A 72,089-nucleotide genomic window follows, 5' to 3' on the forward strand; every position below is an offset into this window, starting at 1 on the left:
TGTCAAAAATGAGCTACAATATTGCTTTTTAGATCAAACAGAATGTATTTGAAAAATCGGCACAAGTTCTTTTTAATCCGGTTTTGATTGAATAGCTGATTATAGTGGTTCGTATAGCTGATAACCTTGTTTCGTTAGTTTTTCAAAAGGGTAAATATTAGTTGCAGTCGTTTCAAAGGAAAAGGATTAAAATTAGCCTCAATTTTCCATAGAAACTTCCTTTGCAGGTTTTCTAATAAGCTTTCTGTTTCTGTTTAAAATTTACCATAAATTCTCTAAAACACTTCTAAACGGACTTTTCTTAGTGGAAATAGTATTTCTTATAAAGAAGAAATGTTCCTTTTAGTCTTTTAGAATTCAAAGAACATTCTTCGTTCAAGTTCAAGTCTATCAATTCCCAATATGTACGTATTTTATTCAAGAAAAAGTCTTCTTGGTGTCTTTAGCGAACTTTCAGCAGGGACGGAGCAGCTTCCCTCCAAAAATTTCCACTTATTGCTTTTGTTTTATTTCATTATTATTGTTGATTTTCGGTCACTGAAAAACGTCCCGTCCTTAACCCTTAGAAGACGATTGGAACATCGGTGTCCCATAAAGAAAATAAATTTTCCTGACTACCTAAAGATATTTTTTCTGATGCTTGTACGTAATAGAAGTAGAACGTTGAAAGAATCTAGGATATTTTTTGAAAGTCTCCAGCTATTTGCTATGTAGTAAATATTTAAGCTCAAAAATGGTGAATTTTTAAATTCTCAAATTCATAATTGGTTTTATTTATTTTTTAGACTTCCAATTTTTTTTAAGCAAAACCGTTTTTGGAGAAGAAGTTATAATGCTTATTACATAATATTTTTTTTTAAATCTACAAAAAATGGACAAATTATTGGCAAGAATTCGTCAGAGTATGCAGAGAGATTCGTAAGAGAATCTGTAGAAACTTTCTGACGAATTTTGTCCCAGGTCTAAATAAAATTCGCAGGAATATCTAAAGATTTATCGGCAGATTTTCGGCAGAGTTGTAGATATTCTCTGCAGAAATCTAAAAGATATCCGACGAAATTATTTTATCAGATTTTTTCAGGTCAAAATGCAACCTGCAATATTTTTTGACTTCCCGGTTTAGTCTACAGAACCCAATGGGACTTGCATAGCGAAGAATAGCAAACAAAATTAATCCTACATAGCAATATGAAAAATTATTCTCAAATAAGAGAAATTTAAACACCGGAATAAACTGAATCGCAACTTGGAATAACTGAGAATCACGGATAAGAGAATCACACATTTAGAATCACTGGAATCACATGGAATAGTGGAATATGGACACAAATTTTTGATCTTGAGTAACCCCTTGGTTTTTATGTCAAAAAAGTTTGAAAGAATGTAATTATTTCGTTCATGAAAATGGAAAACTTCGTATCAATACATAAAGATTACTTTTTAATCTTAAATTACTTTCAAAATTTTGTTTAAATATTTTTTGGCACTTCTAAATCTCAAAACTTCGAAGATTTGTATTTCTTCAGTTACTTTTTGATGTTATCCAACCAAAAATAACCCAAGACCCAGTTCCTAGATGTCACTACTATCAACTTTCTCCACTTTCCCCGCAAGAGGTTAATGTATTTGTTTTGATCTTTCCGTGGCTTCCTTTCAAGATGTTTACATTCTCACTTCACCGCCCTATAAGGTGAATCACTAAAATCAGCGACGTCACAGTGAGACTATCTACGTCATCAAAATGGCTACTCGGGTTTGGCGGGATCCGAAATTTCGGATGGCGCCAAATAAAAATTCAGAGTAAGGTTGCTATAGCTTATGCGTGGTGTGATTCTCCCTTCATTTTTGATTTGTATACAAACTGGGTACAAATTTATGGATAAAAAATGAAAGATATTCGCATCACACATAATCTAGTCTAAAATTAAACACATTTAATGTTTTTCTTTAAGTTTCGCGAGAAAAAGAAAATCTGAAGAAAGTCGAGGGGGTCGTTAGGGTCGTTAGGAAAATAGGATTTCGAGATTTGGGTGAACGCGTACGAAGACGAGGGAAAAATTACCTTGAACTTTAAAAGAGTCGAAAGTCGAACTTAAATAAAAGAAGATAATTTAAAGATATGAACGATTTTATTTCTTTCTTCTTTACATTTATTGTACATATCAGTTGTCTCTACATACACTTGCACTTGAAGACATCTCGATATTTTTGTTTATCATCTTCCTGTTGGTCTGCAGTAGTTTGATCAGCAAAAATCAAAAGTGGTCAGTAGAAAATAAAAAGTGGTCAGCAAAAAATTAAAAGTCATCAGTGAAAAATAAAATACGGTCAGTAAAAAGATTAAAATTGAGCAATAAAAAAATAAGATTTGATCAGTAGAAAATCAAAAGTGATCAGTAGAAAATAAAGTGGTCAGTGGAAAATAAAAAGTAGTCAGTAAAAAGTTAAAAATTAGCAGTTAATATAAAATGTGCTTAGTAAAAAATAAAAAGTGGCGAGTAAAAAACTAAAAATAATCAGTAAAAAAGAAAATTTGATCAATAGAAAATAAAATGTTATCAATAGAAAATAAAAAATAGTTTTTAGTTTCGTCCTTTGGGGCAAATGAAAATTTTTTGACAAAAGGGAAATTTTTGGAAAGTTATAAAATATGCTTGTGCACAGACAAAATGTTACAGACAAAATTTATGAAAATTGTGAAAAATGTATGAAAGACAAGATTTCCAAATACAAAGTTTTCAAAAAACAAAAGTTACCGAAGACAAAGATTCCAAAGAAAAAACTGGGAAAAACAAAAGTGTAAAAAAAATGGAAGAAAAAGAAGATTTCCGATCTCGAAGGAAAAGCACCTCTATAAGCTTATTTAGGATTATCACTGGCTTTTTGTTATTTGCTGACCAATTTATATTTTTACTGACCGATTTTATTTTTTTACTGACCAATTTTAATTTCTTACTGATCACTCACTCTTAAACTTTTACTGGCCACTTTTAATTATTTACTGACCACATTTAATGTTTTACTGACCACTTTTAATTTTTTACTGATCACATTCAATTTTTTACTGTTCACTTTTAATATTTTACTGACCAATTTTTATCTTTTACTGCTCATTTTTAAATTTTTACTGATCAATTTGTATTTTTTACTGATCACTTTTAGATTCTTACTGTTCACTTTTAATTTTTTACTGACCGATTTTTATTTTTTACTGATTAATTTTTATTTTTTACTGCTCCTTTTTATTTTTTTTCTGACCACTTTTTAATATATCACTGATCAATACGAATATTTCTCCTGATCATATTTAATTTTTTGCTGACCACTTTTAATTTTTTACTGCTCATTTTTAATTTTTTTCTGCTGCTCATTTTTAATTTTTTGCTGATCAACTCGAATATTTTTACTGCTCATTTTTACTTTTTTACTAACCATATCTTCTTTTTACTGACCATTTTTAATTTTTTGCTGATTAATTTTTTTTATTTTTTACTGATCAACTCGAATTATTTGCTGGTTATATATTTGCTGATCAAATTTGGAAATCCAACCCGTGGGAGCTCTACTTCTATGATTCTTATTATTGAAAAGTAGCACGTTCCTACTAACATGTCGCAAATGTTCAATGTCTGCTGTAATGATGAATTCCAAATACTCAATGGCAGCAGTTCCTTTGACCTAGGTCTGAAGCATGTAGAAGGCATCGAAGATCGATGCCTGTGTCCTCCTGTAGTATTTGCGTAATGCAACAATACCAAAATCTTCACACTGAACAGACAGCAGGAATTCCCTCAATTTTATCATTTTACACACTGATCCGTCATACAGGGAAGTCTTTTCTGTTGCAGCATTCGAAGCAAATCCTCTAATTACCTGTAAATTTCTTCCGAAGTGTCTCAAAACAATCATGGGTGCAATCATTTTGTGACTAAACGACACACTTACAGCAAAAACAATCCAGCACTTTTACAATACAGAAAAGTATCAGAGTCGCACCGTAGCACAAGTTGCTTAAAAATGTTGTTTTTGTTGAGAATTGTGTTTAATGAAGGTAATTTTATGAAATCAGAAATATTCCGTACTATTAATAAAGACAATTGATCAAATCGGTCGATTACAATAGCTGTGAAAATAAGAGAATCACAGTAATTATTCGGAATTGTCAAATGATATTTTTTCAATCTTCTTCTTATTCTTCGGAATGTGTTTCGGAAGAAATTTGACCCATAACCTAAAAAATGCATTTAGTGATTCACCTTATAGAGAGGTGAAGTGTGAATGTAAACACCTTGGCTTCCTTTCCCCAAAATTCCCGTGGAATTTTTGGCTCAAATGCAAATTGTCTGGACTAAACCACAAGACCACTTGAGGAGTAGACTTGAGATAAGGCTAATCTCTCACTCAACAAGCTGATAAGCTCAGCAGGCTGGGCTGAAAATCATTCAGTAGTCGACAGAATTTCCAGCTCTAAAGATGGTCAGAAGAAATCTCTTTCTAATCTCCTCGTCCAAAGTGCACGGGTACGAGTACCTTCAGCATTCCCGAGAAGCCCTCACGGACTTCTTCAAGAAGTGAGTAATCCCCTGGGAAGCCATCAACGTGGCAGAGAGTGAATCTTTTGTCTTTTTTCCAGGCACAATGTCACCAAGGTGCTCTTTGTTCCCTTCGCTCTGTTCAACTACGATAAGTACACGAAGAAAGTGGGCGATGTTCTGACTTCCTGGGGCTTCGAGGTTGAGGGAATCCATCGGAAGGAGGATCCAGTGGAGGCTGTTCGCAAGGCTCAGGCAATTTACGTGGGCGGAGGGAATACTTTCCTACTGCTGAAGTTGCTGTACGAGAAGAATCTCGTGGAAGCCATCCGGGAGCGTATTTTCAGCGGAGAAGCTGTCTATGTGGGCAGCAGTGCTGGAACCAATGTCGCCACGGTCAGCATCAAGACCACCAACGACATGCCCATCATCTACCCTCCGACTTTCGATGCCCTCGGCCTAGTGCCCTTTAACATCAATCCTCACTATCTGGATCCTCTTCCTGGAAACACGCATCACGGAGAGACTCGTCAGCAGCGTATCGAGGAGTTCCATCATCTCAACAAAACTCCGGTAGTTGGATTGAGGGAGGGAACTTGCCTTCTGGTCGAGGATGACAAGATTACTTTGCTTGGGGACTTCAATGCCAGGCTTTTCATGAAGTAAGTAGATTTCTTCCCTTGCTTCTCTTTTTGAAAATTTTCTCTGAACATTCTTGAAATACGTTCTTAATGTTAGAGCCCTGCGCACGGAAAAGTCTCGCTGCGTGCGCGCGTGAGCGCGCAAAATTTTTTTCGACTTGCTCGCAAGATTTTTTTTGCGCGCAAGCTCTTAATGGTAATATTGTTTTGCTGCAGATTGAAAAAGATAATAAGGTAAATGTGCCAGCGATCGTCAGTGTTCCTCGGATCGGAAGGTTGTCCTGCGTATCGGTACCCCAAAATTAAATGTACTAAATTAAATGTAAAAATTTTCCTTTGCCCCAAAGGTCGTAACTAAAAACTTCCCAAAACACAGAAAATTTCTTTTTACCCCGACAGACGATACTGATAATTTCCCAAAACATTCTTCCTGGGCAAAACAGTAAATTTCCCGTTGCCCTGAAGTACGAAATTAAAATCTTAAAAAAAAACCAATGTGATTTCATTATTTAATTTAATAAAATATATTTGTTTAAAATATATGAAAGACAAGATTTCCAAAAAACATAAATTACCGAAGACAAAGATTTAAAAGAGAAACTGGGAAATATAAAAGTGTAAAAAACAAAATGGAAAAAAGCGAAGATTCCGCAAACCAGTTTTTTCTTGAGTACCGTTTCAATTCACTTAAATTGTGGTATGAATAAGGTTGGGACCTTACCCAACCATTATATCGCTCCTTGGAAATTACAAGGGGCCAACTCACTTTTTGGCGATTTTGAGGTTTTAATGCACTCAGACAGAGAATTTAATAAAATTTCAGATGATATAAATCATAAAATTTCGTTATTAGAAAAGTTTTTCAAAATTTTACTCTTTATGATTGCTTGCGCGGTTTTGTTTGAAGTCAAGGGGCACAAAATAGATTTATCGTTCAAATTTTTGTGAAACAAGGGACTAACTTAAGCAAGTTGATCCCATGTCATTCTAATTTCATAAAAATTTGCGCACCATTTAGAATGACAAAGAGTTAGCTCTTTGTTATTCTAAATGGCTAACTCATAAAAAAACATATTTTTAAAGGTAAATATATGTATGTTTCGATGTTTATAATAATGCTCATACAAATAGAAAAGAATTAAATTGTTTTTATTAACATACTTAATTGAGATAATTATTTTTACAAAGTTGAATCTTTCATGCTGTCTCCTGAAAAATGGCTCAGATTGAGTTGGCCCCTTGTAATTTCCAAGGAGCGATATTATAAAAATCGTCACTGAATTTTTATTATCATCCTGAGAAAAATCTAAAGATTTCCAAGAATTGCTTGTGGTAGGTTTATGAACCTAATAAGCAAGACATTTTTTGCTGTAGTATAGTAAAGAGAGGTAATCCGGATACTTTTCATTGAGTGCGACTTTAATGCTTGTTTTTGGACTGATGAAATATTTTTTTCGCCATTCCAAATCAATAGAATTATTCTTTGTTTAATTTAGAATCATAATAGAAATAGAATTTTAGCAATAATATTGATGAAAATTAATAAAATTACGATAATATTAATATATGCGCAAGAATGTTACTGCGATGCTTTTTTGTAACTCCGTTGAATTCGATGAAACTCGGATGCTCATTTTAAGGAAAAGTTTAATGCATAAAAATGAGAAGATATTATTTCAAAAACATTTTTTAGAGTTTTATTCCATCAATTCATTTCATTAATTTATTATTTAATTATATATATTTTTATTTATTTTAAGATTGTACTCAATTCTTTGATTTTTCCTCGGTTTTCTTGGCTGACTTCCTTCCACGTTTTTTCTTTTCAGCTTCAATTGGCATTTGAGCCTTTTCCTTTACCATGTGTTTCTCCTTTAGTTTTATCTCCTTTTCTTCTGCCCTTATATTTTTGTTCCTCTCTCTGGTCAACTTCCGTTCAGCAATTTCTTTCTTTTTTTGTAAATCCTGCCTCAATTTTTCCTCCTGTTCCGCGATAATTTCCTCGGAAGATACAATATACTGGTGTTTGACATTGCTGGCTTTGACCCTCTTCTTCTGACGACGTTTTGGAATTTCTCCTGGCCAGAAATAGCATTGTTTTAGTGTGTCGAAGATCGGTTGAGTCTCAGAAGTTGCAGAGAGTTGGTTTCCAGGGATGACTGGATCATTTGAAGGATTATTGTCGGTGGCCTGATCGTGCTGGTTATTGATAATGGACTCCTCTGAATGTTGGAAAACAATTTTCGGGAAATAAAGACCAGCATAGAAAAGTGGCCCATCCATCCAGCCACTTTGTGGTGACGTTCCCATTTTCCATCCTTCTGCGTTGTGAATGGCAATTTTTGGAGTAATGTCAGTTTTATGAACAGCCATTGGAGGAGCAAGTTCGCCAGTAGCTGACACCCTGAGGAGTACTGTGATACATTGCTTCGGTCCTGAATTTTTAAGAGATGGAACCACACGTGAACCTCTCCTGGACAGGACATTTCCATCTTCCGGTCTCAAAAAGAAGGCACTTTCGTCGCAATTAAAAACACGGTCTGGTGAAATGCTCAGAAGGTTGTGTTCTGTGAAATATTTAAGACAATTCTGAAACCATTCCGTCAGGTCTTCAGCAGTAACAGTAGCTCTTTCCAATGAGAAGGATTTTGGCTTGCGCATGCTGAGCTCTGGATGACGCTTAAGAAAATTCCTGAGCTAAACGTCTCCGGGTCTTCCAGCTGTAAAATGGTTTGGAATTTTGTAGACCTCACAGATGAGTTTAACGCTGTCCAGAACTTGTTCCTTCCCGATGGGATGCCAGCCATCCGCACATCTTAGGATCCATTTGACAAGTTCTTTTTCCTGTTCTTTTGAAAGAATTGTTGGCCTGCCATTGGGGCACTCCTCTGGGTATTTGCCGGTCAATTTGTTGTGCAGTGTTGTTCTTGGGACATTAAATGTTTTGGATGCATATACTATGGTAGAACCATCTCGTACACACTGCAAGGCATTGCTAATACCTTCCTTAGAGTCGGGCTTGTCCTTATAGGTCTTTTCTTTTGTTCCCTTTGGCATCTGAAACAGAAAAAGAGTCCTGAACAATGCAAATTCTGAACCAAAACATTGACTTTCACCGCATCCGACATGCATCGAAATGTAAACATTCACAAAAATCACTTATTTCTGTATGAATTATTAATATATTATCAATAAACTCTTACTCACCTTGTAGATCAATAACTACACTAACTTTTATTAATAATTTTGATTGCAAATAATGTTTTATTATATAGAAAAAACACTAAACTTTTTCCAGCGACGAGCTGTCAACAGCAAAATTTTCTCAGAAATTAAATTTTTAGTACACAACCCAGCTGACCCGAGCTTAAAAAATATTTCTTGTACCCACTTATTAAACCGATAAAAATATAATTTTTGGTTTTTCTTAAAGTAGAATAGTTATATTATGATACTTCAGTAATTAATTACAGAAATAAAAATATAAATTATATTTTAAGTGGATGTATCCGAGTTAAATCGGTCGCGGCATCCGAGTTTTGCAATCGTCGGAGTTACATGGCCTTACTATAGTTGCTTTGATTTGTGTGTAAATCACGAAAGGATTGCAAATCTTAGACTTCATTCCATAGCATGGTCACTTTCCACTATTTGCGTCCAATTTTAGTCAGAGCATTACTCAAATTTGAATTATAGTAATATATATGTAATTTTACGTATTAAAACTCTGAGTATAATATGAAATTAACAAAAGTGATTCCAAATGACAGACTTTTTCCTCAAGAAAAAAGAATGTAAAGAATATAAATAATGATAAAAGTTAAATACTGCGCGCATGAAAACTTTTGATGCTGCGCGCACAAAAAATTTGCTGCTGCGGCGTGAAAAATCATCTTGCGCGTAGCATTACGCAGGGCTCTTTAATGTTTCATCTATGTTTCAGTGTTCTTTGCCGCCTCTGAAAATCCTTCAAAACGAAAAGCTGAATTCTTGTGCAGCATCTTTTATTTACTAAACTGATCCATTCGCTTATCAAAAAAACAAAGATTTTTGTTTTATATTCATGAATGTGTATATTTCTTCACACTTTCTCTTAAAACGTGAAACAATCTTGAAACACTATAAAGACTGCACCTCTTAAATTTAAGAGAATCTTCTAAACTTTTCAATTTAATTCCGTGCTGATTTCTCAGATTTTTTTTCGCATTCATTTGTAAAATTTTCTACTCACTTTCCACCTTTTCCTTTTTTTCCGCAGGTCGCAGCCTCCCGCCGAAGTGCCCCCCAATTCCGATATGAGCTTTCTGCTGAGGCAGTGAGACTGTCATGTGCATCCTCTCTAAACCCTTTGTGACCTTTTAAGCAATAATAAAGATTTGATTCTGCAGGCAACACGAGACTTTTAGTATCTTCCAGGGGGAATGGGTCCATTGTTGACGTAATAGGCTCCCGGGGGGAAGTGATGCGGAGGAGGACAATGCATGGGGGGAGGGGGAAGTGGCGGGGGATGAAGCGGAGGAGGAGGATGGAGAGGAGGAGGCGGGAATGGGGGAACAGCAGGCGAGGGATGAGCGAGGACAGGAATCCTCGAAGTGGCGCTAATGAAGGAGTCATAGGGAGTTGCGGGAGGGGGAGGAGGTGGCGCTGGAGCTGGAACTGGTGGAGCTCGAATGCCAGCTGCCGGAGACACCTGGACAGGCGGCAGATGGGGATAGGGCTGAGGGGGTCTCGGGTAGACATTTGCAGGAAAGAGTGGAGCTGCAATTCGACGGCGATTGAGCTGAGGATGCTTCAGGAGTCGCGGATCCTGGATCTTGACGAAGGCCGACGGGGGAACGTAGATGGAGAAGATGTCCATACGCTTCTCTCGGTGGATGGCATTGAAGTAGAGGAGCTTCTTGGGACGCTCCTGCACTTCACGCTTCAGCGTCGGCTGCACCATGTGCGGCGGAGGATCTCCAGGAGGTGGAGATGGTGGGGGATAATTCGCCGTATCTTCCTCTTTGGCTCCATTCTTTGGAGTCTCTGGCTGACGCCGAGGATCACGGACAGGTGGAAGAGTCTGCAAGTTAAAAGATAAAAGAACATTTTGGTTAGATTGGAGGCTTGCGCTGGAAAAATTATTCGGCTTTAGCTGAAAGACTCAGCTAAAATCTTTGTGATCGTCAGGAATACAGTAGAGTTCCTTAAATTTGAACGACGGTTGAGTTCAAAATGTAAAATTTGTGGTTATGTGAAGAAAGTTTTGCGTGGAGTACAGTAGACTCCTCTTTCAAATTCGGGCATATGGGACCGAAATTTCAGCCGAATTAAGCTGTCTACACATTATCAAAAAATTCTGTAAAAAATGACATTAAAAAAGTTCTTTAAAAAAATCGCCTCCAGACTAGTGAATTTTTTTTTAAAAAAACTGGATTTTTTACAGAAATTTGTAGTATAGTGTGTAGGCGATTTTGTAAAAAAACGACCCATTTTTTTTAAAAAATCAAGGTTTTTTCTTTAAAAAAAATCTTTTAAAAAAATGCCTCTACACACTGGGACAATTTTTTACAAAACAGTTTTTTAAAGAATTTTTTAAAAAATCACAGCAACTCGAGACATTTTTCATGAAAATTTGTCATTTGAGTGGTGGAAAAAGTGTGAAAAGTATTTGTTGGAATTTCCTGGGATAGTTGTTAGTGAATGTTCGTGGAAAATTTTCCAAAATTGCAAAAGTGCAGTGTTTTTCTACAGAAGTTGTTCCCAGTGGAATCAAAGCCAGCTGTGGAGGAACATTTTCGCTGATTTTTCTTTTGAAGTTGCCGAAAGTTGTGATGTCTGTGTATTCTTGAAGATTGTTATGGTACAGTAACCTCGTGCACCAAATTAAAACATGAATGGAAAGAAGGAAATTGAAGAATTTTGGAACATGAACCTGGTAAATCAATCAAGACAATAGACCTATTCAGAGCCACTGAGGAGATCCTAGTACATACAAGAGTCATCCGTAGTTACCACAGCCCATCACTTGAAGCCCCAGAACCACCTCCCATCATTCCTCCTTTTCAACCACGATGGAAATGTTCCCATCCGAAAGCACAAGGATGAGGTGGCTACAAACTTTTGCTTCCTCCATGGGACTCCTGCTTGGACAGTAGTGGATAGAGGGAGAAGGCTTTAATGTACACCGGATAACCAATAAAAGATTTCGGATTGGAAACCAAGATATGAGAATTTATTTTTCATAAAATTTATCATAATTATCACCAGTGTCCGGAATCAAATCAGTGTCATCCAGTATCCGGAATCAAATTTGTAGAGTTGCACTGGATCAATTTTTGCAGGAATTTTGGTGAAGCACTTTCTAATTATTCCTCAAAGTCCTTCCCCTCATCCACTATCATGCTCTTCCAATTGTAGTCCTGAATTTTTTGCAGGAATAGCTTTGCAATAAAATCAGCGAGTTTTTTTTAGCATATTCATAGTACTTACGTCAATGTTCTTGGTTACAAATACTCCTGTTCATCCAAACGTATCCACAAGTTTTCCTAAAGTCCTGAAGCTTTTCCAGAAAGAGCTGCTGATCAATGGAATCTAGGATCTTTTGAGCTGCACACCTTCTTCTCCACTCTACCCATTGTTCCTGGTAACAAATTTGTCCTTCCGAGTAATTTCTGCGGTTCTTCTGATGAGCATGTTTTGGTTTCCAGACTATCGCAAAGAAAAACAATTTCTGTACATAAATAACTGCGATAGTCACACAAAATTTTTAGGGAAAAACAACATTTTGAGGTTATGTTCACACACTCCGGAATATTGATTCCACTGTGAACAACTTCTGTAGAAAAACACTGCACTTTTGCAATATTGGAAAATTTTCCACGAACATTCACTAACAACTATCCCAGGGAATTCCAACAAACACTTTTCACACTTTTTCCACCACTCAAATGACAAATTTTCATGAAAAATAATCCCAAACGAAATGCTGAGAGTAATCTGTCAAAAATTTTTTACAAAAATTAAGTATAGTGTGGAGGCATTTTTTTTTAAAAAAATTTTTAAAAAACAGTTTTTTTTTAAAAAATTGTTTAAAAAATTTTTTAAAGAATTTTTTTAAAAAATGCTCATAATGTGTAGACAAGACAGAAATTCGGGCGGCAAAGTTTTTGAAATGCAACGATTTTTTATTCATCTGCATATAGGGGAGACTGGGGCAAAATTTGTCAAAACGAAAATTTCAATATTCACTATTTTCTAAAATAAAAGAGACTGAGGCTTGAAATTTTTATTATAGATAGCCTTCATGAATCTTCTTAAACTTACAAAGTTTCAAAGGATTCGAGGAAGGATTATGTAAAATAAAAAATAATGAAATTTTGATCCCTATTTTTGGAATATTTGGTTTACAGAAAATATCAATACTGATTAGCTCAATTTAAGCACATTTCTCGTTAAGATAGAGAAAAATTATCTTCGACAAAGTTGTAGAGGAATAAATTTCCTATAAAAATATGTCTATTTGATAGTTTTAATATTCGCGAGAGTAAAACGTCACAAATTATCCGAAGACTGACAAAATTTGCCCCAGCAATTTTGAGAATCTCCACAAAATCGACTTTTAGAAAATGATTCGAAAATCACATTTCTTTCGAGATAGAGGAAAATAGTCTTTTGCAATGTTGTAGAGTAGTAAATTTCCTATAAGAATACGCTCATTATAAAACGTTTAAGTTTTCTCAGAGCTCGTGAAAGAATTAAATATGCGTTTTGACAAGTTTTGCCCCAGTCTCCCCTACATATCGCACATTGAATATTACAATGGCGAATGTCAGATTTCAGCATTTTTCAGGAGACGGCCTCAAAAACTAAATTTCATATAATATTTTCTTATTTTCATTTACAAATTTTAAAGATTGTTTGTATATGCGATTCCACTGGATAGAGCACATGTGTGGAACTCAAAATGTTGGACTTTTATTACCCAAAAATAGAGTTATTTAAAAAATTAAAAAATGATCCGTCACTTTTACACTTATGCGGCAAAATTGCCAAAATTATACGTCACTGTAATACTAAAAATCCAGACAAGGATTTTAAGATACGCCTCTTGTTTAGTAATTTAAATTTTAATAGAATTATTTTTTATTGGATTTCATATTTTTTTTTGTTGTTCGACCATAAATTAATTTTAAAAATCATAGACCCTTTGAAATTAAAAATAAATAATGAAAAGTTGTGTATTTTATTTATATTTCATTTTATTTGTCCATGAATTCATTTAATTTCTTCAGATCTCTTTGTAGGTACTCTTATATACAATTGACATTTTTTTATATAAAAAAGTCAAGATTCGAATATATTTACAATTTATCAAGATTTTGATAAAATGTGTAGTGCTTTTTTGGAATAAGATTTCCCTCACACAAAGAAATAAAATCACGTTTCTTTGTGTCTTTTAGAGGAAGTGGTCCATTGTAAGTAAACCTTTTCCATCTTGCAATTTCTCTCTACTGCACGAGCGAACTAGGTTATGTTGTCACTGTTTATTCCTCGAAATGTCAAAAAATGATTACCGTTTATTGATACAGTGGCGTAGGATTCATGCTCAGTGGAATAGTGGCGTATGATTTCTCAGATAACGCCATTGTAACACTAAAAACACTCAGGGAAATAATTATACGCCACTTTTATGCTATTTTTGTTCTGCAAGCTTGACAAATACTCAAAATTATGAAAAATATTTCTAACAAAGTTGTTGAGATTATTAAATATAATGAATATTTAATAAATTTCCTATCAGAAGACAGCAATATCTCAAAATTGACAAAAACCAAGATCCGCAGTTGTAATATTCAATGTGCGATATTGAGTTTACACATTCATATGTAACGTAAATTGCATGAAAATCCCTCAATAATGCAAAATCACATCGAAACTAAGACAAACCATGCCAAATTTGAGCACATTTGATTCATTTGATACAGTAGAGTCTCGCTATAGTTCATATTTGGTTTCAAATTTGACACTTGGGTCGCAATATAGTCCATGTAATTTTTTAAAATTATCAACGATTTTTAGTATTGAAATTGCTCGACGGCTTCCACTTTCTTTGCGAGCGTGGTACTCGTCCTCGCTCTCTTCTTTATGGATCACAATTATCACAACTACTTAATAAAGTTTGCCAAAAATATTAAAATAATTATGCATGTCGCATATTAAAAAACATAACCTAACTTAAAATCAGTGTTTTGAAATCAACGGTCGATAAATTGTGGACTATAGAGCGATGGCCTATAGCGAGACTCTACTGTATCTTTGATTTCATGTAAGTCTCATTCTCTGAACTCTTATACCTATTTAAAAAATCGCAGTGTTTGGTGGTGCCCCAGTTTCCCCTACCACAATCGCAAAGGAAGTGGAAGTCGTCGAGCAATTTCATTACTGCAAGTCGTTCAAATCTGGAACCAAATATGGACTATAACGAGACTCTAGGGTGGAATAACCGGCTATCGCCATGTTTAGGAAAAAATTAAATTCATTTAATCATAACTTTTGAATCCTTGTTACAAGATAAGTCAAATTTGACACACTTAGATGTATTGGCTCTAGATACGTGAAAACAATAATCCTAGAACATAACGCTGGACTACTTAAAAAACTGATTTTTATTAATAATGCAAAAATAACCATTTCGTCGCCACTTTTTACCACTTTTCGCCAGTTTTGTAAAATTTGTAACCACTTCTCGCCACCCACTTGAAAAGAACCACACTCGGTTATTTTAGGCAATGCTATGAAAAGAATACATTCACCATTTCTCTTTCCTTGTGATCACTTATTACTCTCTTTAAATGATTTTTCTTCCAAATTCCAAATTCTTCCAAAGTTACCAAGAAAATAATTTTCTTTATTACTTTGTCAAAATGTAAACAAATTGATTTTGAATGCAACCGAAACAAAAGCTGTGCATATAGAGAGTATACATATACACTAGATCCCGGGATTATGCACATTTTCGGGACTGAAAAAAAGCGCGAAATGGCATTATGCATCGAGAAAATTTGCATACCCACAGGGGCTTTCTTTTGAATAAATCTGCCGTAGAACAAATTTCGGGCAGAGTAAAAGTAGTTCAAACTAAAAGATTCAATTATTTAATAGAAATGTATTAACAAACAGTACTTTTTGGCCAGAGTTCTTCAATAAATGGTCAGAATAAAAAATTACCTTAATAAAAGAAATTAAACTTTTATTCTGAAAGAGTACCAAATAGTTTTCAAATTTTCCGCTTCGTAAAATAGTATACATTCAGGCGTATTCCAAAAATGATCTCATAAATTGACTCCCAAGTGTAGGCAAACTTGCATAATTATATGTGCTTAATTCCGTCAGGTGCATAATCCCGAAGGACTTAAGTGTATTCGGCTTCTGCTAAAACACTCAGCTAAAATCTTTGTGATCGTCAAGAATATTGCAGATTATTGCGAAATATTATTTTTCAATCTCACACGCGCTGTTACTTGATCTCTTTGCTTCTGTCTTCTTTGTCTTTGTGATCATCCATTCCGTGCGAATAAAGAATTTTGATAGAGTTAGCAATTTTGTTTACATAAAAGAGCAGAAAATTTCATGGGACTGCAACAGAGAGACAAAACACCAATTAGTCGTTGCTTCTATCCCTTCTTGATCAGTTGAAAAACGTTCAAAAGCATTGAAGTGAAGATCCAGAAGAATTGTGAAATATCACGGTAATAATTTTAGTCAGGGGGTTGACATTAGCCCTGAAAAATGCGACCGATTTTAGTGTAAATTTTTACCTGTTTTCGTACACATTTCACGAGATATCTCCAAAACTACGTAGGCTACCAATTTGGGGTTTTCGGTTGCCTATTCTATGGTAAATTGGCTTTTATTTTGTATTACTATTATTTGCTAATTCATTCTACACTGACAGAAAACAGCTAATAAACCCTAAAGTTTTTTCGGCGCGCTAGAAACATATGGGAAACATAGGAAATGTCATGCCCCTGATTTTAGTAATATTTGACCCAAAAATAACACCCAAATTTTTTTAATTGACAAAAGTTTATGTTGGAAATTGAGATTCTCTAGGCCTAATTGGCTAATTTGAAAAAAGTTCATCGACATTTTTCATTTTTTCCAATGAAGATAAAGATATTTTATGAAGTTATGATGTGATTTTGCATTATAAAGGGCGCTTCATTAAATTTACCATAAATATAAGTACGTAAAATTAATATTAGTAAGTGGATGAACAAAAAATCGTTGCATTTCAAACAAATTGTCGCCCGAATTTCTCTCTAATTCTGGCGACATTTTGGTTCCAAATGCCTGAATTTGAGAGTCTGCTGTAGGTTACTTTTTGAAATTTTAGGTTATGTTAAGTCTAACCTCAAAATTTTCCTGCATTTGTTAGAAAAAACTACTCTTAATTTACCCTCTAATAGAATTTATATTCTATTAGAGAAAATAATGAGTAGTTTCTTGTTCATTGGTAGATATTGGTAAATTTCAAGAAATTTCATGAATATCCGCCTAAAGTAGATGGAGATTGCCGTGAGATTTCTGAAATTTTACCATCTCTATTCCTTGGTATGTCCTGAACATTTCTCCTGAAGAAACTTGTAGTCCATCACCTCAAGTTTTTGAGATATATTTTAAGAAAAAGATCTTTAAGAAATTTTTCGAAATATTTGAAAGAAAGTTGTTTATAATTAATAACGGTACATCCTAGGATGTTGGTATCAAAGGATAACTCAAGGATGTGTAGAGGAGGATTCAAGGACAATTTTCCTTGAACATCTCATATCCCTATCCCTTCATTTTTTTTTTAGGTTTGTTTCATAAACTCCTAAATATCCTCCAAATCCATGAAAAGGATGTGTGGGACGACTTGAATCCTTTACAAAAATTGTCTCCTGAATATCATAGGGACGTAAAATATACCGTTATCCAGAAATTACGCATTTCAATGACTTATGAACCACAGAATTTTCTCTCAAAAATTCATCATTATGGAACAAGAAACTACTCATTATTTTCTATCCAAAGAAAAAAAGTTTCATTTTGTTGCGCCGTGTTATTATATAATTATAAAATTTTCTTTAAACTTAACATGAATCAATTTATAACCTCGAAGCAGTAGCATTTTGAAAACGAGAAACGGTTTTTAGCCATCCATATATTCGTGATCAGAGGGGCAATTCACGAAATAACCAGTCAAAATTGACTGGATGGCGAATATAGCGGAGACATATTTGGTATGGCGAAAAGTGAAAAACCCCTAATCAATGCATTTTTCAGTCTGTCTTTATTCGCCGAAAAGTAAGCAAAACGCAATTGGCTGGTAATGTATGGCGCGTATTTAAAATTGGGAGTCGTTATAATAATTTAAGAATTTGAAGAAGCATTCTACTTCAAATTCAAATACCAATATATTTTATATATTGGTGTAGTTTGTTAAAGATTGAAAAGTGTACTTATATTGCTGCATATCCTTCATTTCAAATAAAATAAAATATCGCAATTATTGGTTTAGTGCAAATATAAATGTATATATTTTAATCCACTATTTCAAAATAACTTTGAGTTCGTTTTAAATTCTAAATACAATTTAAACTTTAAATATAAAAATATTAAATAATTATTTGGATATTAAAGATATCGTTACATATATTTTCTAAGAATTATGATAAATGTTGTAAGTTTGTAAAGACCAATTACCTCTCGAGAGTCAGGAGTAGCATCGGAAAAATTATATTTATTCTGATAATAAAATTTTTATTAATTTTGTACTTAAACGTGGTAAATGGTACTTCAAACGTTGCAAATATAATATATTTGGTGCGTGTATTTATTGACACGTAGTGGGTCTTGAGAAGGTTAATTTGATATCAAATTTTTTTTTAATATCATTGTAGAAGTGTTAGCTTGGTGAAAAATTATGTCAGAAGTGTATTGTATGTAATATTTAACAATAAATAATCGAAACCTAGAAAATCCCTGAATAGTAATTCCTTTAATAACTGAACTTTCCCAAAATCTATTTTTCAGAATGCAGGAAGTATTTAAATGTTTATAAAATTTTAATATCCAATATTTTCTTATTATTGTTGTGTCAGGATATCTTTACTTAAATGAAATAATGCAAATAAATAAATTTTACATAAGATTTTGGTAAAAAAAAATCGTATCCGCCGGTCTCGAGCTGGCGGGTGAAATTTTCTGGGTACACCCAGAAATTCCAGCAGGTACAAGACCCAAAACCTTGCACACCCTCAATTTTTAGCGAGGAGACGCACCTTTTAACGGTATGGCGAAATTCGCTTCACAGAAAAATGCAGTAACCAGCCAAAATTTTGCCTGGTCAATTTCGTGAATTGCCCCTCAGAAAGTGGCCAAACACATTCTGGCCAAGTTTGGGGCCGATCAGAGGACATGAGATTTTATTAGGATTATAGTAGGTGAGATTGTTAAAAATCTGACATAATATCGCACTTCAAACTTGATACAAAAGTAGGATGAAGTAGAAATTTCCCATACATAATATTCGCTGTTTTTTTTGTCTTTGTTTAAATGTATTTGGATGTGATAGCTGTTAAGTGACTAATATCTGATTAGATAAATATATGTATTTGTGAATATATACGTATATATATTGCATAAACTGAATAAGATGCTGAAACCAAAAGCATTTTAGTCGCTAGTAAACAAGTGACCTACAAACAAGCCATTCACAGAGGAAAAACATTCTATAATATTTCACTAATCACATTGGATAATTTTTAATTTAATTGGAAAAACAGTGCTATTTTTTTAAAAGGTAAGTTTGTAAAACAAAGTATTCAATGTAAAACATTTGATGCGAGATAAGAAAAGGCGGGAAAATGATTCTGAGTGTGGCCATTTTGCGTTTTTCAAGTCATACAGACTGCGTCATAGGAAAAAGAAATACATTTTTCTTAACTTTTTTATATGTCCTTAGTGTGGACTACCCATTTATTTTCACTTTAGTTAACAAATAGTTTCTATCGAATTTTATACCGATAAATTCAAGAAGTTTTTTTTTTTAATTTCCATAAATTATCTCGAAAGTAGCCTTTATCGTGACAAAGTAAAATTTTCCCCTTATCCACAATTTTTTCCAATTTTTCGTAAATTTTGTGACTCTGGTAAATTTTCAGAAGCTTTTAAAATTAAAAAGAGAAATATTTATAGAAATAAATTTGAAACAGAATTGAAACAAAAGACACACCCTAAATAAGATTAATCTCTTTGAAGATAAAGAAAATTCTAGAAAGTACTCAGAAATGTTACGTATTTGTGAATATATATGTATATATTAGATGAGATCATATATTCTGTCAGTAGAAGAGGTAAAAAGTTTGGAGTGGTATATCTCAGCTCCTGATGAACATAATTGGATGAGTGAACTATTGTTGGAAAGCTTGGTTCATTAGCTTTCAGAATCTGGTATATTTAATTGGCTATGAGTAAATCATGGTCATCCAGAACCATTTATGTCGAAGAAGACACTTTTTGCAACGTCTTTTTTGACCATTCACTGCTGGGACCAGGAGTGACCCATAATTCTCGCACTTGGACTGTTCGTTAGAGGAACTCAAAGGGTATAATTTTTAGAAGAAACTTTTTTTTTGGACATCTTACTTTTTTTTATTCATCGACTTTTGCAAGAATTTTAACATTTTATACGCATAGAAAAAAATGACAGAAATCCTTCTATCTCATTTTCTGGACAAACTAATGAAGATATCGACTTGGCATGTTCTAAGTACTCCCCCATAAGTTGATCCAAGGAATCCAAATATCATATCAATTTCATCCCCACGTCTATCCTTCCCCTCCAGAAACCACTCTTTTAGGATTTTTGTAATTTTTTTCTATACGTGTAAAATGTTAAAATTCTTGCAAAAGTCGATGAATAAAAAAAAGTAAGATGTCCAAAAAAAAAGTTTCTTCTAAAAATTATACCCTTTGAGTTCCTCTAACGAACAGTCCAAGTGCGAGAATTGTGGGTCACTCCTGGTCCCAGCAGTAGATGGTCAAAAATGACGCTGCAAAAAGTGTCTTCTTCGACATAAATGGTTCTGGATGACCATGATTTACCCATAGCCAATTACATATACCAGATTCTGAAAGCTAATGAACCAAGCTTTCCAACAATAGTTCACTCATCCAATTATGTTCATCAGGAGCTGAGATATACCACTCCAAACTTTTTACCTCTTCTACTGACAGAATATATGATCTCATCTAATATATATATTGCTTAAACTGATTAAGATGCTGATACCAAACGTATTTTAGTCGCTAGTGAATACGTGGCCAACAAACAAGCCCTTCACAGAGGAAAAACGATCTATTTCACTAATCAAATTGGATAATTTTTCCGACAGTTTCGATCACTGAAAATCGTAGTTGAGCAACTCTTGGAAAAACAGTGCTAATTTTTAAAAGCTAAGTTTGTAAAACAAAGTAATCAATGTAAAACATTTGATGCGAGATAAGAAAAGGCGGGAAAATGATTCTGTGAGTGTAGCCATTTTGCTTCTTTCAAGTCATACAGACTGTGTCATAAGAAGTAGTGATTCCAGAACCGGGTACCCGACCCGGGTACCCGCCAGATTTTTCCACGGGTATTGGAACCGGTTCCTAGCCATGGAACCGGTTCTGGAATCGATTCTGGAACCGTTTTTTTTAGAAAAATTAAATTGAATGTTCCAAAAGAAACCCGAATTTTCAATTTATATTGGAACTACACTGCTGGCAATAATCATAGCTCTACTTTTTCATACTGGAAAAACTGAAAAAAAATTTTTTTAGAAAAAAAAATAAAAAAATCATTTGAAGGTATTTTCATACCGATATGAAAAATTGCCAATCGAATTTCATACCGTTAGAACTGTGAGTATTGTAATAGAATCTTTATCAAAATGGCGATTTTCGGGTGGCAATAATTATAGCTCCACTCAATAAATTTGGCTCCAGGGTATTTATTTTCAATCAGTGAAGGTAAATATCTTTTAGTAATTAAATTAATAACTAGATTAACCTAATTAGAATCATTTTTATAAAGTTTTTCATGAATTTTGCTGAAATTTTGTAAGGAAAATGTGCAATGAACAAAAATAAGGGATTAGTTAAGGTCTTGAAAGGGATGGAAATTGACAACCAAAAAATTTCCATAAAAATGACAAGATCCTATCACCTTTCATTCGAATTTGTCCATATAGCCGACATATATGCATTTTAAACCACTCCCCCAGGGCTAAAAATCTTCTTTTGTTAGAGGCAAAAGTGTGCAAATTTCCGTGTTACAGTCGAAAAAAACAAGTGTTCTACCGAAATTTGATGTAAAACAATGCTGACTGCTTAGTCTCATCATGTCTTGTTGATTCTGCCCCAAACCAGAATTCTAAGTAACTAAGGTGGTCTTCAGAATACCGTCGTTGCGGGTGACTTTGCACTCGGGGGGTGACTTTGCACTCTGCTGTCCGTAAGACTTTCATAAATTCTAGCACTTATTGATGGTCTTCGCCGATCCGGTCTACCATGTCAAAGTATATAGGGATATGTTATGTACCAAGTAAGGTACAATGATCCCCAAAAGGATTCTTGTAGTTTCAGTAATAGTCAATGAAATGCTAGTATAGGTATTTTGTCAAAAAACGCCTCCGTGAAAAAGTTATCTGAAGGTGCAATTCCAAAATCGATTTCAGAGTAGTAAATTGCCCAGATCCAATCTAAATTTATCTGGCTAGAATAATCCACTTCGATTTTGCTCATTATTTTTATTAAAATACTTTATTTTCACTATAATTTTCCTAAGAACGCATTATTTATGTTATAAAATTGCATATAATGGCCTTTCTAAAGGTTTATTATAGAAGTATTTGGCTAAAAATTATCCAATTTTGTGGGAACTTAAGATAAAATGACCGAGATCTACAAGATGGTATGGTCGTCATCTTGATTTGACGTTTCTGTCCGCCATTTTGAATAACTGTCAAAACAAAAATCTTATCCGATTGAGCTGAAATTTTAGTATGTTCTAGCTGATGCCAAGGCCTTTTCAGAACATATATAAAATCCGACCTAGGTCAAGTTATTGTCTGGATATAGGGGCTTCAAGTTCAAAATTTTGACATTTTCATGAATACAGAACTATAGGGAGCTTCTTTTATCAAAACTATCACGAAAAAGACAGCGCTATCGTTAGGCGGTGAGATCAAACAAACAAAAAAAGAAAAGCAATGTTTTGGTTTATAACAGCGCATTATTTAATAATCTTAAAAACTGTTTTCGCAAAGATGAAAAATAAAAATATTAATTAAATGCACTTTTCGTTTATTTTTTTTAAAATTATGTTAGAGTAAAAAAAATATATAAAATTAAAGCCTCAACCATTTTTAATGGTTACTGAGGCATTTCCTTTAGGCTTCAACTATTTAAGATTAAAAAATAAAGACCGCCAAAACATGAGTATTACAAAATTTTAAACTTTGAGCCTCTGTATCTAGGTAAGTACATGACGTAGACTGGAACATAGATACGTTTTGAAAAGGTCTTGACATCAGCTGCAACATACTAAAATTTCAACCCAATCGGACCAGTTTTAGGGTTTGACAGTTATTCAATATGGCGGAGAGAAACGTCAAATCAAGATGGCGACCACGTCATCTTGTAGATCTCGTGCATATTACCCTTAGATGTAAAGATCTTTATTGTCGTTTATTATCAGAAATTGTTGATTTTTTAGTATTTATTAAAAAGTGCAAAGTCACCCGCACCTTATCCCCAGTGGAAGCCTTTTTTCTTGATTTTTTTAAACATAGTAAAATTTTATAAAATTAATGCTAGTGGCACAAAATCCATTCATTAACAACTGAATACAAATAATTTTACCCATTCACCCCCCTCCTTTCACTTTAACTATCCACTTTTAGAGGGTAAAGTTGAAAAACAGCGCACAAACGTGCAAAGTCACCCGCAACGACGGTACTGAAATAAAAAATTATCAAAAAGAAGCTTATTGCAGTTTGATGAATAGAAAGTGTTTTTCGTCATTTAAGTGGTACAAAATTATTTTTTTAAATAAAAAAATTGATAGGTCTCGTCTGAACTTGTTTTCTGTCTGAAAAAATAATTTTAAACCACTTAAATGACGAAAAACACTTTCTATTCATCAAACTGCAATAAGCTTCTTTTTGATAATTTTTTATTTCAGTATTCTGAAGACCACCTTAGTTACTTAGAATTCTGGTTTGGGGCAGAATCAACAAGACATGATGAGACTAAGCAGTCAGCATTGTTTTACATCAAATTTCGGTAGAACACTTGTTTTTTTCGACTGTAACACGGAAATTTGCACACTTTTGCCTCTAACAAAAGAAGATTTTTAGCCCTGGGGGAGTGGTTTAAAATGCATATATGTCGGCTATATGGACAAATTCGAATGAAAGGTGATAGGATCTTGTCATTTTTATGGAAATTTTTTGGTTGTCAATTTCCATCCCTTTCAAGACCTTAACTAATCCCTTATTTTTGTTCATTGCACATTTTCCTTACAAAATTTCAGCAAAATTCATGAAAAACTTTATAAAAATGATTCTAATTAGGTTAATCTAGTTATTAATTTAATTACTAAAAGATATTTACCTTCACTGATTGAAAATAAATACCCTGGAGCCAAATTTATTGAGTGGAGCTATAATTATTGCCACCCGAAAATCGCCATTTTGATAAAGATTCTATTACAATACTCACAGTTCTAACGGTATGAAATTCGATTGGCAATTTTTCATATCGGTATGAAAATACCTTCAAATGATTTTTTTATTTTTTTCTAAAAAATCTTTTTTCAAAGTTTTTCCAGTATGAAAAAGTAGAGCTATGATTATTGCCAGCAGTGTACTTCCAGCTTATCCAGGAATTATTAGTGTGTAGTTTTCAGCATTTTGCTATCCAATTTTATAATAAACTTTTAATATATTTTAATACATACACTGATCACAAAAAATAAAATAAAATTAAATGATATTTCTGTGTGGAAAATATAACCATCTTATCATCAATTTCTGTAATCGAATTTGTTGAGACTTCTTTACTTCAACATGAATCAAATTTCGCGAAAAAGTTTGCAGAGAAAAGAAAAAAGAAATTCCTTTCGAAAAAAATAAAGGAAAAAATTTACATTTTCAAAAAGGAGGGACGTCGGGGGAAATTATTAGAAGGGCTGTATCAAGCACTTCTTACAGTCCCCCCGACTAGTGTAGAATCAGAAAGGGCATTCAGCACTTCATCCAAATTTTGTACCAAAATTCGGAACAGAATGAGCGATGAAGTGCTGAATGCACTTTCAGTACTTAAACATTATTATAATAATATTAAAGTAAAATAAAATAAAAACATGATACTGATTGAATTTATTTTCTTCAATTAATTTCTATTCTGCAACAAAATCTTATTATTTGGTCTTTTGTAGTCGGAAAACTTAAAAAAAAATAATTATCCAGCCATAAAAATATGTCACTATTTTAATGGTACTCTATAATTTATATGCCATTTTTTTCATGTGTAATCAATACAAATCTCAAGTGAAAATTTTCTATACCTATTTATTAGATTTTAAGTTAGTTTGGCATATAAACTACAATTCTCTACAAGAAAGAGATTGCCTGAACCCCCCCCCCCCCCCTTTATGCCCTCAAATACTAAAAGACTTATTTTTTCACAGTTAAAAATATTTTCGAAAATTCATAGTTGGAACGGAACCGGTTCCTACCCGGGTAAGGTAAAGTACCCTTTATTCGACCGGTTCCTCTATTCGACCGGTAGATTTATTTATTCAATTTAATTATATTTGCTATAATATTTTGTGTATGATCTAACATTAATAGGTCAATTATTCTTTAAATAATACGAATCAGTGACAAATTCATAGAAACTGATGAAATTCACCATCAAATATTCAAAAATTGACCCACCGGTCGAATAGAGGAACCCGGTCGAGTAAGGGTACTTTACCTTACCCGGGTACGGATCTCAGGGGAACCGGGTACCCGGCAACTTCAAAATACCCGGGTATTTGGAATCACTAATAAGAAGAAGAGATACATTTTTTTTCAAGGGGGAGATATTAGCTTGGAAGTGGTGTACACTGAGGTGGAAGTACTGTGGAAGTGGAAGTCTCAAAAAATGAAACGATTTCTGAATTTTTCATGTAATTTCAGTAGGAAAAGTGCTAGTAAGCATGTAGCACAATTGAAGCTTGTCCTGGAGAACTAAATTCATGCAGTTCTTCATCGGAATTATAGTCAATTCCTTATCAAAATCCTCGAAACGAAGTTTTTGTTTTAGAAACGTGGCATATTTATGATAAACTGGGTTTTCTCATCTTTTGAGACCAAATATATCATGATTCATATACAAAATGCTTTTTTTACATTCTTTTAAGTATTTATTCTTATGCAGACGATGATTTAAAATTTAAGCACAAAGTTTAAAAAGCAACTGCTAAAATACTCTTTGTAGAATTTTAGATACTTTTTATAACTAGGGTGGAATCACCAGTTCTCGCCAGTGCCCCACTTCTCGCCACTTACATTGAAATCGATATTTTTCGCAATTTATGAAATAAATGAGTCGCAATTTTTTTGTATTGTTTCTGCTTCTACGCATAGAATCGAAAAATAATAATTATTCGTTTTGGATTCACGATTTTGATCACTTTTTAGAGCAATATTTTAAGCAAGTGCATCGAATCCAACATCTCTTACCAAATGTAGGGTGAAAGGAACGTCTATTGACACTTTAAGAACTCGTGTCAGCACCTATTGACACCCTAGTTTGTACCATTTGGGATACGAAATTTGCACATCTCTGTTTACAGTAAAAGGTATATTACAGAAAAAACGTTATATTACTTATATTTTACTAGATACATTAAATAATTTTCAACATTTTGACAAAAGTGTCAATAGGGGTTCCCTGTCGAACAGACGTTCCTCCGACCCTACTAAGTGTCGTCAAATTTTCATCAGGCCAAAAATACCTATTTGGGTAAATAATTTGTCTATTGAATATTTAATTGCACTTGTAAAATACATAAAATTTGTATTTAGTCAATTAATATTTAATTTTATATTATTTTTGTATAAAAATGAGGCATGGCGAGAAGTGGTAATATTCTGGAATTGATTTTACCACCTGTCGCCATATCTTTTCAATAGGCGACGCTAACTTCACTTCGTACATTCTCAGTTGTCAAATCTGCATTGTTTACTTTCTGCAAAAGCCCCATAATTTGATTTCTCAAATAAAAGTGAAGAAAAATCATTTAAAGAGAGTAATAATAAAGTGATCACAAGGAAAGAGAAATGATGAATGTATTCTTTTCATAGCATTGCCTAAAATAACCGAGTGTGGTTCTTTTCAAGTGGGTGGCGAGAAGTGGTTACAAATTTTACAAAACTGGCGAAAAGTGGTAAAAAGTGGCGACGAAATGGTTATTTTTGCATTATTAATAAAAATCAGTTTTTTAAGTAGTCCAGCGTTATGTTCTAGGATTATTGTTTTCACGTATCTAGAGCCAATACATCTAAGTAACTTTGTGTCAAATTTGACTTATCTTGTAACAAGGATTCAAAAGTTATGATTAAATGAATTTAATTTTTTCCTAAACATGGCGATAGCCGGTTATTCCACCCTACGTAGTCTAGCACAGTGAGTTTTTCATTCTAATTCTTTTGACCATTGATTGGTAGGAAATTCCTAATTTATTTATCATTATATTCTACCCATTCTACCTCTTTCGAGTTAACGTTAAATACTTTTAAAAAATGTTGTTTTTAAACCAACTGAAAATTATTAAAATGAAGATTTTATTTTCAGTTCAATTAAAATGCAATTACGATATCCAAAAGAGCGAAAGATAATAATCCAACGGTTGAAGAAAATTCAATTATATTTTAGACGTCTTTTCAAATTCAAACGCCGGAAATGCTTGGAAGTGCTTAGAAGTGCAAGAAGTGCTGGAAATCATCTATGGCACTTCCGGAAGTGTGGAAGTCTTTGACGTTTTCCATACAAATTTAGGAAGTGCCGGAAGTGGTGTACACGATTTTTCGACTAATATCTCCCCCTTGTTTTTTTTTCATTGTTTTATACAGTAGTAGACTCTCACTAATTCACTTCTTTTAAGATCGGGCTACTTTTTAATTCGGATATCAGTTAAAATTTGAAAAAAGTTTATGTACCAATATTTTTCAAGTTATCGAATGAAGCAAATATGCTCAATTTTGCCATGGTCTGTTGTTTTAGTTATGATGTGATTTTGCATTATTGAAGGATTTTCATAAAATTTATATAAAATATGATTACGTAAAATTAATATGCTGTTTCAAAATTAATTCTTTCAAAATGTGACCAAATTGTTCAAAACGCTTTGTAGACCTGATGAAGGGGACATCGTATTCCCGAAACGTTGTAGCGAATAAAAATTGAAAGAGGCGAAATAGGGTCTTACTCCGTTTTCACTAAATATTAAAATTAATATGAGTATGCAGATCAAAGAATTTCTCTCTAATTCGAGTAACATCTTGGTCCCAAATGCCCGATAACTTGAAAAATGTTGGCTTTTTTTAAATTTAACTGCTGCCCGAATTAAAAAGTAGCTCGATCTTAAAAGAGACGAATTAGCGAGAGTCTACTGTATATCTGTCTAAATGTGTAATTTGTCTTTTTTTCACTTTTTCAGATTATTTTGAGACAGAAGAAGAAATATGGTAAGAAATATATTTGTTTAAGAATAATCAATTATAATTTTTGCTGAAAAAGTCGACAAATTTTCATAAATCGCTAGGGAATATTACTATAAGATATTTGCTTGTTTTTCTTAATTTCATTTTCTATTTGAGCTTAACTGAATGTTTTTCATTGTGTTTTCAGAATTCTTTTGAGGAAAATCCTTTTGATTATTCAATTACTAAACTTCCTGAAAATGAGTATTTTAAAATATCTTCGATTGACATTAAGGACACCTTTTTTGGCGAAAGACTAATAGCCTACACTGATGATCCATTAAGACGTCCTATACTAATTACTGAATACAACACTAAGAATATTTTAAGCGTATTAACGCTACAAGAATTGAATCAGGCTTGTGCAGATTACTCCTTGGCGATTGGCTTAATTAGAATGCAACCATATTTTGGTTTTGAGAGAGCTTATATGAAATTCAAAAACATAGATCCGGAAAAATTTCCGGAAGCTAATGAATTGGTGGATAAAATAAACAAGTGCATTAATTGGGATATAGAAGAAGATGATAATAAAGAAGAAAAAGACGCCAATGAGCAAATGAGCGCTCTAAACAGAGCATAACTAATCTTGATTTTATTATTTAAAAAAAATATTATTTCAATGGTTTTTTTTCTCTATTATATAATCTTTACAATCTTTTCAACTTTATGGATTCGAAGTTTTATGTTTTATTTTCCATCGTTGATTTTACAGAAACATTTTCTAGAAATATTCTCTGTTTTATCGTGTTAATGTGATTAACATTAAAATTTTAATGTGCAAGTATGATAACGCCGTAAATCTCATATAAAATCAATTTCAGATGAGTAATGTTTTTTATGGCTTCCAACCAAAAATATCAATAATTTTTTTAATACATTTTTTTTTAAATAAAAGTACGAAAATAAAATATAATAATTTAAAAAAATGAAAAAAAATATCATTCATTTTTTTTAATAAATTAAGTTAATTTCATTTAAATTTTGTGCAAAAATTTATAAGGAAAAATAAATTAAATTGTGCTAAATAAATTTTGTTTTTCAAATATTCAATTTAAGTTATGGTCCCATGAAAAATTACTGAAATTCTTTAAAATGAAAACTTCACTCACCTCAACTTTGTCCACAATCATGGTGTTCTCCTTGTTGAGTTCCTTCTTCTTCCTCTTCCTCTGCTTCCTGTACTTTTTGAGCTGATTGGCCGTCATGCCAGTCAGAGCCTCCGCCGAGATGGATTCATCCGACGAAGACACTCCAGAATCTGATGAACTCGCACCGGGAACAACACCATCCGAGAAGATGACTTTCTTCACCACAGAAACACTAAAAATAATCACGTCAGCAAGAAAATCCTCCTGGAAACCTCCCATAAGTGGCTCACCTGTCAGAATTCTCCTTAACCGGCGTCTCTGAGACTTCCGGAAGGATCTCCTCCGAAGTAATCTCAACACTCTGAGCACCCGAAAGGAGTTGCTTAATCTCAAATTCCAACTTTTTCTTGCGCATCTTCTTCTCTAGCCTCTTCTTCTCGCGGATAGCCTTACGCTGCTCCGCCGTCTTGGTCACTTTGGGGCGTGTTCCCAGGGGAGGAAAAAACGGCTTCTTGGCCACTGAACTGGGAGAAGCAGTTTCCGGAAGGGTATTCTGGGGCGGATGGGGAATTTTAGCCAGGGCAGCAGCTTCCTGGGTAACAGTTGTGGGCACTACTTCGATCACATTGCCCTTCTGCAGCATGCTGGGTGGCTTGGGCAGCTGCTCCACTTGGGGGATGCTGATGAGATTGGAGGAGGGTCGACATGACTGAAAATTGGGGTCAATCATCTGCTGCTGCAGATTGTTGTGGTGGTAGATGGACTCGGTGTAGTGCGAATACTCATTGGTGGAATGATAGGGACGCGGGAAGCCAGTGCCCGTGTACGTTGGAAAATGATGATGATAGTTCTGCTGGTACAGTGCTGCACAAAAAATGCCCGATAAAATAGTTTGAAGGGGCATTGAAAGCAATAACGGGGTTATTTATTGAGCTGGAAATTCATCAAAACTTTGGAAAATGAAGAATGAACGAAGAATGAGGAGTAAATTTTTTATTATTTATACAAAAAATGTGCTGAAAATGCGTTTTTGCCAGCCTCGTGTTTGGTATCAATTGCATAAAAAAAAAACATTTGATACCCTAGGCCTAGAACGTTTTTACCCTTTGCGACTTTAGAAAAAATTGCCCATGGATTATCTATAGCCCAAGTGTAGGGGAAAGTACTCTCCATTCGAACGTTCATGCCTTCGAATAATGTGAGTTTTCTTTTACAGTAGACTCTCGCTCAATCGGTGCAAATTTTTCTGTCGATTTTCACGCTTGTTTTTAATCCTTTATGGACGAGTGGGACACCGGTGTCCCAAAATCAAAAACAATTTTTTTGACTATAGAAAGTTGTTTTGTCCTCTAAATAGTCCGAAAAAATGTTTTTTTCTTTTTATTTTTAGGACACCGGTGTCCCATTTGTCATTAAAGGGTTAAAGCAAATTTGTTCAAATTCACTGTAATTCTCCTTGTTTTATCGTGATTTTTAAAATTTGAGCGCTTTTTTGTGGAATTCAAAATGATTTTGATGTCCAAATCTCATGTTAATTTGGATGACATTTTGCCCCATATGCCCGATTGAGAGAGAGACTGCTGTATTTTTTTCCTAACAAACTTACACATTTCTTTTAATTATTAGTTAGCAGTTAGATCATCAGCAGTTATTGAAAATTACGTGATAATTATGTATAAATTTCTTCGGGAAGATAAAAGAAATTCACAGTATTCGAAGGCAGGAATGTTCGAAGGCTTCGAAGGGAGAATATTTTCCCCTACAGTAGACTCTCACTCAATCGCCTCTTTTTCAATCGGGCGTCAAACTTTGTTGACAGTTTTCACGCTTAATTATGAAGCTAATTTGCTCAAATTCGCTGTAGTTCTTCCTATTTTATCGTGATTCTTTATAATTGAGCGCTTTTTGTGGAATTTACAAAGGCTTTGACGCTAAATTCTATCGCTAAACCGGATGACATTTTGCCCCATATTCACGATTGAGAGAGAGTCTATGGTACTTAGTTGATTAAGAGGTTATTATGAAAATTTGTAAATTAGGAATTTGAGGTTAGGATATAAACCTAACCTCTAAAAACACAAATTTTTTAGGGTCTGAACATAACCTATAAAAAAAACCACAAATCTTTCGAATTTTAAAAGAAAATATTTACAAAAAAAAAATCAGAGAAAAAGAAAAGGATTTAGAAAAGTTTAATTTGGGTGATTTAATTTTTTGATGACTTCTGTTTATTTAAAAAAAAATATTACTGGGAAAATTTATTGGTTATTGTTTATTCAATTGGGCAATTATCTACTTGAACTTAGACATTTAGTCATAGTAAACACTTTACCAAAAATCAAATTAAAAAGATTAATTATAAAAGTTATAAATTTTCTTCCATTCAAATATATTGGGAGTATTTTATTCCAAAAATAAAACCTTTTTTTAGGTTAGGTTCAACATAACCTTAAATTCTAAACAGATCTCGAAACTTTATAGTAAATTGTATAAACTAACCTCCAAAATAAAGTTTTTTTTTTTAGCAAAAAAATTCTGAATTCCACTATTTCAACCTCAGGGCAAAATTAAATCGTTTACTCCTTAGTTTTCACAAGATTGTAAATTGTTATCAAGGAGTAATTCATTTAGGGCAATCGACCTAAACTGGCCAAGGAACCGGCGGGGAAACTGGGAAACTCACAAGGAACTCGAGAAAATTGGGAATTCGTACATTTTGTCAAGGACGCCGGAAAACCCTCAATTCTTTTTCGGAACACTCGGGGAACTCATTCAGGAAACCCTCGGGGAATCTGGATAACCCATACAATTTGTCAGGAAACTTACAGGGACCCTTATAGTTTTTCAGGGATCTCGGGGAACCTACACATTTTTCCAGGGACCCAGAAAATCCTCAATTTTTTTCGGAATACTCGGGGAACTCATTAATTTTGTCAGGGAACCCAAATATTTTTCAAGGATCCATTCATCTACCCAGAACCCTCATCTATTCAGAACCCGGGGAACCCGTATATTTTTTAAAAAGCTCGGGGGACTTACAAATTTTTCTGGGGACCCAGAGATAATTTGGGGAACCTGTATACTTTTTTTGTTTTGTAGTTCTAGTTACTCTAATTGCTTTTATGAATCACAAGAATAATTCTCGATCGCAAGAATTTTTTATTTGTCTTAGAAAGCTTGATGTTTCTTTTTGCAAACTCAAAATTAATTAACATTCAAAATTAATTAACATAGTTAGGTTAAATCGAACATAACCTCAAATAACAAAATAAGGTATCTCGAAAAAGCAATTATTCCAATGTCTTGATTTAAGAAATAATTTTCGTAAAGTTGTAGAACGCTAGTTCAACTTATCAAAAGGTTAAAGTTCACAAAAAATTCTTCTAATCTTTCGAGTTGTTCTAACCTGAAAACCAAGAAAACTCTCTTATCTGACTAGAGGTTAGTTTTAAATTTTGATGTTTTATTTGACATAACCTCAAAAAAGTTTCAGGAATCTCATGGAAAAAATGCATTTTGAATTAGTTTTTCCGTTCGAATGAAATTTGTCGTCGGAAATCTAACCTCAAAGAAGTTTTGTCTGTTAGAGTTTCTGCGGTTAATAGCGAAATGCTTTGATTAACTTTGGAATGTTTGGATTTAGGGTAGGTGATAAAGTTGCATTTTGGGTTTTCCTTTGCCTACTAGGGTACTTCAGATCCCAGATTTTGAGGTTAGACCGAACATAACCTCATGAAACGATAGTTTGACCTTATTTATCAGAAATATTTTAGGTCAGGGAACCTACAAAAAACATATTTTCCCTAAAAAATTCTTTCTCAATGCAGTATTTCATCAATTAGGGACCCAAATTCATTTTGAGGTTAGGCCGAACATAACCTCATGGAACGATAGTTTGACTTCATTTATCAGAAATATTTTAGGTTAGGGAAACCACAAACACGTTTTTCCTAAAAAACTCCTTCTCAATGCAGTATTTTATCAATTAGGAACCCAAATTCATTTGGAGGTTAGGGGAAGTAGCAGGGTTAAAGAATAAGCGACTTACCTGCGTTTTGTCGTTCCGGAACCTCCCTCGAAGGTTCAGTGAGAGCAGAACTGATGCGTTCATCCAGCGAAGCCCGATGCGGCGGAGAAACTGGCATAGGCGGTGCAGTCCACTGAGCAGTCACTTCCGGTCTTCTCTCTGTGAAATTCTGCGGCTCAAAGGCATAGAACGCCCTCTCTGAGCTTGCTTTGTCATAAACTGTGTCCCATTCTGCCCAACTTCGAGCTGCTGTTTTGTCAGTTAAAAAACTCAGTCCAGTTACACTCGGTGGCCTCCAGGGACTCCTCCTCCTGTGTCCCCTTTCTCTGCTGATGCTCCTGCTGCGAGAGCGGCTTCTGCTCCTCGGAGACCTCGATGGACTACGAGTCCAGGACCTAGATCTCGAATGTCGGCGCCTCCGGGAAGATCTCGGAGAGGAACGACGCCTCCGCGACGGAGGAGAATCTCTCCGGGAACTTCGACGGCGAGATCTTTCCGGGGAGGGCGAAAAGCGCCTTTCGCTGCGCGATGAACGCCGGGATTTCTCATGCTGGGGACTCCGGTGCCTTCGACTGGAGCTGGATTGCCTGGAGGGAGATCTGTAGCGTCTCCTCTTCACACGGGACAATTCCTCCTCCTCCTCCCTGGTCATCCTGAATCTAGCCTGTTCCTCTACTTCTGGGCCACAAGTCGTGGTCACCAGTTTGGCATCGCTGTCCTCAGAAGGACTCTTGGACTTTGCCCTAAGCGTCTCTGTGAAGTCCGTGTCTTCTTCGACGTCATGAACAATTGCTGCTGGGATTCTGGTCGGAGTCACCTTGTCCACCTTCCCCGGCAACTTCAAAACAATCGGCGTCCTCTTGGCCGGTGAAATGTTTATCATTTGCGGCGGAAGTGGAGGAGTATGACACTCAATCTCCCTCGAATTCTGGACAATCTTCGTCTCCTCGGGTTTTGGTGGCTCAAAAAGCATCACCAGTTCAGGTTCTTCGACTTTCTCCTCCTTCTCTTTAGCTTCCTTTTGCAATTCTTTTTCGTTCTCCTTTTCCTTCCTGTCCTTTTCCTTCCTGTCCTTTTCCTTTTTCTCCTTTTCCTTCTTCTCTTTCTCCTTCTTTTCCTTCTCTTTCTTCTCCTTCTCTTTCCCCTTCTTTTCTTTACTCTTCTTCTCCTCAGTCTTAGACACGGATTTCTTCTTCCTCCGGATACGCTCTTTGGTCTTCTCAGCGCTGCTCGATGAAGTCTCCGAAGACGACGAGGAGGAACTGCTGGAGCTGCTCGTGGAGTCAGAATCAGTGTCAGACTCTGAAGACGAAGAGGATGAAGCTGAAGTTGATGTTGTTGATGTGCTCGTGGTTGAACTAAAGCTCTTCTTGCGCTTCGAGCCAATTTTCTTCGGCACTGGAACCTTCTTTTCCAGTTGTTTCACTTCCACTTTTCCTTCAGCAACTTTTTCTGAAAAATGTTACTACGTTTGCTTTTTTGTCTCAAGGCACACTAGATATTTTGCTGATTATCAAATAAATCGTATGAAGCAATATTTAAATAAAAAAAAAATAAATAAAAAATACTAAAAACAGCGTTATTTTTTTTCAAAATAGAAAAAAACACTACAAAATTCTTTTGATAAGTATGTATTAAAAATTCCATGGACTAAAAAAAATCAAGTCCTTAAGAAAAACTAACCGAAGACACAGGTTTTTAAAATACGAAATTGAACGAAACTTGACGAAAGATAGATAGATAAAAAGCAAGGAAGTGATTTTAGTTTACTTAAAAGCTATAATAAAAATTATATCTTAGAAAATCGTCGGTTCTGAAGAAGACTATTCTAAGTCTAAAATGCAACATTTCAGGAGAGAGGTTTAAAGATTGTCACCTAAAATTTATTTTTATTAATTTCACTGGAATTAATATATTTTTAGCTTTCGAAACTATTGTATAACACTTACGCATTGAATATCTTCTGGTTAACGCTATTTTAAGTTATTTACAGTAAAATTGTGGGCTTAAAACTCGATAATCGGGCAGGCTGATTTTCAGTTTTTTTCTTGTAACTTTTCCAGGAATATCTTGATCAATATAAAATTTTGTGGGGATGTAGATCTAAGGTTTCTACATCCAATGATAGCATCTTTTTATACTACTGTAAGTAGACTTACAATAGTCTTCTTCGGAACCGACGAAATACTAAACACTTAACGAATCTTAACGAAAGACATTTTTTTATCTACGATATCTAATCTTTAAAAAATAAATAAAATGGAAGTTACTAGAACCGAAGAAAGGATAATTAAAACATAATTCAGATGAATATTGCAAAGTTTCTGGTTCTCCAGAACAATAAATGATAAATAAACTTAACGAAACTGAACGAAAATTTGGATAGTAACAAACGGGTTCTAATATGAATAAAAGACTGAGACATTGGCCTCAATTCTGAGACCAAGATCAAGATCAAAATTCCAATCTGTCAAATATTTCCAAGATCTAGATTTCATATTCTGACGCGAAGCATTTATGAAACTTAAAATGTCTTAGCTAAGAACCAAGATTTCAAGATTTTCCAGACTTAACGAAACGTCATCTCTGAAAAATATCTTCATTTCATTGCCGAATTTATTGAAATTTCGCCATATAAATTAGAAAAAAATAATCACAGGTTGTATTATATAATATATGACGTGTAATAAACCCTGAAAGTCTGAAATGCTTATGCAAGATGTCATTCTTTTGCAGGTATTCTCAGGGTTTTGTACTTCAAAACGTATACCTAGAACGTTTTGTACCATTGCGATTAAATTACAAGATCAAACATAGTATTTTTCATAGTCATCCTCTTTTTGTATCATCTCTTGTAGAAACATTCTTCATCAAAAACGATTTCCGCATGAAACTCCTTCAAATTGTTGAAATTGTTATTATCTTGAAAATTCCAAGCACCTCTGAGAGGTTCTTGGAATTATTTCAAGAAAACAAGAAATTTGACGTCTTGAAATCTTGAAATATTGGTTCCAGAATTGCAAATCTTGATTTCCACACGGTTTGTGTCTTGGATTTCAAGATTCCAAGACATTTGACAGCTTTGACATCTTGATCTTGATTTTTTGATTTCAGAATACCAAAATCTTGGAATTTTCTTGATCTTGATCTTAATCTTGGTCTCAGAATTGAGGCCATTATTTATTTGATTAAAAGCTATCACAAAAATTGCAAAGACACTGGAAAAATACAAGTCGTTTACCGAATCTTAACGAAGGATTTTCATTTCTTTTTTACCTACTGATCATTATTATTTAAATTAAATAAAAATTATCTACATTTGAGAAAAGATAATTTAAACAGTATGAAGGCAAAGCATTTGTCTAAATTTGACGAAAGAAATCTAACGAATCGTACAGTCGAAAAGACAATATAATTTTTCTTTGATTGAACGTAAAAATAAAAATTTCATAAAAAGCGTAGAGAAGCACAAGTTTTTAAACAAAATTTAACGTAGAATTTTTGTTGTCTTATCAATCTTTCTCAACTTTATTAATGGTATGAATTAAAAATGATCTTGGTTAAAAAAAATATTAATTAAAATAGAATTAGGATGAATATGATCTTTTAAAAACCTTATAGAAGTGATGGCAAATAAATTAAATAAACTTAACGAAAATTTAGTAAGTTTCATCAAATAATTTGTTAGTACGTATATTTCAACAGAACTACCCAAGAAAATTTTAAATTACCATTAGAATTGCATCGATTAAAAAATCTAAATTGACGAAACTTAACAACGAAGTTTAAGAAATATTTCTTGATTTATTAAACATTATTATAAACATTTTATAATAATAATAATACTAATGCTGGCACAACATTCCATGAAGGAACAAGGCCTTCCCGCAAGGAGGGGATTTCTATGGATTTTATGATAGAATGAAATAAAAATGATTTAGGCATAAGAAGTAATACTTTAAAAAGAATCAACATAACGATGAAATCTTAGAATCTCTCTTAAACTAAATGACAAATAATTGAAATGAAACCTAACAAAAATTATGAAAAATTTCATAAAAAGTGAAATAAAATTATTAGTAATACGGATATTATACTAGACAAAGTAAATTTTAGTTTATTCAAAATTACCATAAAAATTGCATAGATAATAAAATCCAAGTCGACGAAACTCAACGGAGTTTCATCTATTCAATTTTGTATTTACCGTGATTTAAAAAAAAATGTTAACATAGAAAAAAGAATAATTTAAACAAGTCTCAGACGATCACACAAAATGATTGTTTGGAGATAAAAATTGAACGAAACTGAACGAAAATATGAAAAGAAATATTTTTGCCAACTTGATCCGTGAATATTATTTTAAAAATTACATAAAAATATAAAAAGGTCCTTAAATGAATATTAATGAAAGTTTTTTGATATTTTATTTTCGCAAATCTTTTCTTTTTTGTGTTTTAAAATAAAGGTAAATCAAAAAAAAATTAAAATGGTTTGGAGTTTGGACAAATATGATTGTTTGGTGAAAAAATTTATCGAAAAGTAATGAAATTACCAGAAGTAATACTTAGTGATTACTGTATTCTTGAACGTTATCACAAGAATTTTAAAGAAAAAGAAAAAAAATTCAAGTCAACTTAACGAAGAATTTTCTTTTTCATTACTTTTTCTCTAGTAAAAAAATGATAAAACAAGAGAGAAGATACTTTAAAACAAAGGTTTAGAAAATTATAATGAACTGTTTGTAAAAAAAATTAACGAAACTGAACGAGAATGTTAGAAGAAATATTTCTTGACACTTAAAAAACTTGGTTTATAAAAAAAAATGATCATAATAAATTAACTAAAATTGAAAAAAAAAATTAATTTTAACCCATTCAGTCAATGTACCAGAAATACTTGACATAAAATGTTCATATTTTGGGATTAGTTTCCTACAGATTAGTACACTCAACTCTTCGTTATCTAGCACTTCGCTATCCGGGTGACAGCTGCCAAACACTGGCGGTTGATATATTCAAAATTATTTTTACTAAACATGAAGTTTGTCCAGAGTGAATTAAAGTATTATTAACATTGTATCGAAGTTTTTAATACATAATTGTGATAAAAAATGAAACATAAGCACACCATGAAGAAAATTCCCTTGTTCTTTGTCAGACAGAAAATAAATTCACACCGCACAAAATAGAAAAACCGTTGATCATTCAAAAAACCTAAATGTCATTTTGTACCCCAGTCAGCCGGATATCGAAGAGTCTACAGTAGATGAATTTTTTGAAAAGAAAATTTTTTTTATCTCATATGGGGGCTCTAATCACTCAATTTGCGTATGATGTATAATACCATGGTAAGGAATGGGTTAACGAAGAGAAATATAATAATAGGGGAAACCGGGGTAGATAAGCCAGTGAAAAATAGGCAAAAAATATGTTTCAAATTTCAAACTGATAAATATTTCGGTGAATTGGTTGTTCAATTATTCTTTCTGATGAAAGCTATAGCACACCATTGCATTGTCTAATTCAACTCCTGACTAATCTGCCCCGGTCTCGCGTAATAGTCCAAGGAATTAAAAAAAAAATTCAACGAAAAGAAGAAAAAAGAGAAAGATAACTCACTTTTAAGCTTGAGATGAAAGACATATCTTAACAAGTTCCCAAACTTATTTCTAGGCTTTTTCTCACCTGTCGACGAGGGAGTTTCAGCTATTTTCACTTTCTTCTGCCCAGCACTCTTCTTGTGCTCCTTCACTTCCCTATGCTCCTTCGCTTCCTTCTTTTTCTTCACTTCCTTCGCACTTTTTGCCTCCTTTGCACTTTTCACTTCTTTTACTAAAATCACGTCACTCTCGTCATCTACTTCATCCTTCTGCGTACTCTCCATGATCTTCCTCAACTCCTCCTGTGTCTTCTTCTCTGCCTCTTTCTTCACACTCAACACTGTATTCTTCACCAGAAACTCTTCCCGCTTCTTCTCAATGTCCTTGTCACTTTTTTTAGATTTCACTTTTTCATCACTCTTCTTCACTTTAATCACTTCCTTTTCACTTTGAGACTCCTTTGAGTCATTGAGCTCACTGCAGGGGGCCTTTGGGGTCTCCGGGAGGGAGGAAGGAGGCTTTGCAGGAGGGGGAGGAGTAGCCGCTTTGGGTATTTCCTGCGGATGATCCACTGGCAGATTATTTTGCCAGAGATTCTGTGCTTCGAGCTCAGCATCCCAATCCTCTTCCTGATCATCTCTGGGAGGAATATCTGGGATTTCGAAGACCTTGGTGTTGCAGGAGAACATGAGGGATGGCAGGGTTTTTGTGTAATGCACAATGTCCAGTGGAATGTTGATTGGAGACTGGTTGTCCCTCTTGATGGTCACCGTCTGCCTCACCGGCTCCTCAGGAAATCCCTCTCGATTGCCCCCGAAATTCCTCCAGCCCCTCGGCCGGAAACCCCTCCAACCACCCCGCTGCTGCCGATGCCAGTGAAATGGCCGGTGATTCCACCTCCTCGGACTCCCCGGACGCTCCAGCTGATTGTACATCTTCTGCAGATTCCTCTCCTTCTCAGCACACTGCTGCCTCAAATGGGCAATTTCAGCCGACAAGTCATCGACCTTCCGGAGTTCATTCCGGGAACTCCCAGAACGACTTCTTGTCAATCGTCTCTTCCGAGATTCTCCCCGATTCGACTTCGGAGACCTCGAACGGCTTCTCCGAGCACCCGATCGGCCACTCCCTGACCTCCTACGACCTCCTGGACATCAAAAAAGCCCAATAATCTCCCACAGCGGACTCCATTTTGTCCAAAAAAACAAATTACCTTCATGTGAGCCACTTTCGCCACTCGGTCCAGGTTCTGGGGGTGTCTTTGGTCCTCTCCTCGGTCCCTCATCGCGCCTCTCCGATCGACGCTCACTCTCCCGACTCCGCCTCATCATCCTAGTCACACTTCCGGTCAACTTAAATTAAAACTGGAAGGAAAAGTCGGCAGTAAATAAATTTTTCCTCCATTGTTGGGGATGATTGGGAAATTTTTAATTGATTTTGTTGGAAATCCAAGTGGTTTCCGGACTAACCAGGGGCGCAGAATGTTAGAGGGGAGTCTTAAGTTTTAAATTTTACTTACATTTTTACACTATAGTGCTTAAAACTAAAAATTATTTAACTTTTTCAAAAAAGTGCATGCGATGCATGGCGGTATTTTGACAGACTGCCGTCAAGCTTCAACTCAACGAAATCTCTTAAGATTTTTTAAGAGATCCCAACGAAAAGAAGGATTCCTCTTATATTAGAAAAGAAAAATACACTGTTAGAAAAAATTCAAAAAATAACGAATAAAGGAGAGATATCGTCAGTTAAATCAGCATTTGTCGTAACTTCTTTTTTGCGATTTTGGGATATATACATATTTAGAATCAGCGTAATTTTGTTTATTAAACGCATTTGAGAAAAAGAAACTTTTATAAGCCCATTAAAAATTATTTTAAACAAAAATTATCGTAAGGTAAAGTATCCTATGTCGACCACTTAAGGAGATCTTTTGTGAAAAACTTATGAATAATTTGTCTTTTTTGATAGGGGTTTTATCTAAAACTATAGAATAGATCCTTAACTATCTTATGGTGAACTTCATTTAGACATAATATAATTTTAAATTACAAAAAAGTTAAACTGTTTTAAAAATGCGATGTGTTCCTCTACTCGACCACTCTGATATCAAAGTGCCTTTACTCGACCACCTGGGGTTCCTCTACTCGACCACCCATTTTTTCTAAGAAATTAAATAAACCACAAAACTATAAAGTCATGCATTTAACTTTGGCTTTCTAACACATCATGAATAACACTTAAAATTAAGTCAATCATTAATATAAAATAGGAAAACTCAGTTTTATGAATTTATTAAAAAGTAGTAAAACATTTAACTGAAAAAGCTCCACTTCCTATGATTCGTCGACAGGTCGAATTGAGGAACATTATATTTGAAATGCACTTTCAATTTTAAGACCTTAAATTTAATGTTTAACTTAATCGTGGAACTAAAATTTTTACACAGAATAAAGATAAAGTCCTCAACTTGCGATTAGACAGATTAGACTAAAAATTTGAATTCTCAAGTAATCTGTAAGGATAATAATTGAAATAATTCCTTAAGAAAACAGTTAAGAATATCAATAAGAATGCCTTGATGAAAAATTGCGAATTTTTGTTTAAGAAATACTTTTAACGCTTCGTTTAAGTGCTTTTTTCAGTGTTCTATGATCAATTTCTATGATATTTTCACTGATTTGTATTAATTATGAAATAACTGACCCTATGATGTTAAACTATTTGCCAAATATTATTGCAAATGTAAATAATTTGAATAAATATTTCGCCTGGTCGACCTGAGGAACCTAGGGTGGTCGAATAGAGAGGCGGCCGAATAGAGGATACTTTACCTTAAGTGCCCTTAATTAAGAAAAATTTATCAGAATTTGTCGTAACTTCCATTTTTGGGGAAGTTACGACAAATTTTCATACAAAATTTTCTCTAATCAGCATTTGCCGTAACTTTTTTAGCTCGTTTGCGTGGCTTGTAATTTGCAGCAAAAATTTAATATTTCTCATTAAAACGTTCACAAACTTTTCCATATATCCAAAGACAGTGCGAATAATGCAACATTAAATCATTTTAATTCGATATTTGTGAGAAAAAAAAGTGACGAAAAATCCCTGTCCATTCAAAACAAAACAAGCGACTGTGGCGCACAAAATTTATTCTGTAAAAGTCACGAAATAAAAGCTTTTAGGGACAGGGATAAGAGTTTAATTGATTAATTTAGTCAAAGAAAGGCGCTTATTATCACTAGAGTCATTGAAATTGATATAATGCATTTTTGAAAATTGTCGTAACTTCCAGAATCTCCATACATTGGAAGTTACGGCTTTATAAACGATGGAAGTTACGATTAAATCTTGTTGTGTTTCATCGAACATATATCTCAATATTTCAGCTTTTAAAACATTTTATAAAGATTTTCTCGAGTTAACTTACAGTTTATTAGTGCCACTTTTATTATTTTGACTCAAAAGTATCTCATTCAGGGCTCATTTTTAAGAAAAATAAAGCTGAACTGAAAATTTCGTCTCCTGAAAAGTTATCAAAAGGAAGTTACGACAAATGCTGATTTAACTGACGATATACAGAAAAGGGATGACGAGTCAATTACAATAATTGAATATAAAATACTATTTTAATTTTTTCTACCTTCTTTGGTTTCAGTATGCAAAGATACAAGGACAATTTATTAATCATAGTTACTACCTATTTTTTCCTATATTTTTGAGAATTACGTTAACCCATTTAGTCAATGTACTAAGAATCTTGACTACACACTAAACAAAATTTATTGCAATATTCCTTTTCAATATCAAATTTTGACAAGGATTGCCTCCACATTGAAAAGATTTATTGACATAAAAGTTTCAATATTGAAGAAAATTGTCCAGTGTGTAAGCAATTATTGCAATATTTGTTTCAATATGGATCATTTTTCTTAAGATTTTATTTCATTATTTTGAATGACTACACACTACACTGAGAAAAAAACGAGGGTGCGATTAACTTATTTTCCTCATAACTTTAACATTTTTTTGGTGTAAAAATATATCAACATTTTTTAATGTTAATTTTGCATCTTTTTAAGGGTAAAATTAAAACAAAAATGTGTAAGTTTAACCCCTAATACTCCTAAAGAGCATAATATTTGCACTGATTTCAGATCAATACTGCAGGGTAAAATAAACATTTCCAGAATGTTATTTTAACTTTTTCGGATTTCTCTCACTCAGTGTAGGCCAAATAATGTCAATAAAAATTTTTAAAGTCACATTGAAATAAAATTTTAAAGAAATTCTAATTTCTTTCAATATTTTTTAATGGTCAGGAATCTTCTTCATTCAGAACAGCACAGAACTGCTGGGATTTCCTTATTCATGAATGAAAACACATTCAAGATCAATGACCAAGTGTTCCAAGTCAGGCCATATCTCTTCCTGCTTCCTCCAGAAAAACCCAGTTTCTTGGAATTTCGCTGCATATTTTCGACATTTTCTTAAATCTTCCCAAGAACCCAGTTTGGTTAGCACTTCTCACCTGCTTCCTCCAGGAAATCACAGTTCCTCTGGAATTTTGTTGTGCACTTCGTCGAATACACCCAGAATACTCAAGTTGGCCAGAAGATTTCTCTTGATTCCTCCAGGAATCATAGATCTTTTGGGATTTTATTTTTAATGGGGTCATAATGTTAATCATAATTTGACGTCCATTCCACGATACCATATTATTCCTTGTTTTCTCAACTTTAGATTTACTTAAAATTCTTTGCAATTTTACTTTCTGTGGTTCGAGGTGAGACTAAACTTAGTCCTACTGTGCTCAATTTTTGTATAATTTTTTAAGGCTAACAGTAGCTTTCTTTCAAAAAATAAAACAAAACTGAATAAAAAATATAGTTTTCTATTCACTTTATTGTTTGCTAAACCAATATATTATATATTACACATATAGACAACACCGAATAAATACCTACAAATAAAATTCGCAAAGTGGAGATTATTCCAAAATAAGATCACATTTTTTCAATAAGTATGTAGCCATAAATGCTCTACTGGCGCATATAAGTTCACTTTCTTTTTAGAACAGTAGCTTGTCCAGTGCACTGAATGGAAATCTCACAAGGTGTCTGAACCCATGGTTCTCCATCAACTTGCACAGGGCATGCCCTTGAGATTCTAAGGCGGGCACTATGGGCCTGACCAAGTCTGATGGGTTTATTTAGTCCAACCTGTAGCTGGGCAATGTGGAAAGATGACACAATTCCCAAAACCTCGATAATTCCATCGCAGAAGCTACTTCTGGCTGTGGAGTCGTCATCACGGCCCATTTCTGAAAAATTGAAATCTTTTTGAAGTATTCAACATTGGGAAGGGACAGGAGAAACCTCACCCCAGAGTTTTACTCCAGCTCCCCATGAATCAATGTTGAGAAAGACAACTGACTGAAGCTCTGGCAAATCGATTTTCTTGTCATCCAGCCAGAGTTCAATGACTTTCTCCAAACCCACGCAATCAGGCTGAACCACTTGATGTGTCCCGAAGCAGAGGTATAGAATTTTGTTGATGAGGCGACTGCTGAGCATGTAGAACTGACTCTCACGAGCTCGGTGGAAGTTCAGAGTAACCTGGGCATCGACTCCAATGCTAAAGTAATTGTACATGGAGACATTCCGACGCAGGGGTCTTTTGAGAGGAATTCTGGAGGTAGTTCCTGCTATTTCCAGCACCCATCGATCAAGTTTTGTAACCTCGGCACTTTGGATCTGTCTCAAGAAGTCAATGGGATCAATGGAGTCAGGGGCTTCAGCTCCCCAATTGAGAACGCGTGATAAATCATTTCCTGTACCAAGTGGGAGGATACAAATTTCGGGGAAAGGGTCAACGGCCATTGAGAAGAGAGTATTCAATACCCAGCCGATTGTACCGTCACCACCAGCTATGAGAACGCGACAAGGTTTGGGACTAATGCGAACAATCCATTGTAGAGCATCCTGAGGACCTGCTCGAGACATTTCGGTCACCTGTAGAGGATTCAAGACACCCCGGAATAGAGAAAGGATGTCATCTGCACGGCTACTTCCAGATTTGATGTTGGCAATCACAATAAGAGGTTTCCAAGTTGTCCAAGGAGCTGGTTTCACTCCCTTCAGCAGCAACTTGGCAACCCCGCGCCGTCGAACGGCATCAATACTTGTCGGTGGGATGATAAAATCGCGAAATTCGCCAAAATCACAGTCCTAAAAAGGACAATTTTTCTAATGTCTGCATCACGTCCAATTAAGGATGATATGGCATAAAGGAAAATTTTGCGGAATGCTCGAACTCATGAGTTCGCATACTTACTTCACTAATTCGTGGGAAACAGGCAGTGTGAACTGACATTTGGCACCAGCAGCACCGGAATCCATGAAGTCCAGGCCCATGGGATGAGTCCATATCCACTCCACAGATGGAACATGTACAGTTCAGGGGAAGATTCCCCCGTGTCCATTTGTGCTTTGACGGACGGTCATCCTTAGAGTGCTTTTCCTTGCACTTAAACTGCTTTTCTGCACTCTTTATGCATTCTGGGTGGGAACAAATGCCACAGTTATCACAGAACCTCCCTGTGGATACCAGGAGGATCTCGCAAACTGAGCAATAGCATCCCTAATAGAAAACGCTGTAAACTTGGAAATTTTTTTTCTGAAAATAATGATTTTCTTACCCTATCCAAGAGTTTAGAGGATTTCCAACTGTGCCTCGGTCTGCCCTGAATGTACACTACATCGTGAATCAAAAGATATCTGACCAGATACCAAATGGTCAGTGTCAGTACTATGATGCCCGTTGCGAGGGAAAAAGTCCACTCAATCATGGAAAAAAGCTCAAAAATGCAAAAGTCCCTAATCACAAAAAACTACACTGATGAATATGACATTTTCGTTAACCCTAGGATGCCGCTGATACTTCGTCTTTATTCTGATATACTTACCATGAAGCTCTTTAATGAACTTTTCTTAGAATATTCTCCAGATCCAGATGATTGATTACAGCAAAGGTATTTTAGCATTTTTACCATTGACATACAAGTTTCATTTGACGTTTGTTCGGTTTCAAACGGCTCTTGCACACCTCTGGATTACAGTGAGTTTGACAGCTGTCATCAGAGAGTTGACTGTATTTCAAATATTTTCGAAATAATAGTTGATAACAGTATTTATCAGATTGTAATGTAGAACAAAAGGAACTCCATGGGTCAAGTGGTAGAGCACTCGCTCTATAATGCAAGTGTCCCGGGTTCGAATCCTCTTTAGGTCACCCGGAATTTTCTGGCGTTAAAGATGTCCGGATTGCATCCAGTGAGCTTCACTGTACTTGGTTCCACGAGGCATGAGACTAATAACGTTATCCCGTACAAGAAAAAAATAATAATGCATATCTAAAAATCCCCTTGCGGGAAGGCCTTGTTTCTTCATGGAATGTTGTGCCAAGAAAAACCATGAGTTGTGAATCCTTGTATTTCAAATATACAACAACAACAATGGTAGCACAACGTTCCATAGAGGAACTTAGACCTTCCAGCAAAGGGATTTCAGTACATCTTATATTATTGCTTCTTACAAGGATGTGGTTGTCAATCCTGTGCCCTGTGAAATTAAGTGCAGTGAAGCTCATTGTATAGAACTCGAACACCATAACGTCAGAAAAATTTCTGGTGACCTGAAAAGGATTCGAACCCGAGACATTTGCATCATAGAGCGAGTGCTCTACCACTTCATCCATTGAGTATCCATTTTAAATGTACGATTTGAGTCTATTTCAGGCCTGAGCTAAAAGAAAAGCCGAAGTGAATTTGGTGGTGCCTGTTGGTATTCTTCGAAATGCCGCGAAAATTCACGTAGAGAAAATGAGAGGTTATTTATTGTGAAAATTATTTAATTCCTTAGAGTTAAGTCATTTTCACAAGAAAATCCTTTTAATAATTTAGTTGAATATAGTTATTTGGGTTAATTGTGAATAATTGTCGATATTACAACAAAAACATTGGGATGAAATTTTGAGCTGGAAAACTCATATTCTTTTGACCTGTCCCAAAATTCAGGATAGGTTTGAGAAAAAACGCTTTTGTACTACACTATTTTGGTTAATAAGGAATGCAAAAGTACATGTTACAAGAAGGGACACGATCTGCTAATAAGGATAAAATAGAGAAGAAAATATTTTGTCGCATTTCAGAGATTTTTTTACAACCGCGGCGCCGCCAGACGTTTGTCAAATGAGTTTTTTGTGTCTCTATCTCTCCCTCACAGTTGAATTGCACGTGATTTAAGAACTTTCCATTTGAAGTGATATTTTCATTTAATTTCTTTGTATTTTTGCAAGATTCAAGTAAAAGGGTGTGTAGTGAAGAGCTATCCGCCTTCTGACAAAGATATCAAGAAGACAATTTCTTTTTATGTGAGTTTTTCTTTCTATTATGTTTTTTTTGGCGCAAATGTATTCATCATGGCACCGTAAATAAGCGGGATTAGTGTTACCGTATGGCTATCTGTAATTTCCATTAAAATTATCAACACAAATATCCTATATTACACGACTTTTAACGAGAACAGGTCTGTTTTACACTATTAAAATCTGAAAGATCAATGAATTATTGCGTAAGAAAATAATTTTTAAAATATTTAAATTGAATGACGAAAAATTAAAATTATGTAGATAATTATAATGAATAAGTAAATTAAAATTACAAAGAAAAAAAACACAATTTTCTTATGTCAGTTCAATTCAGACAGATCCGATAGATCTCTATCGGCATGAAAGGGTTAACATTAACAGTAACATGAGTAACACCCACAATAATGGCGCTGTAGTCAGGACGAAGATGTGGCAAACGTTGAAATCAACCAAACTTCTCCTTTTCGTTCAGTGACCTTTATTCAAAAGAGAGCCGTTATAACAGAACAAAGTGAAGACATTTTTCAACAGATAAAAATAGGTTTTCTGTGCACTAAAATTCGGGCAATAAAAAGTAAATCCAGAAACTATCGTCCAATATTGATGGGTTCATCAGCCATTCCCATTTCGTCGGTAGGCGCCTTGGAGCCTTTCTTCTTCTTCGAGTACCAGAAGAACAGAATTGCCGATACGAGATTAACAGCAAAGCAGATCCACGCCAGGTAGATACCATATCCAAATCTTCAGAGAAAAATAAGAAAGACAATTTATTGGCTTGAGGGAAGTGTCACGAATGTTGGAAGTCACTTACGTGTAAGTGGCGCCTCTTGGGAAAGTGTAAGCGAGATGTTCCTTTTGATATTCAATGGAAGCCGCCAACACCTGAATAACAACGAGACCGGTTGCCGCTGAAAACAAGAGAGAACATGCAAATAAGAAGAGGTGGAAAATGGGTGGTGAATGCCAACTCCTGGGAGAATCAATAAAGTGCAGGAGGTGAATAAAACTTTTCCTAATGGACTCTAAATGCGAAGGCATCACTCAGAAAAATTTATTTAAATTTTGAGTGGCGGATTTAGTGGTAGTTAATATATTCAATTTAAAAGAAAACATGAATTTTGTAACGTATTTTTTTATTAAAAAAATCCAAATAACCAAAACTTATTGTCTAATTTTAGATTGCTACTAAATTATGCGAAAAATTGTTATTGCGTTAAATCCAGGGGGTGACATTAGCTCTGAAAAATGCGACCAGTTTTAGTGTAAATTTTTTCCTGCTTTCGTACACATTTCACGAGATATCTCCAAAACTACGTAGGTTGCCAATTTGGGGTTTTCGGTTGCCTATTCTATATTAAATTGACTTTTATTTTGTATTTGTATTATTTCCTAATTCATTCTACAATACAAGAAAATAGCTAATAAACCCAAAAATTTTTTCGGCACGCTAGAAACATATGGGAAACACAGGAAACGTCATGCTCCTGGTTAAATCTAACCTCTGAACCTGCTATTAGCAAAGCTAATTTTTAATTCAAACATGCCACTCCTTTATACATATAAGCAGCTATGAAAATAGCTCATTCTTGCTCTGAGCAATATAACTGAAATTTTTTTTTATCTGCATTTCTAAGGAAATATCAAGAAAAAAAAATCCCAATATCTTTTGAAAGTTAAATTTATGACGAAATTCAAATAAAGAAAATAATTATTAAGGTTTCTTTGCAATTTTTTTCAAAAAATTCTTTTTACTAATAAATAAAATAAATTTTAAATCTTCAATTCAGACTTCACGGGTCTAATCCAAGGTCTAATCTGATTTCTTCAACAAGTCTAATAAGCAATTTAGAAGAGTTTTTAAGGTTATGTTGAATATGAGGTTATGTTGAGCATAACCTTTAGAAACTTATTCAAACGTTTGTCCAAACAAATGTTAGAGTTCCTCAAAATCGAACAATTATGTTAGCATTAGCTTCTTCACAACGGTTAAATCCCTCGATGGAATTTGAATTGATATAAGAGATGTTTCTTGGAGCGGCGCCGATTTCCCCTAAAAGCTTTCTAAATCTTAGTTGTGTTAGTTTTGAGAATTAGTTCATTCTAGATCGTCGCGTCGTCGTAGGGAATATGTCGTTAGGAGGAACACTGAGGGTTTTAGAGGAGCCTCTCACGTCCAAGGCGATTAATCACGTGATTGACTTCAGGGCTTCAACTTTGCAGATTTCTTGACAGACCAAACAATTTTTATAAATAATTTGCTGATGCTGATGTGAGGAACATAACCTAATAAAGCAATTTTTAAATATTTTATATGTAAAAAGTATTTAATTACAACCCAAATTGATTTTACTTCAATTTCAACGATAAATTAAAATGTTAGGTTAGAATTTAATATTCTTATAGGGTCAAATAAAGACTTCAAAAAAAATCAAAATATTCTGAAATAAAATTAAAATCGCTTCAATTACCTTTGAAATTGAAAAATTCTTGAAAATATTATATTCATAGATTAATGAAATTTTCTCCATTGAAAGTTACAGTAAATTTTTGAACGTTGTGTTTAGTATAACTTCACTTGGCGTACTAACTTCTTAAGAGAATAAGGGATTTCGCTTCTTATGCCCTAGACACACTTACGACTTAAGCCGAGAGACGGCTTAGTGGAAAATTATGGAAATGTAGTTTAACCATTATTTCGAATATAATTACGCTAAGCCGTCTCTCGGCTAATGCTCAAGTCTGTCAAGGCCCTTATGCTTTTATTTGACAGACAGGTTTTAGGTTATCTTATGCCTAACCTTAATAATGTAATACATATGTTGCACAATTGCTCAATCTACCAGAGTAAAAGAATTTATTAATCAAAATTTATCTACGTAAAATAAATACTAACATAAAATGTTTTTTTGATTTGAATTGTATAAAATTCTAACCTCAAAAATATAAGGGTTTATGGCTACTTAAAATATTTCTGAAGTCTTTATTATGTTCTAAAATAAAAAGATTATAAATTTTTAAGTTATAAGAAAAAATACATGTTTTATTGATCTTTGACAATTACTCTTATAAGATGAATATCTTTTATTAGACTCTATTTGGAGAAGGAACTGTAGTATAAATAAGTACCCTAATAAGCAACGTAGCTACTTTATTAAGGCCTCTACACATTGGGAGCAATTTTCGTCAAAAATTGCATTTTTGAGCGAAATTGTCTGCATTGGTGTAGGTGAAAATGTCAAAATTCCGTCAAAAATGCAATTTTTGACGAAAATTGGACCCAATGTGTAGAGGCCTTTAGAAACGAAAATTTGAAGAGGCATTCATTTTAAAAAGGCCTATAACAAGAAGTCTGTGTCTAAAATAAATTCTTATAGCAGCCTTATACCAAACATACTCATAACTTAAGCCGACAGGTGTCTTAACGTAATTATAATCAAAAGATTTGACTAAATTCCCATCAGTTTCTTACCAACTAAGCCCTTTCAATAATAAATTAATTATTTTGATTATAACTAAGTTAAACAGTTTCTCTGCTTAAGTCGTAAGTGTGTCTAGTCTCAGTCATTAAAGGCTATTAAGAGTAAGACACTTCACTTTTAAGAGTCACTGTATATGTAACCGAACCAATATCATTAAAAGCGAACTGTAAGAATTTTTGATTCTAGGAAGTTTTACAATTTTGCAAGACAATATATGGAAGGAAATGATTCTTTAGTATATTGTATTTGTTTCTTTAAATGTTTAGCTTCAATTATAATTTTAGGCTAAATGATGGCGTTGCATGATTAAGTTAGAGGCAGTATTGCCCGATGCAACATGCTAAGAAAACGCTATCTGATGGTTAGTTAAAAAAACTTACTTATAAACTCAATAGGTAAGCTAAGGGCCTTGACACACCTGAGAATAAGCCGAGAGACATCTTAGCATAATTATACTCGATATAATGGTTAAACTTCATTTACATCATTTTCCACTAAGTCCTCTCTCGGCTTAAGTCGTAAGTGTGTCTAGGGCATAAGTAGAGTTTAAAAAATGTTTAAGAATAAGTCATCTTAAGCTTATCTTAAGATATAGGTATAACTGAAATTAGATTCTCAATCTCATTACCATCCAATAGTTTTGCATATAGTAAAATGAATATTTTCTCTGAGTGTTTTTTTCGGTTTACTTCCTTTTCTTTACTTGACTCCCCATCCTTCCTTGGAAATTGGTCTTTGAGGGGATGCTTTCTTCACTATATACTCACCCGATATAAAGTGAATTCCACCTGCCAGACGCTTGAACATGTAGCGAGGATTGAGAAAAGTGTAGATTGAGAAGAAGAATCCCATAAACATGATGAGGAGTGTTAGTATGGCAAAAGTGGCCTGCGTTCTTGTGTAATCTGTAAGAAAAACAAGAGATTTTCCCTCAATTAATTGTCTCTCCCCAAACACTCTTGTAGTTAATTTTAGTCTCACTTTGCGTCTCAAAAATTTCGTGGGTGAGAATTTATTCTTAAAAGAATTACCGGCCCAGAAGAAAAAAAAACCTGTATAGTTTTTTAAGAAGTTTAAATTTTCCGCATATACGATTGATTTATGAGTGTTTTGATAATTATTCTTCGCACAAAAATACCCCTTCTGTTCAATTTCAAGTGAGAGTGAAAAATGTAGTTGTGACAGAGTCATTAGTAAATCATCGTGCGAGATGCTTAAGATGAGGAGGAGATAATCACTACCTTCCTTGTTTTGTGCTGTTGATCGTAACTTTTCGTGCAAACACTTAAATTGGGATCAAATAAATTAGTCCTCCTTTTTGAGTTCATTTATCTCCCTGATTTATTAATCTTTCTCTTGTTGTGACCATGCAGAAAAATTATCCTATATTTTGGGAGATTTACAGCACAATTTTAACTGCAATCTCTTTGAACTTTCACCGTGATGGCGCTATTTTATGCAAAAATTGGTGAAAATGCAGAGTTTTTGCCCGTTTTTTTGCAAAATAATTCTACTTATTCACATAAAAAATGGAATAAATGACTTTCAGAGCAAATTGTTGATCCATAACTTCAAACGATCTACAAAGCGTCTTACAATTTATCGTCAATTATATAATGTGATTCACAACGAGAGAACAAATATACTATATGCAATAATAATCATATTCTTCAGCGATGGCGACCAAAATACAGAAATCCATAACCCTGAAAGAGACAAAATCCGAAATTGGTCAAAGTTCCTACAGGGTCAAAAGCTAAAACGACAAAACTTCTAAAGCTAAAGGGTCAAAATCTCAAAAAAAAAAAAACCAAAATTCCGAAAGAGTCAAAATCCTGGAAGTCAAAATTCCGAAAAAGACAAAATCTCAAAATTCAAAATCCCGGAAATAAAATTCCCAAAAGTGGTACAACCTCGAAAGCCAATATTCCGAATGGGCTAGAATCCCGAAATCCAAAATCCTGAAAGAGACAAATTCCCAAAAGCCAAAATCCCAAAGGGCCAAGATCCAAAAAAACCAAAATCCAGAAAGAGATAAAACACTGAAAACCAAAATCCCAAATGCGCAAAAATTCTGAAAACCAAAATCCTAAAGTCAAAATCCCGCATGAGCCAATATTTCGAAAGAAATAAAATCCCGAAAGCCCAAATTCTGACAGAGACAAATTCTCAAAAGCCAAAATCCCAAAAGGGCCAAGATCCAAAAAAAACCAAATTCCAGAAAGAGATAAAACACTGAAAATCAAAATCCCAAAAGCGCAAAAATTCTGAAAACCAAAATCCCAAAGTCAAAATGCGGCATGAGCCAATATCTCGAAAGAAATAAAGTCCCGGAAGCCCAAATTCTGGCAGAGACAAATTCCCAAAAGCCAAAATCCCAAAAGGGCCAAGATCCAAAAAAAAACCAAATTCCAGAAAGAGATAAAATACTGAAAACCAAAATCCCAAAAACGCAAAAATTCTGAAAACCAAAATCCTAAAGTCAAAATCCCGCATGAGCCAATATCTCGAAAGAAATAAAATCCCGAAAGCCCAAATTTTGACAGGGACAAATTCGCGAAAGCCAAATCCCAAAACCTAAAATCCCGAAAGAAATTAAATCCTTGAAAGGCCAGAATCTCGAAAGCTAAAGTCCCGTAAAGTCTAAATCCCGGAAAAAGACAAAATCTTCAAAGGGCCAAAATCTCGAAAAGTCAAAATGATGAAAGAAATAAAATCCTGAAAGAGCCAAAGACCCTAAAGCCAAAATCCGGGAAGAAATAAAATCTAGAAAGGGCCAAAATCCCGAAAAGTCAAAATTCCGAAGGGGCCAAAATCTGGAAAGCTAAGATCTCGGAAGAAAGAAATCTTGAAATGGCCAAAATCTCGAATGGACTAAAATCCTGAATAATTTACCTTTTGTCATATACTTTGCCCTAAAATAGGTGAGACTAATAATTTCCCAAAACACAAAAAAAATTATTTTGACCAGTCCAAGTGAAACTAAATTTCCCAAATTTTGGGTTTTTGGAATTGTGAGCCGTTTGAGATTTCGGCTCATTCGGGATTTAACCTTTCGGTATTTAGGCTTTCAGGATTTTAGCTTCTCGAAATTTTGGATTTAGGGATTGTTCGGGATTCGAGATTTTGCCTTTCAGGATTGCGATATTTGCCGGGTTTTTGCGTTCGGGATTTTGAAATTTTCAGGATTTCGGTTTTCGGATTTTGACCAGGCCATACTCCTAAGATCCTATACAGTGCGACTCCAGTAGTGTTAATCCCCGACACTGAGAAAAGAACGGGGTGCGATTAACTTTTTTTCCTCATAACTTTAACACTTTTTAGGTCTAAAAATATATCAACAATTTTTTAATGTTAATTTTACACCTTTTTTAAGGGTAAAATCAACATTAAAAAGGGTAACTTTAACCCCTAATACACATAAAAAGCATAATATTTACACCGATTTCGGATCAATATTGCAGGGTATAATAAACATTTCTGGAATGTTATTTTAACTTTTTCGTATTTCTCTCAGTCAGTGGATATTGACAATTTCCAATTTAAACTGTGACAATGTTACTTTTTTGGTACGTACCATAACCTGTGGTGGACTTTACAGGGTTAATTTTAAAATTATAAAAAAAAATCTTGAATTTCAAAAATAAAACACCATTTTCTAGCATTTTTAGTCTTGGTTTTCTTTGAAGTAAATAAATAAGGTTTTTCAGTTGAGGTAGTTCGCATATTATGTAAATTTTATTCGTTTAAAGATAAAATATTATTACTTAGTAATTGTAATATTTTCGAATAATATTCTGTATAATGTCCAGCGCACAATAACTTTTGTTTGTAAATATGTTTTCAAAATTTCCTATGAGAGTGAGCAAGATGACTAGATCTAGGTCTCACTCACTCTCATAGAAGTATCAAAAACATGTTTACAAAACAAAAGTTATTGTGCGTTGGGCATAAATTTTATTGATTTTTAGGCTCTAGCCCTTATAATTAATTTGTTTGACAAAATCTAAGAACACAAAATCAAAAGATATAAATTGTGATGTGTATTGTGCATCATTTTAATTAAATTAAGAAAGATGATAAATAATTTTAAGATTATTTATTGTGTAAACTTAATACTAGTAGTCGTTTTACTTAGTTTTTGAATGAGTGGTAGGCTTTTCAAAATATAAGTCCAATTTTTGTAATTTATTGTTAGTTTTCAAACGGTATCTTAGAATATTTCGATTTTTTACTTATAAATATTGTAAAAAAAACATGATAAATATATTCTTAAAAGGTAGAGGGGAAAGTACTCTCCCTTCGAACGTTCATGCCTTCGAATAATGTGAATTTTCTTTAGAAAAAAATTTTCCTAAGAGACTTATACATTTATATTAAATAGCTTATTATGAATTATTGATAATTATGCGACGATCATGTGCAAATATCTTAGGAAAAGTAAAAGAAATTCACATTATTCGAAGGCATGAACATTCGAAGGGAGAGTACTTTCCCCTATATCGTATTTCCAAGTGTTTCCAATTAGAAAGAAAAATCAATGGAAAATTAAGTAATTTATTTTAATTAACATTTTCTTTTTATAATGTATTATTTGTATATGCTATTAAAAGAAAGTAAAACACATCAAATTATCAATGGAAAAGTTCAAACTATAAATTGACATATTTTCTGACGATATGTTAGTCATTTGTGAGAAGTCTAAGGATGGTCAAGTATATCGAGTGTTATCCTGAATATCAGAAATTAGAAGAGTTTCTCAAATGCCTTTTGCGTATTTTGAACTTATCCTTCAAACCTTGGACATATCTACGAGGATACGAAAAATTTGTCCTTGTCCTCATTTACAATATATACAGTAAAATATCTGCACTTTTTACTTTTGTGTACTTTGAATGGAATCTTATGACAATTCTTCTAAGAACGATGATTACGACAGGATTTATAGAAGTTCTGATTAAATCTTTGGTAATTATCATGCAACCAAATAAATTGAAAATTCTCTTCCTCTTTATTGAAGAAATTCATCAAGTTCATGAATTTGATTTGATAACTGATTCAGCAAAAATTCATATGAAACACTTAAAAAGAAGCCTAGGCCTTATTAAGATAATTCTGAGGTAAGGTTTTTTAAAATGATGATCAAGAATAGTCTATTAAATTTTTTAAGTAGAATTCTATTTCCAGGTATGCTAATGGCTAGTGTAGGGATGTCATTTTACATATTTTTCACTGACTCAATGGCAATTGTTGTCCCTGGAGTATTCCCAAGTACAAATTCCAGCCATTTATATCAGCACGTTCATCAGTGTATTTGTATCCATATATCAACTATTATCGTCTCAATATCCGACACGGTTATAATTATTATTGGATTCTATTTTATAGCCGTTCTTAATATCTTTCAAGACATCATACTACATATCAAAAACTTCGATTTTAATAACAAAGAAGGAGTCTTAATCCAACTTTATAAATTCCATTGCAATATTCTTGAAAAATTCAATATGTTTAGTGAAGTTTTTTACTTTTTTAATGCAGTTCAAATTGCATCCAGTGCAATTTTTATCTTATGCGTATTTTTTCTAGTTTTAAACGAAGAATCATTTATCCCGTTGTTTGTATTAGTACATGGACAATTTGTAGTTATTTGTATTTTTGGGGAGCTCATGTATTCAAAAACGGAAAGGTTTTCAACAGAATTGTATCTCACAAATTGGTATGAATTAGGTTTAGAAGAGCAAAAGATCCTTTTAATAATGATGTTTATGTCACAAAAGACGTTTGGTCTAAAAGCAGCTGGAATGTATGATATCAACTTGAAGATGTTTATTGATGTTGTTAAGGCTGGTGTATCCTTCCTTACAATTCTCTATACTTTAGCCTAAGTTTTGCAGATCTAAAATTCAAGATGATAACTGTATCAGATTTATTTTTAAAATTTGAATTTGATGGTACACGCATTTCAAAACTAAGCAATTAACAAATATTATGTATCTCAAAATCTATAGAAAATATCATGCGCTATATCGTAATACATTAACTTTGAAAATAAAAAAAATTGTTATTCTTTCAAGTTTATTTGTCAATTTTATCTATTAACTTTTTTGTTGAACGATTCCATTGGAAAAGGAGATACTACATTTACAGTGTTATATCACTATTCTAAGAAACAGTGTAATTTCAAAATTTTATGTAATGCTTAAATATAATAAAATTTTAATATTAGTTCAATAAGTTTGTACACCTTGAGCTATAGAAAGAAAATCATAAATAATTATGCAAGATTCTAGAATTTCTAAAATTTCTCTTTTTCCTATTTTGTAGATAAATTACGGCTAAACAGGTGGGTTTATTCACATTACGTGTACAGTACACAAACAAATATTCAATAAATGTCGTCTTATTTGTCTGAAGATATTCTTTTTCGTGATCTTACCTATCACAAGTTTATTGGTCACTGGTTTTCATTTATTTTAATAGGTTCAGTGCATTCCTTTATAGTTTTCTTACTCTCTTTTTTTAAATGTTTAAAAATTCGAATTTAACAAATAAAAAAGATTGCAAAGCGTCCAAGCTCTGTGGAATGCTCGAATTCACGAAAAAGAACTCGGATTATCCTATCATATGGCTTTTATATATATCACAGGGTTCCTACAGTTTAAATTCATTCATAAAATATCATTACCATTACGAAATCGGAAATTGATTTAAATGTCCCTTTTCTATTTTTTGGATCTTTTTTTTATATATTTATTCATATACGACAATTTTAAGGGACACTAAAATCAACAAAAGTAATAATTTGAACTCATAAAGTTTAATGAACGAAATGTAGTAGTCATAGGGGAAACTGGAGCACCACTGAAAACGGGGTAGCACCGAACGCTGCAATTTTTTAATTAGAGACTTCAGAGGACAAGACTTATAGGAATTTATAGGCACTATAGAGATGCTTCTCGTCCACTGAAGAAATGTTCGTCATATTCCAGATAGTTCACAAATGAAAATCACTATTCGGTGCTACCCCATGTTTGGTGGTACGCCGATTTCTCTTATGTTAAACCAGTAAAACCATATTTGAGCAATTTTTCTTTAAAGTTGAACTCTCTAAAATGATTGACCTTTGACACTTCATAATTTCTCAGTGCGGACAAAGAAAAGCTGCTGGATACCTCGAAAAAACCCAAGAAAAAAGAAAAGTGAAGAAAATTGTGAAAAACGGTGTTAGAGAAATTTTAGAACATTGTAAAAACAAGTGCCCCATTCCCTCTACATGTCCTGTGAACATCCTGATCGAATTAATGACAGAATCATAGAGAACATTTCAAAGACTTGACCACTGATGAAGGCTTGGAGACCGAGCCGAAAGCTGTGGAAAAAGTTGGGATATGATTTGGGTAAAATTTTGGAATTTCGGTTTAAAACCTTTCTTGCACTTTTTTTTTTGTTTTTATTGTCCCACGTTTTAACTCTTGGTTGAAACCTTCTTCAGGGCCTATATACTTTTAAAATGTGAGTTTGTAGAAAAGTCTATTTTATAATGCGTTTTCTGAATTGTCATATTCATGTTTTAAAATGGTATGTAGGCCCTGAAGAAGGTCCCAACCAATGATCGAAACGTCGGCCAATAAAAACAAAAAGAAGAGCAAGAAAGTGTTTAGATCATTCCAAAATTTGACTCAAATTGATGAGTTTTCTCTGAGTGAGTTGTATCTTCCCAACGAATTCCAGAATGCCCACCTCTGTTTGTGTTTTACAATCAGATGAGTAAGTTCGTTTACCACAAGCCGAAGGCTCAGTTGAATTAAAATGAATTGCAGATAAATAGTGGTATTAAAGGTATTAAAAATATTGCAGGTGTAAGAGTATGGGAGAGTAAAGAGATATCATTCTACATATATAATGAACTTTCAAAATAATACTCTCTCAATTCCGAAAAATCATACATAGATTTTTTCTTATAAAACGATAGGAGTTGTAGGGTAAGTGTGCCAAATTTCGGCATAGTTGCATGTAAACACCGAAGTCCTAAGTTTGAAATGCAATATTTTTAATTCACATTGATATTTTTTGTTACTTCCTTTTCGGGAGGGTTGTGTGAAACCTTCAAGACTAGTTTATCATTTTTGTTTTCTTTAAATCACTTCCTAAAATATTGAAAAATTAATAAAAATATGGACATTGCTTTGGGTAGTATTTCGGGTAAGTGTGCCAAATTTCGGCCAGCTTCTAATTTCGGCCATGCAAATACATTAATTAAAATTATGTATGTAATCTTCGAATAGTCAATTAATTCATTTTGCTTTCAAAGGGACAGATAATCCTAACCGGCTTATGTAGGTGAGATTCTTAACGTGAGCTAACTCGGAGTGCATGCAAATTCGATTTGGAGCTGAAGTTGGGAGACGCCATTCAGTTATCTTGAATCAAATTTGTGAAATTATACAAATTTTGTATTTAAACCAAAATATCAAGGATTGGGATAAACTGGCACAAAAGTGGTATATGGGTGAAATGTAGATCAGAATGTTCTCTATAATTTTGCCGTAGAACTTGAACTCATCGATTACTCAGAAGCCAAGATAAGCGAGGTTTTATGTTTCTTAACTCGTTTTTTCATCCAGAGTGCCCCAAGTAGTCATTTGTTAAACTTCAACTATATCAAAGAATTGTTGTATTCTGTGGGACTTTCCATTTAAAACCCTATTTTAAGTGTCTTGGTGGAGTAGAGGCAGTCAAATTGGCATCTGAGTGATTTCAAAGCGTTTTTATGGGAAAATCATTTTTTCACACTTAAACGGCAAAATCGGAGTGATAGCGTAGTCTGAGTGGAAAATGATGTATGGACGAAATGTAGAGACAAATGTGCTCTACAATTATGTTGAAGTAATCATCAAAATCGGTTCAGCGACAATTGAGATAATTGAGGTTATGTGATATTGAAATTGGTTTTTCGACTGTGGCGCCCCTGGTGTTGGTCCCACGAAGTTCAAATATTCTAGAAAGTTGTAGCATTTGGTGAGATCTTTCGTTTGAGCCCTCATTCATCAAAATCGGTCACATAGAACCGGAGATATGATTTTTTGAATTTCGTGAACTTTGACCCCTCATATCTCCGGTTCTATTGAAACCACAGCGCGCATACGCACCATTTTGGAAACGTCCTAGACTGGACTACAACATACTAAAATTTCATTAACTTGCACAATGCCGTTTTTGAGAAAAGTGACTTTGAATTTCGATGAATTTTGACGCTATCACAGCGCCACCTGTGGTGACTTCTTGAACTTCCATCTGAAAGTGCTCATCGAGGCGAAACCAAAAAGGTAAAATTTAGGTCGCTATGTTAATTAGAACCGGAGATAGAGGCCGGTCAATGTTCGAACTTTGACCCCTTATAGCTCGGGTCAGGGGTTATGGATCGACTTAAGGTTTTTTTTGTTTGATAGGTATAATCAACGGCTACAACATACTAAAATTTCAGCCGGATGCACAATGGAATTTTTGAGTTATTTAACTTTTAATATTTAAAAATTTTCTTTTTAATAATAGCGCCCCTAGCGGTGGTTTTATGAACTTGCGATGTTAGAAGGGGAAGTGGCATTTCACGAGAGCTTTCCAAAAAGCCCTCACTTTTTAAATTCTGACAATTAGGACCGGAGTTATGGCCATTTTAAGAAATTTTTTTTGGACCCTTATAGCTCGGGTCAGGGGGGTCGGGGGACCTTAAGTTTGGTATTGATGGAAAGCTCTAAGGCCCAGCTATAACATACTAAAATTTGAGCCCGCTCGATGCCATAGGGGCGGAGCTATTGAGAAAACAAAAAAAGGGGGGTCTTCAAAATGGCGGAAGGAGGGGTGGGGGGTGGGGGGTCTATGCACCAAGTTGCAATTTTCACCCGATATATAACCTTTGCCGAAAACCGCAAGTCGATATCTTTTTTAGTTTAGGAGCTATTAAGCTCCAAAGAGCGGCCGGCCGGCCGGCCGGCCGGCCGGCCAGCCGGCCGGCCGGGAACGTAAAATAGCCACATATATATTCGTGATCAGGAAGTGCTGAAACACATTTTGGCCAAGTTTGAGGTCGATCGGACGACATGAAATTTTGTTAGGATTATAGTAGGTGAGATTGTTAAGAATCTCACCTAATATTTATTCATTTTAGGATGTATTAACACAAATACAGTTAAATTTTAGGTATAATTTGAATTTAAATTGTGTTGTAAAAACTCAGTGTGGAAAGAGTCTTACAAAAAATGTGACAGATCGATTGTGTCTCTAGCAGTCTTGTGATTTGTGGTGAAGTGCAGAAGGTTTTCCTTCGGTGTTTTTCATGAAAATTGATTAGTTTTCATTAAAGATTGTTTCTGTTTATGTTAATAGTGAATCAATCTTAAAATTTCGGGTAAAATTTCCCAGCTGGATCCTGTATTTCCCGTAAAAAAGTATATACTTTGTGAGTGTCTCTACGGTGAGGTAGTGTTGCCTATTTCGGCCACATCTTTTGTTTTCCTAAATTTCTTATTCATTTTATGTTTTCTTTTTCAATTTCTGAATTCTACAATGTCCAGAGAAAAAAACCATCGTTTCTATGAAAAAGATGATGTGAAAAAGTCATTGGAAGAGTTCAGGAAGGGCAAATTGCTACGGGAATCTGCGCGTAAATTTGAGATACTACTCTTCAGGTGTTTAGGACAATTTAAACGGAAGATCTCAGGGCTTGTGGGTCATACAAACGTATTAAACTAAATATTAAACTCGTTCCGTATGACGTTTTGAAATTTTCTATCCGTTCCATCACAAAACGTGGTCAGAAAAAAGGTGGCCGAAATTTCACACAAAGTGGCCGAAATACTACCCAAAGCAATGTCCATATTTTTATTAATTTTTCAATATTTTAGGAAGTGATTTAAAGAAAACAAAAACGATAACCTAGTCTTGAAGGTTCCACACAACCCTCCCGAAAAGGAAGTAACAAAAAATATCAATGTGAATTAAAAATATTGCATTTCAAACTTAGGACTTCGGTGCTTACATGCAACTATGCCGAAATTTGGCACACTTACCCTACTCCTGCCTTTCTTTGGCATAAAGCTCTCGCATACAATCAGTTGTTCTTCAGCTGTGAGTACAAACGCACCTTTAACAAGAGAATCCTTGTTGGGCCACCACCAGTCGCGCTACTGTGTCCGCTTTTTCCAGGACTTCGGTTATTTTAATCTCACAGAGTATTGTATTATAATGACAAAAAATTGGAATAAAATGATTAAATAATGAAATATTATTTGAGCTATAAATTGTTGTATTTCCTCGCGATGTGCGTCATTTGTGAACAGTCTAAAGATGGTTAAGTACATCGAGTGTTATCCTGAATATTTGGAATTGGAAGAGTTTCTCAAACGTCTTATGAGAATACTTAACTTATCTTTTATACCAGGAAAGACTTTAAAAAGTTACAGAAAATATATATCAACGACTTTTTTATTCTATGTTTTCATATCTGCAATTTTTACCATATTGTATCATGAGCAAGATCTTACGATATTTCTTTTACGGATTATACCCGTAGTGGGATTCTCACAACTTATAGCTAAATCCCTGTCACTTCACGCTGATTCAGAAGAGTTGAAAACGCTGTTTTTGTTTTTTCAAGAAGCTCATCGAGTTCACAAATTTCAATTGATTACGGATACATCAAGAATTCATCTCAAGAAGAGCCTAAGTACAATCAAAACAATTATAAGGTATGATTTATTCAAAGTTCTCATTTGAGAAAGAATGTTTTAAATACTTTAAATAGATTTGCAATTCCAGTTATGTTTAGTGTTGGATTTGGATTGGCCAGTTACTTCATCTATGTTGATAAAATGTTCTTAGCTATTCCGGGTATATTTCCAACCCCGAATGTTACCTCCTTCTACCAGCATATTCATCAGGTTTCTGTCTTACTTTTAACGGATTTAATCTTTATTATCGAAGACTCTGTAATCATCTCAATTGGATTCTACTTTATTGCCATTTTAAACATTTTTCTCAGTATTATCAAACATATAAATACTTTTTTAGACATTAATAGCAAAAGGCAATATTTGGTTCAACTTTATGAAATTCATTGCAATATTCTCGATAAATTCGGTATCTTTCAAAAGGTGTTCTATTACACTATCACACTTCAAATAGCAACGAGTGTAGTAATTATAATGTTCATATTCTTTCTACTACAGACTGAAGGGGGTATTGCCTTTCTTCCTATGTTTTTCTCAGTAACTTCACAAGTAGGATTAGTATGCCTCTTAGGACAGCTCATGTATTCACAAACTGAAAGATTTTCCACAGAATTGTATCTTACAAATTGGTGGGAGTTAGGTTCAAAAGAACAAAAGATGATCCTAATAATGATGTATATATCCCATAGACCAATTGGACTTAAGTTAGCTGGAATGTACGATATTAACGTTAAAATGTTTTCTGATGTTATGAAGGCAGGAATATCTTTCTGTACATTGCTTTCGACTTTTACGTAGTTTTGCAAAATTGATATTTAAAAAATATACCGGGAAATTACTTAAAATATACTTTCAGGAACTATTTTTTTTACAAAATGCTTTTTGTGTTTTCAATGTGTTAAAACGTGTTTAATTAAATATATCACCTATCATCGTTTTAGTAAATCCTCCTGGTGTTGTTATTCTCATATTATGTACACTATCAAATATTCAATAAACATTGATTATTCATTTATTTAAATTATTGATTCCCAAGACATTGGTGGTTTAATTGTCCCTGTAGACAACTGCTCAACTAGTAAAGTTTGCATAAAAGGGAGATTTCCGGTAGAAACTGGGCATTACTATCCATTTTGACAATAAAAAATGCACGCCACCTACAATCTTGTCGAAAATCAATCTCCCATTCATCCCCTTTCAGGTGTCCCAAACATCCCCGCGGGTAGTTTTTGTATTTAAAACTTTTAAGTAAAAAACAGTAAGTAAAAATCTCTCAAAACTTTTTATAAAAATATGCTCCCAGATTACACTGCTACCTAATGAGATAAAAAAGTTTTCATTATATGTCCCTGATATAAAATACAAAGAGCAAAACTGAAAAGTCGAAAAATACAATTTTTATCAATTTTTAAGAAAGTGTTCATAGAATTAAAACAATAAAACTGAGGATATCCATTCTTATAGTCAAGATATATCTTAATATTGCCTACGATACGTTGTTTAATCAAATTTATTTAAAAAAAATTAATTGAAAAAATCGCCTTGTCCCATACTACCCCTGTCCCAAACCTCCCCGATCTCCCCTATACCCATTTTATAAAAATGCTTCAAAATTGTAGGATAACAGGATCAGACTTATAAATATTTCTGGCAATATGGGGATGTGTTCCTACTTTCTTGAAAAATGCTTTGCTCGATGTACATTTTAAGAAAAACGAGAAAAAATCACTGACTAATTCTACCCCTGACTATAGGTACCCCGGTCTCCCCTACTATACTATGTACTTTTTGTATCTGCGCATGGATAAATTAAAAATTAATTCAATCCAATTAAAGAAAAGCTTACCGCCGGATGGCAAAGTCACCCGAATCTACGGTAAAGCGGTCTTCAGACTAAAGGTTTAAGTTTCCGAAGGTGTCAAAATTAGTTCGTCTGAAATATAGATCATTTGCTTTCAATAATTTAAACCTATGTTCAATTTTTCGAAAAACAAAGTCTTAAATGGCAGGAAAATAGAGCAAGTAAGCCATATTGCTGAGCCCTAGATCTGAGTCCTGTATAGTGGTGTCTACACACTAGGAGCAATTTTCGTGAAAAATTGCCTCTTTAAAAAAATTCTGACGTTTCTGCCTAAAAGGATAGGGGAAATTTTCTTTAAAAAGGCATTTTTTTAAAGAAATTTCTCATAGTGTGTAGAGGCCATAAAAGTAAGTCAATATCACTATCCGTTCTCCCTCCAGAAACGGCTGTACAACGGACAAATGGATTGACGCCAATGACAATCAGTCATTATCAGATATCAAATTCGTGTTTCTTCCTCGTTCTTCATCTTACTTTTTTTTTTTAACAATGGAGGTGAACTTTTTTGCGGCAGATAGTGACACAATCCGTCGTCTTACAGTTTTTTTCAATGATTGTGTCAGGTATATCTGCGGCTTAAGTCAGCGGGACCATATAATCCCTCAGAGAAACGTCTTTATTGCCCGTGATCTTGTATGCCTAATTAAGTTGGGAGCTGTTCTATTCCTGTTGCATCTGTTGATCTGTAGATGTTCCGAGTACTTGTCGAGTCTTCTGGTTAGGGGAGGTTCGGCCAGGGTTTGAGGACTTATAGTGCCTAAGGTTCAAGGTGACTGGATCTATCGATCGCAATTTCTAAAGGGTCGTGGGCCCATTACATCAAGTTTAGCAGCTCACGTTTGTCGATCCTCCGCCACTTCAGGAAGATGTTCAGGTACAATCTCAAGGCGCTTTAAAGCAAGATTCTGAATTTGACTTAGCTACCTTGTCCTAGGTTTATCTGGTCTATCTCGTGGTCGACGCCTCCTAACATTGGATAATGCCAAATATGGATTTAAATTTCTTTAGTGTAGCAAGATTATTAGTAGGGGAGACCGGGGAGGTTTGGGACAGGGGTAGTGTGGGACTAGACAATTTTTTCATTAATTTTTTGAAATAAATGGGATTTAATCATTACTCAATCGTAGGCAATATTAAGATGTATCTTGACTAAAAGAATGGATATCCTCAGTTTTATTGTTTTAATTTTATGAAGACTATTAAAAATTGATAAAAATTGTATTTTTTGATTTTCCAGTTTTGCTCTTTGTATTTTATATCAGCGGTATATAATCAAAACTTTATTATCTCATTAGCTAGGAATATAATCTGAGAGATTATACGCAACTATTTTTTACTTAAAGGTTTTAAATAATAAAATTACACGCGGGGATGTTTGGGACATCTGAAAGGGGATGAATGGGACATTGATTTTCGACAAGATTGTAGGTGGCGTGCAATATTTTATTGTCAAAATGGAGAGTAATGCCCAATTTCTACTGGAAAACTCGCTCTTGTGCAAACTTTATCAGTGGAGCAGTTGTCTACAGCGGTGGCAGCCAAAATCCCGAAAGCCAAAATCCCGAAAGCCAAAATCCTGAATATTCAAAATCCTGAAAGGGATGAAATTATACTGGGGAAAATGCTTAGAATAATTTTCCAAGACACAGAAGATTTCCCTTTGCCTCCAGAAAGCGTGGGTGCAATCGTGGGAGTAGCTATGACACTTTTAAGAATTCGATATTTTGACTTTCGGGATTTTGGCCTATTCGGGATTTTGGCCTATTCGGGATTTTGGCTTTCGGGATTTTGGCTTTCGGGATTTTGGCTTTTGGGGATTTTGACCGGGACCCGTCTACAGGGTCAATTAAACCATCAATGTCTTGGGAATCAATAATTTCTTCTCCAGAGGATATTCGATATTTGCCCAATCCCGTTAAAAACTATTTTCTCGAAAATTTCTCAAGCAATACCCTCTACAATTCTTACAAGTTCTCCAGAAAGGCAAGGCGAGAACTAATTCAGAGAAATATGGAAATAAACAGGTACATTGCAGTTGTAAAAGTCAAACAGGAATCCGTCAATGATGTTCAAAACTAAAAGTTCCAAGAAAATCTACTTGATTGATTAATTTGATGATCATGATTGCAATATTTAGAATAAAAAGCAAAGAAAAGTAGATGGAAAATAAGAAGAAAATACTTTAAATAATCAATTGACAACAAATGACTTTAATGTACAAAAAAAATTGATATTAATTTCTAAATGAAATAAAAGGTTAAACATTTTTATTTCTTTTAGAAATATTTTTAATCTACTTATTTAAAATTAATTAACGTGCTCCAAAACCTTAAATTATGCGAGAAAAAATGTGTCCCAAGCATCTCTTTTGCGTCCCATACTGCCCCACATCGGGAAGGTTTGGGACAAAGTATTAAGTTAAATGTTTAATCTTCTCCAAGAAAACTCAGTTGTTTCCTAACTTCTATCGAGTATTTTTTATAAAGTCAATACTCATGAGTATCCTATAGATCACTTAAAATTGTAATAACGTATGGCCAGTGAAATCTGAACAAAGTTTAAACACATTTTTTTAAAAATATTTTTACATAGTTTTATTCTAACTTTTTTACATGTTTTGAAAGGTATAAGTATGAACTTATTTCAGAAAAAAAATCTGGTCTGATCCGATGAGCTTTTCGGCACATTCGGGGAACTTCCGTCATTGATGTCGAAAATGTGGATGTTGGCTTCTTCTTCAACTCTCGTTTTATTTTTCCCTTCAGCGTGACTTCGGTTTTGGGTCGAAAGTTTCGGGCATACACCTTTCACTTAAAACTAGCCCAAAATGTTTCAATAGGCCTCAATTGGGGGACGTTAGGGGGAGCTTTCTTCCTTCTTGATAATAGGTATGTCAAGTTCCTCCAATGTGTTCATTGTCTTCCTTGAATAATGGCTGGATGCTAGGTCTAGCCAGAAGATCACATTGTCCCTTCGATGATACTTATTGATGAAGGCTTTCGGCTTAGGCAAGCAATCTCTAACATAGGCGTCAGAATTTTGCGCTAGATCCTTTGTGAGGAACGCGGGCTCAGACATTCCAGCAGCACTGATTGCAAGCCACAAAAGGACCTTTTTCGGGTACTTTTCGGGTCAACGTACTTATCATTCTTGTCTACCTTGTTGTCACGTACATAATAATACTGGCCCTGCCACTCATTACCATCCATGGTGAAATAGGACTCATCGTCCATGACATAAACAAAGTCGTTCTGAGCGTGAAAAACATTTTGGGTCAAAAGAGACAAACGACTTTTCTGAGTCTTTTCCTGAGTTTCTGAGACGGTTGGCTTCGGTTTTCTGGTTCTCCTCTTGATTCCCATAGACTCCAGATACTTCTTCACCGTTGTTTTGCTGCATTCAAGTTTGTTACCAAGCTCACGGTACGACTTTGCAACTTTATTGGATGTTAACTTTGCAAGTCGAGCCCGCATCTTCGATTGACTAAGGGTGCTGATATTTCCAGATCCCTTAGCTCGTGTAGTGATTTTTCGCTTCGCATAATGCGACAGGATGGTATAAATACTCCTTCGTGATATTCCCATAGTCACAAAATGTTTTACGACTTCAGATTTCTTCAAGGTAGGATGACTGTCCTGAAAATTACAAACTAATTTTCGACTATTCTCTTCAGTATTATTTATGGGAGCCATGTTTCCTAATTAAATCTAGCAAAACTTTTATGTCATGTTAAGAACACATCTGGCAACACTGTAAAGTGGTGTAAAAGTGACTGGTATACATTTTATTTTTTTTTAAGCCTTCAAACTTTTGTGCAGATTTCACTGGCCATACGTTACACAATCGTGTTTTTTTTAATACTGTCTCAAAGGCAAAACATGAATAAGTGTCCCAAACCTCCCCGGTCTCCCCTATTATGTTCTTATATATATATTCTTTATAGCAACTGGGCTAACTGCATCTGCATTTGCTTTGTGTTCACATTCGTACCAAATGCCATGCAGCGATGCTCGTTTACAACGAATGCATACAAACACAAACCAAATGCATTTAGCACAGTTACTTCCCAGTTGTTAACCTAGTTGCTGATCAAATCGACGATGCCAAAGACATATTGTTGGGTATCGATAGATTATGCCTACACAACCCATTCCTACTACTTTCTCAACTTTGAATTGTTTCTAGTGAATTTATTAACGCCAATTGCACATCTGAATTATAAAGATATGTTTCATAAATTAATTATGAATTAGTAAATAATTTTATGAAACTATTCTTCAATTGCATCCTCCTAGAAGGGACACCGTTCGATGACGATTCTGGGTATTAATTTTATTGATTGTTGTGCGTGCGGCGAAGCTACAATACATATTAAAAAATGGTAATAGTAGATAATAATGCATAAAATTATAGTTTTTGTTGTTTCTGAAAAAAAGGTGACGACAATTAAGTTATTATGTAATTTAAATAAAATTATAAATTGGTGTACTTCTGGTGATATTCTTCATTTGTGAACAGACTGAAAATGTTTAAGTATATCGCATGTTACAGTGATTATCAGAAATTTGAAGAGTTTCTACAACTTCTCCTGAGAATTCTAAACTTTTCTTTAATACCTAAAAATCTCTTAAAAGGATACCAAAAGTTAATTTTTCCGATTTTCGAATTATACGCTCTTACTTCTGCAGTTTTCACGATAATGTACTATGAAAAAGATCTTATTATACTTATTGTAAAAATAATGCAGATAATGGGACTTCTACAGCTCCTAACTAAGTCTTTATCAGTTCTTGCAAATACGGAGCAGTTGAATATTCTTTTTCAATTCATCCAAGAAGCTTATAAAATTCATCAAGTTCATTACGTTACGGAATCTGCAAAAATCCATCTAAAACGTAGTCTTAGCATTATTAAAATAATTACAGGGTAAGTTTTTGAAAATATCGATCTTAAAGGGAATACTATGTTATATTCTTTAAGTAGAATTTTGTTTACAGCTGCTTTTGGGGCTGGTGGCGGAGTGATATTTTATTTTATCTACATTGACTCAATGCTTTTAGCTGTTCCTGGTGTATTTCCTACTCCAAGTTCTAACTTATTCTATCAGCATATCCATCAATTTTTTGTCTTGCAATTATCAGCCATTCTTCTTATGATTCCTGACACAGTTCTAATAAGTATTGGATTCTACTTCATTGCCATTTTGAACATCTTTAAGGACATATTGCGATACATTGACAACGTTGATTCTACCAACAAACGACAATTTCTGCTCCAAATTCATAAATTTCATTGCAATATTCTCGATAAATTCTGTATATTTAGTGAAGTTTTCTACTACACATTTACAGTTCAAATTGCAACGAGTGTGGTATTTATGATGTTCATTTTTTTTATCCTACAAACTGAAGGAGGTTTAGCCTTTTTACCTCTTCTGATGGCAATTTTTGGTCAATTCGGAGCCGCTTGTATTTTCGGAGAGCTCATTTATTCAAAAACGGAAAAACTTTCAACAGAATTGTACCTCACAAATTGGTATGAATTGGATTTAGAAGAGCAAAAGATATTATTAATGATGTTGTACATGACACAGAAAACATTTGGACTAAAAGCAGCTGGAATGTATGATATTAATATTGAAATGTTTATTGAAGTTATTAAGGCAGGAATATCTTGCCTTGCAATTCTCTATACTTTAGCTTAGACTTCAAAGTATAGTGTTACATTGCCTTAAAAACACTCATACTCAAGAGAATTTATATATATCAATGGTCATGAAATTTTATTTCGTTTGAAATATAATAAGAAATTATTAAATGTTTTATATAAATACTATATTTATAAAAGTCCTTAAATAAAGAAAAAATAAAGATGTTTTTGAGATGTTAAAGAGGAGTTGGAGAATAACTTTCAACTAAGAAGACTCTTCTTCTTAACTTGGAAGACTCTTCTAAGCCAACCTACGGTACCAACCGGTGATCAGCTGGGATGGTAACCTTTTGGAGTGGAATGACGGCGACTAACTTCAAGTTACGATATCCCTATAGTTTCGCTAGATGGGGGTAAGTGTTCGATGAGTGATTCCGAAGGCACAATCGTATCGGCTCCTCAGTAGGTCTTCACCAGTGATGCGAGGTGGACGCCAGATAGGTGGCTTTCTTGGAATGGGCAATGAGAGCTCACTCCCGGAGACAAGAAATGAACGGTGCTCCAGCATAGTTTGGTGTGAGACCCGTAGGAATCTTGCTACAATTGGTTTATATTATTCATATTTTTTTCTATTCTGTTTTAACCAAATTAACCAAGTAGGGGAAAGTGACCATGCTTGATACGATCCAAGCTTGATAATAACTATTTTTTTCCTATGTTAATCAATAGTTATGACTCATCGCAATATATTTCAATAGCTGGTGCTAAGCCTCACATTTCCTAAAAAAATTAGGATCCTAGCTATTTTTTCCTAGTTTCAGGAAACAAAAATCAAAAATAGGCCCAAAACTGTAATTTCGATACATTATATTTCATAAGTATTTCTTAATTAATGGCGCTGTACACTCAGAAAAGAGCTTATTTGAGGCAAGGTTTAAAATCGACTATAAACAGGGTTAGTCACGGTTTAATTTTAAAAAGGTTTTAAACTGTAAACATGAGTTAACCCTGTTTCAGCAATTTTAACTCCTTTTTTTAGTGAAGGATTTCACTATTAACCTTAACACATCGGTTTAAATCTTGCGCAAGGTTTGAATGGTTTTAAATTTCTATCATGGCGAGATTCTTAATGCATTTAAGGGTTTCTCGTGTAAACTTGTCAAGTGGAATCAGTAAGAGAAAAATGGTGTTTAGTGTTCAGTGTGCCTCAAAGAATGGAGGCATTTGCGTTGACATTTCGGGGATTGGGGCTCAATATGAGCCCCCACAGTGACCACCCAGGGACATATCAGCGACATAGGAGAGTAAATTGTGAAAAGTTCTATGGTAAGTGGTGCTTAATTTTCTTTTCAAGTTTGTAACCAAACGTGCGCGTCAAGAATCAAAGTGCGGAGTTTTCTCTCTTTTTCATGAGATTTTCACCGAATTTAGGGTCAATTTTACCGTAAATGTGTAAATAAATGGTGAGCAATATATTTTCTAAAAAAATCTCGGTGAAATTCTTAAAGATTTTAGTGGAAAAAGCGTGAAAATGCTGTTCACTGAGGATTATCCGCACGCCTAAATTTTAAACCCTGTCAAGATTAGGATTTTACCCCTGTTTTAACCTTGAGTTAACCGTGTTTTAATCTCTCAAGGGTTGATTTTCATCCTTGCCACGGTTAGTATTGGTGCAATGTGTGCGCGTCTAAAGCCATTGTGCGGCGTTTCCTCAAGTTTTCACAGAATTTATCCCAATTTTCCACCATCAATGCCTAAATAAAAAGTGAGAAATTAATTTTCATAAAAAATATCGGTGAAATTCTTGAAGGTGTTAGTGGAAAAAGCGTGAAAATGCTGTTCACTGAGGATTTTCCGTACGCCTAAATTTTAAACCGTGTCAAGATTAGGATTTTACCCCTGTTTTAACCTTGAGTTAACCTTAAGTGTTTTAATCTCTCAAGGGTTGATTTTCATCCTTGCCACGGTTAGTATTAGTGCAAAGTGTGCGCATCCAAAGTTAAAGTGCGGCGTTTTCTGTATTTTTAACGGGATTTTCACGAACTTTTAAAAATTATTATTTTCTTATCTTTATCTTTATTATCTAAAAAAAAATCGATAAAATTTCTCGTGATTTTAGTGAAAAAACTGTGAAATGCTGTTCACCACAAAATATTCTAAAGACTTTTGAATTTTAAACTGTGTCAAGATTACTTTTTAACTTCTTTTTTTATTCTCGAGTTAAC

General features: G+C 34.1%; 4 protein-coding genes and 1 long non-coding RNA gene across 5 annotated transcripts in view; 2 read left to right on the forward strand and 3 right to left on the reverse strand.

Moving 5' to 3' along the window:
* Nucleotides 1-4,293: 4,293 nt before the first annotated feature.
* On the forward strand, nucleotides 4,294-9,565 carry LOC129800471 (probable alpha-aspartyl dipeptidase). The gene is made up of 3 exons (XM_055844875.1): nucleotides 4,294-4,571; nucleotides 4,634-5,194; nucleotides 9,432-9,565. The coding sequence occupies exons 1-3, from the start codon at nucleotides 4,474-4,476 to the stop codon at nucleotides 9,490-9,492; spliced, it is 720 nt and encodes a 239-aa protein (XP_055700850.1). The 5' UTR covers nucleotides 4,294-4,473; the 3' UTR covers nucleotides 9,493-9,565.
* Nucleotides 9,221-40,074, reverse strand: LOC129800470 (serine/arginine repetitive matrix protein 2-like). Its single transcript, XM_055844874.1, has 6 exons — nucleotides 39,930-40,074; nucleotides 38,802-39,863; nucleotides 33,136-34,566; nucleotides 29,378-29,951; nucleotides 29,109-29,319; nucleotides 9,221-10,235 (listed from the first exon to the last, which is right to left on the reverse strand). The coding sequence occupies exons 1-6, from the start codon at nucleotides 40,045-40,047 to the stop codon at nucleotides 9,576-9,578; spliced, it is 4,056 nt and encodes a 1,351-aa protein (XP_055700849.1). The 5' UTR covers nucleotides 40,048-40,074; the 3' UTR covers nucleotides 9,221-9,575.
* LOC129800472 (uncharacterized) lies at nucleotides 18,751-29,028 on the forward strand. The gene is made up of 3 exons (XR_008751629.1): nucleotides 18,751-18,998; nucleotides 27,954-27,981; nucleotides 28,145-29,028. It is a non-coding gene; the product is annotated as an uncharacterized LOC129800472 (long non-coding RNA).
* A 3,529-nt stretch (nucleotides 40,075-43,603) lies between the features above and the next one.
* LOC129800473 (diacylglycerol kinase epsilon) lies at nucleotides 43,604-45,650 on the reverse strand. Its single transcript, XM_055844877.1, has 4 exons — nucleotides 45,417-45,650; nucleotides 45,053-45,358; nucleotides 44,100-44,946; nucleotides 43,604-44,039 (listed from the first exon to the last, which is right to left on the reverse strand). The coding sequence occupies exons 1-4, from the start codon at nucleotides 45,564-45,566 to the stop codon at nucleotides 43,777-43,779; spliced, it is 1,566 nt and encodes a 521-aa protein (XP_055700852.1). The 5' UTR covers nucleotides 45,567-45,650; the 3' UTR covers nucleotides 43,604-43,776.
* Nucleotides 45,651-47,607: 1,957 nt separating this feature from the next.
* Nucleotides 47,608-72,089, reverse strand: part of LOC129800474 (uncharacterized) — a 77,951-nt gene continuing 53,469 nt past the window's right edge. The window contains exons 4-6 of the mRNA XM_055844878.1: nucleotides 51,393-51,530; nucleotides 47,958-48,054; nucleotides 47,608-47,887 (exon numbers count right to left, since the gene is read on the reverse strand). Of these exons, the coding sequence (XP_055700853.1) occupies nucleotides 47,734-47,887; nucleotides 47,958-48,054; nucleotides 51,393-51,530 (389 nt within the window). The 3' untranslated portion in view covers nucleotides 47,608-47,733. The remainder of the gene's footprint in view (nucleotides 47,888-47,957; nucleotides 48,055-51,392; nucleotides 51,531-72,089) is intronic.

The sequence above is a fragment of the Phlebotomus papatasi genome, chromosome 2, assembly GCF_024763615.1.
Source record: "Phlebotomus papatasi isolate M1 chromosome 2, Ppap_2.1, whole genome shotgun sequence".
Classification (NCBI taxonomy): Eukaryota; Metazoa; Arthropoda; class Insecta; order Diptera; family Psychodidae; genus Phlebotomus; species Phlebotomus papatasi.

Coding starts and splice junctions, on each gene's coding strand:
- LOC129800471 (XM_055844875.1), top strand. CDS start 4,474: ATGGTCAGAAGAAATCTCTTTCTAATCTCCTCGTCCAAAGTGCACGGG. Junction 4,572..4,633: donor CTCACGGACTTCTTCAAGAA/GTGAGTAATCCC, acceptor TCTTTTTTCCAG/GCACAATGTCACCAAGGTGC. Junction 5,195..9,431: donor AATGCCAGGCTTTTCATGAA/GTAAGTAGATTT, acceptor TTTTTTCCGCAG/GTCGCAGCCTCCCGCCGAAG.
- LOC129800473 (XM_055844877.1), bottom strand. CDS start 45,566: ATGATTGAGTGGACTTTTTCCCTCGCAACGGGCATCATAGTACTGACA. Junction 44,947..45,052: donor GTTTCCCACGAATTAGTGAA/GTAAGTATGCGA, acceptor TGTCCTTTTTAG/GACTGTGATTTTGGCGAATT. Junction 44,040..44,099: donor AGCTGGAGTAAAACTCTGGG/GTGAGGTTTCTC, acceptor TCAATTTTTCAG/AAATGGGCCGTGATGACGAC.
- LOC129800470 (XM_055844874.1), bottom strand. CDS start 40,047: ATGATGAGGCGGAGTCGGGAGAGTGAGCGTCGATCGGAGAGGCGCGAT. Junction 34,567..38,801: donor TGAAACTCCCTCGTCGACAG/GTGAGAAAAAGC, acceptor AACATTTTTCAG/AAAAAGTTGCTGAAGGAAAA. Junction 29,320..29,377: donor GTTAAGGAGAATTCTGACAG/GTGAGCCACTTA, acceptor GATTATTTTTAG/TGTTTCTGTGGTGAAGAAAG.